This window comes from Anastrepha ludens, chromosome 2 (assembly GCF_028408465.1).
Source record: "Anastrepha ludens isolate Willacy chromosome 2, idAnaLude1.1, whole genome shotgun sequence".
Lineage (NCBI taxonomy): Eukaryota > Metazoa > Arthropoda > Insecta > Diptera > Tephritidae > Anastrepha > Anastrepha ludens.
This window is the reverse complement of record NC_071498.1, coordinates 100,361,023-100,433,111: the sequence shown is the minus strand read 5'-3', so window position 1 is coordinate 100,433,111 and position 72,089 is coordinate 100,361,023.

Here is a 72,089-nt window from a genome sequence, read left to right as displayed (position 1 = left end):
CAATAAATAAATCTTGGTAAAGGATACAATTTCAAACTATGCCGAAATCATTTGACAAAATGTTCTAAAAGTAGTCATTTGAGGGACACCCAAATGTACATAAAGCAATAGACTGAAAATGTATAAATAAATTTAAACTAAATTTCACATTCGGGTGTGCACAGCTGACAAAGTTTTCCAAAATTATTGAAGTAAAGAGCACCCTTATGTTAATAAAGCACAAAACTGAGAATGCACAAACAAATTTTTACCGAAGAAAATAATTGAAACTTTCTAAGAGTACTTAATAAATATTTTAAGAGTGGTAATATAAAGAATACCCTAATGTACATAAAGAAATACACTGAGGAGTTATAAATAAATCTTGATTATGGTAACAACATCGAACCATTACCAAATTATAAAGGAACCAAATAATGTACATAGGGAAATAAGCCGGAGCTTATAAATAAATATTTACAAAACGAAACAATTTAAATTAATTCTGGAAGCACTTCAAATTTTTTTTAAATTATTCATGCAAGGGATCCCCTAGTGCAGAGAAGCCATTCAATTGAGAGTTTATAAAGAAGCCTATTTTTGAAATTTTTTAATACATTTTTTAAAAATTAGCCATGTAAGAGATGTCTTAATAATAACATAAAGAAATATACTGGAGGTTTATACATAAATTTCACATTTCGATATGCAAAGTTGGCAAAATTTTCCAAAATAAGTCAATCAATGTTAATAAAGTAGTAAATTAAGGAAGTATAAATAATTATTTAGCAAAGGAAACTATTTCTAACTAACCAAAAGTATAAAAAATGTGTAAATTAGTCGTATAAGGGATACCCTTATTTACATAAAGAGGATTTATAAATACATTTTTAAAACGGAAATTTTTTCAAATTATTCCTAAAGCATAATATTCATTATTCTTGATATACATAATAAAATAAACTGAGAATTTGTAAATGAATATTTATAATAATTTCAATCCATTCCGGAAGTATTTGATTTGATGAAATTTTCTAAAAGTAGTCATATAAGGGACACCCTAATACACACAAAGCAATAAGCTGAAAATTTATATATAAATTTCAATTAAATTTTGCATTCGCTTTTAAAATATGTACTGAATGCTTTGCTTTGTTTTGATAATTCACATTTAGTAGCCGTTTTTGTGGCATGCACCCATTTAAGCAAACATAAATATACATAAAGTATTTGTATTACAAGCGTACACAACCTACAAGTAACTTAAATGCTTTATTTTTAGGCACTATAAATATAACGACATATTTATTTGTTCTGAATAAAATATGGCTGCCGGTCATAATTTGATTTTATTTTAGTACTTCGTTTGATCTTTGTTCCATTTTGTTTTTGCTTGGAATACTTAATTGCTTAACTATTTACTAACTGCCAATCGAGACCATAAAAAACACTATTTTTTACCACCCTTTGCTATACTGAAATGACGTAATAGTACCTGTGTTTTTAATTTTTTGTGTACCAGTTGATAATTTTTCTATGTTAGTGGAATTCATGTAATTATTTTTTGAGCCTTGTTTATTCAAGCAAATTAGGAAAATATTTGCTTAAATGTTGCCAAGTGTGAAAATAAACACAGCTCTTAAATAACTAAATGTTTATACAATTTAGTCAAATTTAAAAATTATAAAAATGTATATATTTAAAAATCACTTTTCGAAAAAGTTCTCACTCCAAGCATGCACCCTGGAGACAGTAAAATCATATTGTGGGTGGTATTCAAGAGTGTATTTTTATGTGAATCGAAGTTAGGCTGCTACTGAGAAATGCGGGGTAGGCGATTGAGCACTACACACCCTATCAAAAGAGGGTGAAGAAAAAGCTCACAGAAAATTAGACAGATTAGCATGGGATTATCTTAAAATAACCTAAGAATTGTTACGTGCCTTCAGACAGAATGTTATAGACTGAACTACCTACTTGATCGAGCTTATCATTAATTTTTCTGAAATCTTCAGATTGTATAGAGTAGAGAGTAAAACTGTAAATCACATAGGTGAACACTATCCCCCACTAATGCAAAAAAGCAAAAGAATTCCATAATACGAGCATAGTCTTCATAATAAAGTTGCAGCCGAAAGCAATTATTTAATATTATCTAAATCCGTAAATATTATGTAGGGCCGATCTGGTATATGCTTGATGGAATTGGCAGGGAAGCATCTACTACAAGACACTCTCTTATGATCCAAATCTTAACCCTAACCCCCTGTCGATGGTCGTTCATGTCCGGCCTGTTTTTTGTTTTTTGTTTTTGAAACTGCTGCACGGTGCATGTTTCATATCATTTGTTTATGATAAAATATTATTAAAATAAAAATGTTAGAAACAATTTCTTCGGATATATTTAGTTAAAGCTAGGAAGATACTTTATGCATTTTGTTATTTATTTTCTGTTGGCATTATATATATTAGTAGAAATAAGCGCCGACCCATCGACATGGGACTAAGGTGATAAATGGAATGGCATGGGATTAGGGCTAGTACGGATATGTAAAGTCACCACCTGCAGAAACTAATCGCCGAGAAGTGAACACAAGTCACATACAACGATAGTGACTCGCCCAGAATTTCTTTGAGAAGCTCTTATATATCTATCTTATCGGACCGGGCACCAAGTGATTACTACGTTTTGCTGTCGTTGGCGATGGATTTTGCTTGAAAAGTTCGCTGCTAAAGAAGAATGTGGAAATCGATTTTTTAGTTTGTTTACCAATAGGTACTAGGGATTTCGTCAGAAAAGAATAATGGAACTGTCTTAAAAAATTGCATTTATTCTTTCATTAATAACATTTTGAAAATTCGAATTTTCTATTTCAAGCAGATGAAACACAAAAAAAAAATTTAAAAACAAACTAAAACAAAAATAAAGGTTTATTAAAAACTTTATTGTTATTCTTCAAACTTCATATGGTAATTAATCTGTTTTACTGTCTTCAAAGATCTTTGCACGTGGGCGTTTTGGGGGAGCAATAGCTTCATCAGAAGATATTTCTTCAACATAGTTTTCGCTATTGGATAAGAAACTAGTTTTATAGTTGCAAAATCTGCTATCAGTTTTTGGTGGGTGGTTTTTTTAATTTCGTAATAAGGTACTAGATTAATATCTATTCTATCTATCTAAGGCAAAAAAGGGTAATTCCCGTTTACATTAAAAATACATTACATATTATAAATATGTGGTACGCAAATTAGTGTTACCAGATTTTATAATTATGTATTTTCCCCTTACTGAAACCTAATTTTTCCAAATCGCGTTATAGCGAAACCGCGTTGTATAAGACCGCGTTATACAAGGGATACCTGTATAATACAGTGCAAGGTTGAAGCGTGTTGAATCTTCAATAACGTTTTTTTCTTTTTTTTACATGGCAGTATTGCGTATCTTCTCCATATGAATACTTATAAAATGTCTTTCATTCGTTCGTAAGTTCATTCGCTTTGCACGCCAATCGATTAAATTTTAAGAGCCGCTACCTTCATTTTAGACGTGCTGTATATTAATAAATTTAAAAAATACTCGAAAGCTGTTTGCTTTAACCATAAATAGTGGTTCCATTGACTCTTCTGCAATTCTCGAACTGACTAGTTTTAATATATCTGGCAGAGGTTTTCGTTTTAAAAATCCATTGTTCTCCCAGCTAGCACCAATATTTAACTATATTTAACTGTGAATCAGTGCGATTACTGCTGTTAGCTTTGATTCGGCTTGGCATTCGATCAATATTCACTCGACAAAAATGTTAGAAAGAGTTGAGAGGCAATAAAATTCATGATTTTAAAGCATGAACCGCTAGGCTTACAATTAAATTCATTGCCTTTCGATTACAGAGCGATGTATCGTAAGCAGCAGAATTTTTGTTTACAAGCCCTGTTACTCAAATACTGCAAGGATGGTAGGTTTACAAAGTTTGCTATTTAACTATGATGAAAAAGAAAATTATAAGGGAAACTTCGGCTACCACGTCATTTGAGAGATCCGGCAGCCAAATTCTGTACGCTAATTTCACACGTATTCACACACTCGTCCAATCAGTCGGTGTTCAGACGGCAACGAAATGGTTTTTTCGTATATCACCGACACAATCTCAGTTTTTTTGTAAACACTTGCTCAGAGGCAAATAACGGTCTATTAAAGAGCACACCTCTAAACATCTTTTCACCATGCAGATGCCAAGTTATAGTAAAAACAGAATTAAATCGCTGAACGAACTTTGTTAAGCGGAGCACTGCTGTCGGGTGATATTTGCCGCTCCATTTCGACAAGGAAAACAGAACCAAAAAACCGGTATGTATCAGCTGATATTGTTTAAAAATTTGTTTGTTGGACAAAATTACCACGAATATAAATATATTTTATGTACTTGTGTTTTTGTTGTTCATTTTTAATTTAAAATATTATTTCTGACTATTAATTACAAGTTTCAGGCTGGCGTAAATGCAGAAGTGTACAAAATACCAGATTCTATAAAAATAAATTTGTTTGTTTACAACAAGTACAGTGATATAATTTTAGAACATATGTTTTTGTAAATTATGATTTTCCTGCCTAAAATTTTTCCAGCACCAAATGAATATTTCTCATACATGTCACTCAACTGTCACTTTACTCTCTGAAATTTTTAAGTTATTGGTCATTTTTTGGCCTTTTTTTCTATATGCCTATTTGAGAAACATTAGAATTAACCACAAACAAAACTAACAAATTTTTGTCATATGGAACACGACTTACGTCGCAGGCAGAGTTTTGTGTGAGTGACTTAAAACACCAAATGAATGAGCTGTTGCAGTAATTTACTAATTATTTTCTTATGCACTTATACACAGAGTGCTTATGAGGTTTAATAATATTCAATTTGAGTATTATTGACTTCAAATCTTCTAAATCTATTTTTAAATTTGCCGTTGGCGGTTTGTACTGCTAGTTTTCATTGCCCTTTGAGGGGATTTGTTATTCACGTATACATTAGTTTAAAGTATAATTTATGTAGTCTGTAAAATATTCCATGATATAGACTATAAACGAAATAGACGTCAACAAGTTATTAGGCCAAATAGTATGTTCTTGAACTAAAAATTTATTTATTTTTATTACACTTATCACAATGGGTTATGAACCTGAGTGTGTCCCAGAGGCCAACCGCTTCAACCGGAGCTTTTTATTACACTTTATTTTTTGCATTTTAGGTTATCACAGGATGGATTAGGCGGTGTATCAAAAACTTCTACGCACTTACATAATTATTAGTATTTATAATCGAAAAGCAGATTTTTGGTAATTGTAAATGATGAAGTAAATTTTTTTTTAAATTGCAGGTGCTGTTGGTCTAACCGCGTGCTCTTAAAAAATATTTCCTCGACACAAAGCCGCAAATTATAAAATATTTACTTTTTTACACATTTATTTATATAATTGGCACATACATCCTTTATTGAGCCTTTAGCCGAGCTCCTCTTCCAATTTGTGGCGTATGGCTTGATGTTGTTTAACAAATGGAGTGACCTACAGCTTTAGGCCGACTCTGAACTGCAGTTAGTTTTTTATGAGCAGCTTTTTTATGGCAGAATACATTCAGAGGTTTGCTATTGGCTGCCGACAGGTGTCGCTATAATAAACGCGTTTTAGTATTTGATATTTCATGTCCGAATACTCGAACACAGACACTTTTGAATGGTCACGCACCAAGCCATTCGGCGACGATGTTCGCCACATATGAAGGAAAAAAACACAACGAAACGAAGTGTACAGCTTATGAGAGTTTTAATTATTTCACCGGCCCCCTAAAAAATACTGCCAAAATATGCTATTTTTTTCCGCTGACACAGTGGTATAACTCCTTAACTTGGACACTGTTTACTTTGAAATTATATTTTTACGCAGCAGACACTAACATCCCTTTGTATGTTCAATAAATCATGCATTATGTGTGTATGTGTGCTAATTTATACTTTTTGCACTTTTGTTTTATAATCTAGTGCACTTGCAGCTATTTTTGTAATTATATTTTCAAAGATGACTACGCATACCTATTTAATTTACAAGTAACTGGTAGAAATTGTGGGGAAAAACGAATTTGTTCATTTTGACCAGACTCTGGCAAAGCACTGATTATGCAAATGATTTCTTTAACGGGAAATTGTAACCAAGGTACTGATTTGGATTTAGCTTTAATTTCTTATTTTCTTGTTTTCTCATCGTTTTGGCTTGTTGCTTTATTTAGAAATCTGAGTATGTGTAGTAGTTGATTGTGTGAACATGCTTCGATTATCGGTATCTTCTGCTTTTCATTAGCTTTCGTTTGTGCTAATGAAGAGTACGCCTTTACTGGAGGCGGTTACCCAATACTTTTATTTTTATTTTTTAACTTTTTGCTGTAACTTTTGAAATAGAATAACTATTTCTTCGGTAAAACGACAGATGGTCGTGATTGGGTTCCAGTTTGTTGAAGAATAATTGTTTAATTTTTCTCTTTCGACTTATGTTAGTCAATAATGACTTACAAGTAATTTGGTTTTACGCTATTATTATTTTAATTCCCAGATTTCCATTCAATAACAAAATAAGTAGGAGCTTCCGTTTATTCTTTATGGGTACAAAAGTTAAATATATAAAGAATCAAGAGGGTAAAGTATTTTTCACAATTTCAATTCCAAAGTACCCGCTTCAGGGTCTGTATATTTGCGTACAAGAAATTTTAATGTGGATGACGAGTTAAATTTTAAAACAAGACATCTTCTTCACTTCAGTAGTTGAAAACAAATAATTTTACCATCAATATGTAGTATATATGATATAGCACATGATTCTTTAAAAATATTTTAAAATACAAAACCCGCAGGGCAAGAATACAGACTATGTGGCCTGGCCAACATCAGACCGTGCACAGGATATCTGCAAATTATGAGGAATTCGCTTCTCTGCTCTAATAAATGGGGATGTGACCTCGATTTGTTTACGACAAAACTGAAATTGTGTAGGCGGTGTAAGAAGAAATCAAAGCAGTCAACATTCTTGTTACTTTATTGCCATCTGAATAACGACTGGTTGGACTCGTGTTAGAATAAATGAAATTAGTGAATTGAGCGGGCACAATTTGGCTGCCAAATCCTCGATGTGGTGGCAGCCGAAGTTACTGTCACAATTTTGCTTCGGATGGCCGAACCTCGTGAAATTTTTTAAATTGGTATGAAATATACAGAAGTTCTAAACAAGAGTTTTGCTTTATAACGGCAGAGAAATCAACATATCTCTTTTTTAATTCCGATCTCAGCTTCATAACTCTGCAAAATTTACAATAATTATATTTAATAAGTTGTAATAATAATAATAATAATATAATTAATAATAATAAAAATAATTAAAAAAATTACATAATTAAAAATTATTATTCTTGTTCCTAATTTTTTCAAGAAGGCGTTCATTAACGCCTTCAAATTATCTATCACTCCAAATTGAGAGAGCTCGATGCAAGAGACCCGTTTATTTTGTGCTAGAGAAATATAATCCACGAAAAATTATCAATAACAGAAACATACTAAAATCATGTGATTGAGCTTTTTATAAACAAACAAATTTATTTTTTGTAGGATCTCATATTTACATTTTCGCTCTGAAAATTGTAATTATAATTTTCTTTCTTTTTTTCTTTTGCTATTTTATTCATTTTTTTGATTTTTCTCTTTGGGAGAGAGTTTTCAGTTATGCTGCTGACTTGGATTGATCGCCATTTTTGCTGTCGAACACAATTGTAGGGACCTAAAACCGTAAGGTATGGGAAAGCAAAACTTTCTTGAATTTTGCTATAAGCCAATTGTCAAGCGTGCTGCATGGCAAGTTGCTACGTTTTGTTGGTTGTTGTCCTCGATGTTTAGCTGGTAAATTTTTGAGAAACAAAAATTCAGCCAGCAAGCTGATACCGGTCTCCATTCACTGTAACGGCAGATCATTTCACATCTTGAAAGAAATAAGGACCGACGAAGCCGCCAGCGCTCTATGAACTTCGCGAACAAATTTATTTTTTCCCGAGTGAGGTTAGCTAGATTTTTGATTTTTACAGCATACTAATTATTCCTCTAATTATTCCTCCTCTTAAAAGCTTTACCTCATATTCATACTTAAGCTACATTTTCCCCTCATCTGCCCATTATATTTTCATATCCCAATGGCAATCCAGCAATTCATATGCACTCTTAGTTAAAGTTGACCCACATTAGCTCGTGCACAATTAATGTGGATGTTTAATCCACCCAGTGACCATCGTGAATGCTAATAAATTACACATTTACCTTACTATTAGTTGAACTAATTGATATATACTCGTACTTTCACAGCTACGCTACTTAATTTGCAACAGCTTCTCATCGACGTAGTAATTAAAATATCTTCTGATGAAATGTTCCCCTGGGGTTAGCGGTGTGAGCAGCATACACTCACACTAACACTCGTTGTATTTTTGTAATATTATGCATGTCTACATAGGTACGTTTATAAGTGTTCGAGTATGTATTCCGCCCTGATTATATCATTAGGAGCTGAGGTGATTTAATATTCAATTAATATGTAGAATACGAAGCAAAATCTACTTAATAAGCAATAGTTGCGTGACTATCTTACGGTGGGTATCGGGTTTGATGGTTACTGTGCAGAACAAATATTAAGTAAAAAAACAAATTGACATTCTGCTCTGTAGATTTTGTTGGAGAAAAATATCACTATAACTTTGTGCCTTCCATTGCCATTAATTGAAGTATGAGCTCAGGCGAATACCGAAAAGAAATGGCAAAAATAGTGAACTTAGCCACACAACTCATGGCAAGAAAAGCAAAAACGTTTTTTAACTTTCAATCTGTTGTAAATCGCACTTCAATCAGTTTTAATTTCGACCAATTATTAAGATCAGTAGCTTGTTTGTGACCAGCATAAGTAGAGTTTGAGGTACAGCAAAATTAAAAACATTTAGCAATTTTTTGAAATAAATTTGTGTCTACTAAGTTGTCTCCAGTTGAATCAGTTGTTGGATTCAATCAATACAATGAACCTTGATCAAAGGGCTCCCGGAATATATGCAGAAAATTAAAAAACTAAGTTTATTCCTGAAAAGTCATATTGTCACCTTCAAAGTATTTCCCATCAACTGCAACATACTTATGCCAGCGTTTGATCCAGGTCTCGAAACATTTCCGCAACTAAAATTTCAGTATATCCATCAGCGTCTTCTTCAGCATCGACTTTCCCCGTAGTGGTTTTTGACTTGATTAAACAGAACAAAATCACAGGGGGTCATATCAGGTGAGTTCGATGGCTGTTGGGTGGTATTCGTTTCGTTGAGTTGTTTTGCCCAAATCCTTTCTTTTTTTGGAAATTGTTTCACGTGAACGTCTCGCAACGCCCAAATAATAGGCCTTATTAACTGTCTGACATCTGGTGGTATTGTATGTTGTAATCTAATATATAAAAACCGTGAAAAAGAAAGCAATGTCTTTTTTGATTGAAAATGACATATTGTTTTGGTCTTGGTCCATTCTGAGCTCTCCTCTCACTGGTCTGATGTCTAGATTTTCTTTTGCATTGATAAATCCGTGTCTCCTCTCCAGTAGTGATGCATTTAATGAATGTGATGTCGTTTCAGTCCTGAAAATCGTGTCTGTGGTTTGTTTGATTCATCCTACGTGGAAACGCAATTTCTTCTGAAAGCTTCGTGCCTCTCGTAAACGGTGGTTTTCTTCAGAGTATTATTATTACTCATAGTTTCCCAACATTTCTACGGTTTTTGCTATATGAAATCCATTTTCCAAAATTTAATACAAACTCATTATTGCAAATTCAAATGCATTTTTAAAACTGAAAAATTTGAAAACTCACTTTTATATATGTAATAAGCAAAGGCTATACACAAAATATCAGCTCTCCAATCTAGTGGGTTCTCTCACAGGACACAATGCGCGAGGAATGCATGCTGTGAGACTTGGAATCACCTCGAGTCCTTTTTGTACTGGATGTATGGAGGATGAGGTGGAATCATCTCAGCACCTTCTCCTTAGCTGCCCTGCTCTGGCGGGGCTAAGATTCAGGCATCTTGGCTCTTACTTCTTTGCCACGCCTGCTGATATAGCTGGCGCTGACATTAAAAATCTGATGAGTTTCATCAGCAGCACAAAGCGGTTGACGCAAACATAGTCATCGTTCATAATCCGCACGCTCCTAACCATTCCATCACCACCTCTCCCTGCACCTCATCGGTCCTTCCCCTCACCTCACTTCCTTGACAATGGTATCACAAAGGACGAATTCTTCTTCGTCCAAGTGTGCTCACTCCCTGGGAAACCATACTAACCTAACCTAACCTAACCTAAAGGCTATACAAGTTAATCACAGATGTAGTAACCTAAATATATAACAAAACAAAAAACATAACTCAAATTAGTTGACTTGAGCGTCACGTAGCGGTTCTTCCGGGAACTTCTTCATCAAGTTGGTATTTCGGTGCCAAGAAGATGTTGGTTGAATTTGGTTTGCTTTTTGCTTCAAATAATTATTTTGTGGAAAAGCTCTATTTCATTATTGTTCTAGTTTTGTACTTAAACTACTAATTCATTAGAAGCAAATTTAGCTGCCTCGTCTACGAGCTCATTTCCGCCTATTTTACGTAACCGGTTACCCATATGAGGACTACTTTAGGATATATTGACGAAAGCATATTTCACGTAGGTGACGAATAGCTGCAATTGTTAGGTTTAGTTATTGCAAATTATTGAAGAAACCAGTCACTGCATATTGCGAATTTTTCAATACTGCCTTAGGCCATTTATATGGCTTTTGAGATGGCCATCATTTCGGATGAGTGGAGCTTTACGGCGAGAAAATAGTTATGTAGAAATTTAATAAGGCATAGAAGTTATTACCGCCTACTGCCTTCCTGTTCTTATATAATAATTTACAATAAAAGATTTAATTTTAAAATAAATATATAAAGTTTTATTGTTAAAAAAAATTATATACAGAGTTGAACAAAAATAAGAAATAATTAGTATTTCGGGGAAAGATGTGCCAAATTGAAATATTTGAGAAGTCGCGCTGAAGTAGGAAATAAGTGTGTTGTAGGAAATTCACTAAAATACTTGGGTTTAAGAATCTAATATGCAGCAATTTACTCTTTTAAGGAGAAACCAAAAAATTACACAGAACTTAGCTTTTATTTAATCTCAATTGGCAATTGAATCAGTTGAAAAGTTACAGAAATAAATGTTGTGAGAGCGTAATTTCTTTGAATGCGAATCAAGATAATCAAGATAAGAAATTTTAATTTGAATAAATCAGCAATTTATTAACAAAAAAAAGTATTTATTACCTTGTAAAAACATTTTCCTGAATAACTGTATGAGGTAAAGTACGCACATATTTTCTTTCCGAAATGTATTAGCTTTCAAGTTTATTTTCATGCAATGCATGCATGATAAATTTTCCAGGTATATTTTTAGAAGTAAATTGGCTTAAATTAACTGGAAAGCCTGCAGCAATGAAAACAAGAGATTTAACCCCTTCGTTTGCATAGGGACGCAGATGACCCGGCAATATTTTCTTATTAGAATTAGTTCACTATAGGTATTGGTATTTATGGTATTTTGAGATTCATATAAAAGCTAGGATCTGTTTTTGTGTAGTAAAAATACGCTTAGGCTACTCAGTTCTCTCCTAGATGTGGCCATCCTCACATCTTCAGCAAATTATTTATTATTCAGTGAATATACGCTACGTTAAATGTCCACAGCACAGGGACTTATTTATATATTTCAATCATTTATTTGAGTCTGATTTAATTTTAATATTCTTTTTATGCAAATATAATCTCTTACGGAAACCTTATAAATGCAAGATACAAATTTACAGAAAAATTCTACAATTTTGCATTAAAATTTCATACTTTAATCAGAAGTTTTAGAAAAATTGTGGTATGTACAATAGTTTTTACCTTACTCAATTTTAATGCAATAAAAACAAGTTTGAAAGGTTTAAATCATGATTTTGATTTTTGACCATTTTTTTTCTGTAGGTTCTGTGCGTTTTCTTCCATATAAAAAAATTAAGCCATTTTTGAGCCACTTAAAACTTGCCTCTCTTTATTTATGGTACCTATGTGACTTGGTAGGTTTATCTGTTGGTATGAATGGTCCCCATTTAGTGTTTGTCAACATTTCTCACAGATTTTCCTTTACAACTGCATTAATCAAAAACGTATTTTCTGATACGCATTTTATTCTATGTCGAGAATATGAAAAGATGAGATTATAATATAAACTAATAGACTGACACGAAGATTAGGCAAAGGGTGGAAGCACCAATTATTTATAAGTAAAACGACTTTATTTTAATTCAATTTATACTTTTTATATTAATATCGCTGCTACGATTATGTCTGTCGCTTCGGGTGAGTTTCATAAACTGATTCTTACAACCTAGAGGGGATCAACCCAAGGCGAAAATTCAGCTGAATGAATGCTGTCACCTATAATAAATCCACCTTGGATCAACCCTAACTTACCGCGCACCCAATGCTGCTTTCGTTTCTTCGGTGTCAGTGCTTCGAAAATTCGCTTACGCGACACATCGGCTTAGTCGACACCTAGTGCAGTGGCTGTTGTTTACAAAACCAGCTGCCCAAACACAAGATGCGATATGATATGCGTATGCCGAGACATATCGTCAGCAGTAATAAACATGAGAAATTGCAGTATTTGTTATTTGCCATAAATAAAGGTATTGTGCCTCTTTTGGTATACGTTTTTCAGAGGCAGATGACGATGTGCTAAATGCCGCCTCAATAAAGTTGAAACTCGCACTAAAATAATGTGTGAAAAATGTCATAATAGATTACGTAAGACTTGCTTCGCAGCATATCGGAAACGCACCTTCATATTAAATGATTTTCATTTGTCTCGAAACGTCATACTTTATGTTTTGTTCTTTTTTAGTTCACTTATGCTATCAAGATCAAGATATCTAATGAGACTCATAGAATTATATACCTAATTTGTCCCTATATCTTTTGTCGATAAAGCCGAGTTTCTCCACCAATTTTTGGTGTGCGTCTTGAAGTTTTTCCACAGGGGCCTAGAGCGACGAATTATGTCGCCTCCGAAAGGCAGAAAGCTTTTTTATGAGGAGCCTTTTTCGTGGCGGAATTACATTCGGAGATTTGGGCTGTCAAGGGGTGACCAATTTTAGAAACCAGCTTTTGCTATCATTTGGTGTTTCGTGCCCACAGGACAGTACAAACCTAAGCATTATTGAATGGTAGTCACGCACTAAGCCATTCAGGTGCGGCAGACTCATACGTCTCGTCCAAATTACAGAATCGAACACACTTTCCAGCCTCCCTAAGTACTCTTCGAGAGCGAGAATTTTATTTTGTTAATTTTCAGTTACATCATCTGTTCCAAAGCTAAAAATGTATTTAATTTTAAAGATGCACCTCGCACAAGCAGACTCGTCATCGAAAATGCCGGAAAAATTACAGAAATAATCGAAGTTGGCCAATATGTTAGCAGTTGTAGCATCGCTCAAAAGTCAAAGAATATGAGATTTCTTTTTTCCTAAATTAATACTAATATTACAGCAATCGAAATATTTCCGCTGGCTGCTTTCCGGTTCAAGAGAATTAAAAGTTATTTATGCCTTCTTCTGCCTTGAAAACGTTACTTCACACTGACTAAAATACTTAAAATAACATCTCAACTCCTTTCGAACACGAACACATACATATACTTCCAATATCAGCAAAATAAAATCTAACCTCTCTTAATCTAAAAATTTTCGTGCTTTCATTTCATTGAACTTGGCTCTCGTTTTATGAACATGTCAACTCAGCAGTACTACCACCGTTAGTACTTTCATCACATTCCCACATCAACAGGGAACATCACATAAATTTATATACTTACCCATTCTTATGCATGCATACATAAAATATGCCACAGCCACTGAATTTAATTTTTCCAAGGCATAGCATAATTGGAAATATGTAAGTATGTCACTGCAGTGTGTAGGATTGTTCTAGCTGTCAGTCATACCTTGGCAACTTTCAACACATTACCTCACAAGATAAGATTATTGTTGAAACAATGTTGTTGTTGGGATTATATTTAATAAGATTTCTTCTTGAAAGGAGTTGACGTAAATTTAGACACATATCCATAATCAAGCCCACATATAGCTATGCGCATGTATGTATGTATGTGTCACAGTTAAAAGAGTGACTGAACCGTGAAAATACTTTTGAAAGCCATAATGAATTGCAGCCGAACAGTAAATGATTTTGTCCAAAGTTAGATAAAATAAATGAATACTTAGAATGGCAATCAATCTTAAAAAACATACCAAACAGTAAAGAAGTAAGGGCAGTATTGGCTGCGGCTAGGATAAAAGACTAGTGTAGATATCTTTTGTTAAATTCAAAACTCAATGTTTTCTGGCTAAAAACTGCAGCTTCATTATAGAAAAGTCGAAATTTATTTAAATTACTTTCAAGGTGAGGTGTTCAAATTTTACTTCTGTACTTTATATTTTTTAATTGAGTTCATAATATCACAAGAATGATGCTTCAAACCTTCAGTTGACTTGACAAACTTAATACAATTCTAAGTATTCGAGTGTCCGTTGCTCCAGATCTACTCGACTTTAAAATAATTTTTGCATGCCTCATATGTCGGCGCAGTGCATTAAATTTCAAGTACCACCAATACAGAAAATAGAGAGGTCTCTATATATCTAATTCCACTAAAGGGCATTAGGGCTTAGTTTTTATTTGACTACAACAAAATGCGTGTAGTGATAATGGAAGCCATTTTCACTAAAGCCCATCTTAACTTAAGCCTCATATTATAATATTAACACTCTATTATATATAACCTAGAGGAAATCTAGGAAATCTGTTTCAAAGCCACTTAAGCTAGTCTATAGCTAAATCGTATACTATGATTGCTTTTATTCACCATTTTGACTAAAATTTCACTGATCTGTATGCCTTCCAATAACTTTATATTGCTCTTGAAACATGGAAACGAGCATATGCTGTTTTTATCTGAAGACACTACTATGCTTGTCATATCAAAATATCAAATACTTCGAAATAATTTGAGTATGATTTCCCTTCAAGTTTTATAGTTTTGCGGATCCAATTCGATCCTACAGTTCTAGATGCCTACTGATGAACTTCAAATCGTTCAATAGTAAGAGAACTTCCCTTAATAATTGAATATTCATCATACGCCCTGTCAGACCTATTTTTACTTTGTTCTGGAATTGCAAATTTCCCGGGCATACATTGATTATTCTACTAATATAGAAAACATATCATTTGTAGTTTTGTCATATACCCTTCCAGAGAAACTGTGCTTTTTCCACTAATATTTGGTATTTGGATTTGGTAGGCTTAATACAAATTATTAGGTAGGTTACAGTTGTCCTGCGGCAATAAAACGTCGTATACTTGTATTTATTATTTAAGCTAGAAAGCACAAATATAGAAGACCTACACAATTTTGCACACATTTATTTCTATATTCCTGGGACAGTCTAACGAATATAAGACATCGGAAATTCGAAAACAAATACCCACTTTTATTTGAAAAATGCTGCTTTAAACGGAAGGTTGTGAATTTAAGAAATTTATTTCTCACTAAGAGTCTTAGAATCCCGAAATTACAATAGAAATATCATAAAATGGCGGAGTCAGCAATCAGCGCTAATATTAGCACTGCTGGCCTACAAACCCACTATAAATGAGATTCCTAAGGCGATGTCCTGTTTTGCTAAAAAAGTGCGTATTGGTCACTTTTGAGTTTTTGGCCAAAAGGCAGTAAACATTATTCGCTACTAGAGTTGTCACAGTCTATCGCAAAAACAAAAACACAAAGTGAATAAAGCGAAAGAAATAAAAAACATATGATTCGTCAGCATCCAGTCTGACAGAAAAACAACCTAATATGAGTTGATGGCATGCAGTATGCAAAAACGCAGCTGTGGCAAAAGAAATGGTACAAACTACCATATTGGACAGTTCACGCTTTCAACAGTAAGGGATGGGCAAAGCTGTACAGCTGCAGCAAAATAATATGCTAAACTTGTAAAAACGGAAAGGCGGTGGCATCTTGCTACCTTTCCCTCAAGTACTTTATTAGATAATTTATACCTACAGCAGTAGTGATTGAAATTTTTGTAGAAGTAGACAGTCCAAAGGGCAGAACTAAATATGGCGTGCGTGTTTTACAAAAGTAAAATTCAGTAGTTTAAATAAGTACACTTACTCTATTGAGAGTAATTTATATGATCTAAATAATGTTTAATGAATAATGAACTTAAATCCTTTAGGATTGGATTGGGGAATAAGTTCGTAGCGTTTTTACCGAGGTAGCAATTTGAAGACGACTATCTTTGTTTTTTTTTTCTTGAGTTCGTGAGGCACCTAGACACCCAACTTTTTGGTAAGTCCCATTAAATGAAAGTGAACGCGAATAACTACACGATCGCAGATCATTTTTCCCGCCAATTCATAACTGCTTTGGCGACCATTCTCCTTCAAAAGTGATTTGAGACATTCTTCATCGAATTCAAAAGGCCTTTCTCTGACGTCCAAGTAGCCGTTTTTTATCTTGGCAAACCATTTCGGGTCTGCAGACTCGCCTATGACACCTTCTCCATGCACGTCCAAAATATCCCGGGCTGCTTCTGCAGCTTTTTCACCTCGATGAAAAGCAAAGAAGAGCAGGTGTCGAAAATGTTGATATTTGGCATTTGCAAAACAGTGAACAAATCGTTATAAAATGAAAGAAAATATAAAAACGCTATAAACCTATTCCCCATTCCATTCTAAAAATTAAAAAAGCTCCACGATTCTAAACGTATATAGCTTTCGGTCCTATAATGTAGCTAACTAAATATTGGTTAATAAATTCGAAGCTCATCTGACAGATCTTTCTAAATTAAAACATACCATAAAACATCTCCCTGAAATTCCATTCATGCGTTTCACTCTGCTGGGATAAAACAAACCCCAATATAAATTTGGTTTATCCATCGAAAAATTGTCATGTAATTTTAAAAATTTAATTATTATGAAGTATACATCTATTCATAAAATCTCAACGGGACAGGAATGCAACATTTTCATGTTTGATATTTCATGGCCCGACTAAAAAGACTTCTTTTAATATGTATCAATATATTATCACCACGGCGTATAAGTAACATTTATAGCATATACATACTTACCATACATCTCTGAGTGAGTTTTCTTTTTCTTTATTTCTAACTGAACACTTTGTAAAGTTTTTATTTTATAGCTTTTGGTGTGCTCTTTCTTATCCTATTTTGTGAATTGAATTATTTATTTATTTTTTTATAAGACAAAGATGGAAAAAAACGGAATCTGGATATTTCTGTGCCACCACTTAGAAAAAGCAGATAAAAGTCATAGCAAATAGAAGGTAAAAAAACGGTTTCGAAAATTTAGTAATGGTTATCGCATTATCGCATAGTCCCTTAAGATGAGAAAATGCAAAGCCACACAATGCAAAAAGAAACCAAAAAACAGAAATCTCGACGCATTTGAACTTCTTCCTATATCCTGCGTACAGTCGGTTTGCCATCCGCTTACGAACCTTTTTCTCCATGGTACACTTATTTCGTCATCGAAGGAGATTATATCCTTTTATATTCATAGACAAACCGTAGCAGCTTATACGTACAAGCTTATAAGCCCGACAGCAAAATAATAACTCATCAAGATGTATTTTAGAATTTGCAAGAAAGGTGGAGATTCAAAAATAAGGATAGTGGATCAGTCATGAGTTAACTGGGCGACAGATGAAAAACCTGAGGCAGACAGCCGAAATTCTTCTTGCGCGGTATGAAAGAAAACTTTTTAAATCGAAGCGTAACCAGATATGAGCAACAGATCTATGTACGCAATCATGAATTTTGGCTGGCGCTTCCAAAGACAATATTCTGTGTTTGGTGGTACCAGCAAGAAATCTTGTATTATGAGTTGCTAAAATAATACGAAACTGTCAACGAGCAATGCTGCAGACAACGTTTAACTAATTTTCTATATAGAAAACTGAACCAGAAAGCAAGAACTACTATGCATTAACAAATTTGCGTTTTTTTTTGGAGGTCCTAGTCAGGGGTGTACTAGATAGCATATAAGAATTTTGGATTAACATAATTTAACTTGAACTTTTTGCATTCTAAAATAAAACTCTTTCAGTGCTTTGCTAGAGGGCGTGTGGGTGCGTATGATTTGCATATTTCTGTATGAAGCAATGATATTAAATGGGATTTAGAAGCTGGTCAAGCACTATAGAATTTGTAAACATAAAGTGTTGCACTGGCACTGCGATGTTTACACTGGTTACATAATTTTCTATTTATAGCTCTGAAAATGCCAAAATGTTCTACTATTACTGCAAATATGCACTACTACATAGAAGTATACTCAAATACAACATCTACAGCTTTTGCAATTTTCTCAATGGTTTTCAGCAAGTTAATAAGAGGATTTCCCAGCTTAGCACGCTCAGAAAGAAAGAGAAAGATAACCGTACAAGTTTTTTTAATTACTACCAATAGGGAATTCGTTAAAAGTAGAGCATGCATACAAAAGTACATACATTCATATGTATACTTATATTTATATAACACGAAGCTATGGTTACTAAAACATATTCTACAAGTAAGCATGAAAATAAACTACCGGCGAGGTCTTCTTTTTACCTCTTACTTCGATGGTTTCAGTTGCTTACATACCGGTATCTAACTTAATGCTAAAGGCATATGAAATATGATTCAACACACATCGACAAACGCAAAGTTTACTTTTTAACTGCAATAAGTCAACTGACTTATTTCCATGCGTCTGTATGTATTTGTGCATGTCAATTCATAGATGCGACGCTTACTTTCAACAATTTTCACTTTCTCTTCGCTCATTAATTTCATATTCAGGTGATGGATGAATGCCTGCCGCAAAGTCAGCAAAGAAAAAACGGAATTAGAGAGATTGAATCACAAATAAAAACGCATATACATCTACACTAGTACATACGCTGAAAATAAATGTTCTTATAGACCCTTGCACTAACCTCAGACTTAAACATAATTCACGCATGCACAAGTCTATGTATGCATGTGACTATGTTGTACGAGAATATGTTAACACATAACTCCCCGTAGTACAATTTACTCTGCTTGACTAATACATTTACAAGTCAAAGTTAACAAAACATAGTTTGCTGGAATAGTTTGTCAAGTGTGGTATTTGCTCTTATTATCTACGTATGTGTAGTACATGCCCACAGTGCTATTTACACAAACGTACATATATGAATACAAATATTGCAAATTCATCGCTGGTGCTCCCTAAGTAGGACGTCAGTAATCTTAGAAAGTTTGCGTTCAACTTTTTCAAAAGAAATTCTGTGAATATGAAATATGAATCGATTCTGGTCGATTTTAGCTCACATAAAGCACACTTTTGCCCACACAAAGTTTTTATCCTCGTGGCATTTGATGTACTGCAGTCCGGTATAAGACTTAGGTAGGAAGCTGATGCTTTCGCCAATTAGCTATGAAGGAAATCTATTCTTGCACAATTTTGCATCTATTATTCTGTGCTATTAAAAGATTAACCACCAAAGATGTTTTTGAAGCATTCAAGAAGTACTTTAAATCGATGGCGACATTTTGCGGTAGGCGGTCATGATAAAGCTAGCTTCATTTCGATAGAACTATAGGTCAATATACCAGGTGAACGATATGAAGTATTACCAACTTCACACTGCTTGTATCTGTAAAGCAGCACATGACATCAACTTCAAAATTGTTCTAATGACAGTTCAATATATTGAAGTTTATATATTGAGTTTTGTTGATTTTTTTTCTGTGATGGAATTCAAACGTAATAGTGTGATTGCGTTATATTTGGCTGGAAAATCACAATCAGCCATTGTTCCTGAGCTCAGTCACCTCAAAGTGAATAAAATGTTTGTGTATCTCACTATAAACGTTACAATTATACTGGTAGCATTGCAGAAGGCAAGGAGGTGGACCAAAAAAAGCCGCAACAACGCCAGAAATGGTTCGGAAAGTGAAGGCTCGACTTGAATGAAATCCACGTCGAAGTGGAAGAAAAATGGCCAAAGAACTGAAAATATCGCTACATTCGACGCATATTGAAAACTAAGCTCAATCAAGGCTTACAAGTTCCAAACAGCACACGATCTTTCACCCCAGCAGTATCCTATGTTTTGTATTTCAGGAAGAATTCTGAGGATTTTCGAATGCCTGAAAGAAAAAATCTTTGCAGGGTAATTCAACCTTAGAAATCAAATTGTTCCGTCAGGTGCAGCGGCGTTTCCATGTAGCGTGTCGCAACGTCAACACTTGGTATATGGATATTGGATACTGGCCTTTGTCTAATTTTTTTAGCTCTAGCTCTTTTATGGGAAAGCTAAGCCAATCCCGACGCATATAGTGTTAGCTTATGCTTATATGGAAATAAAAGGAACGTGAAGGAAATGTATTTTTCAAAATTTGCTTTGATTACTATTCTTAATATTAAGTTTATTAACTGTAGTGGCTTCCTGGTGGCATATAACTTATTTCATAAGTAAATTTCGGTTAATTTATTTTTAGTTAATATATTACTTTAAGAAAAATACCAAAAAAATTCACATTGCAGATAATGAATTTTTCGATGTTTACCCGCTAACGCGCCACTGTGCGACGCATGCATTCCCTTCTGCATATATGGCGATTTAAAAGTGGCATTACGGTACAAGTCACTTGATAATTTTCTCTTTGTCATGCTTCTGAGTACTTATTCCATTTCACAAAAACTGAGATAAAATTGATTTTTAAATTCATTTACAAAAATTAAATAAATCGAATAGCCCTAATTATGATTATTTAATAGTCTAAATAGGTAAATCGAAACAAATACTCTGAATCTATTACTTCACTTAACTACTTTTAATCATGAAGACAAAAATCATCAAAGAGGTATTCAGTGGCAGATGAACAACACATAATTAAACTATTTAGCATTTGCCGACGACATTTGCCTATTGTCGTATATGATGCGCGATCTAAAACTGATAGCACAGTCAATGCAGGAACAGTCACAAACAATGGGACTTAAAATCAACATACGAAAGGCAAAAGCATTTAACCTCAATTGCCCCCAGGTGGGTGCGCAGGTCTTTGAAAGCGTGGATAATTTCTGTTGTATTTGGGATGTATAATCGCCGCGGATGGAAGAAGTTAGTCTGACGTTGAAGGCAGAATTACCAAAGCCAAAGCGGTGTTGGCACTCTTGCACCACTCTGGCAAAATAGTAACATAACTGCGTACACTAAACAACGAATTTTCAACGCATGCGTCAAGTCCGTCCAACGTGGAAGGTCATTGCAACAAACACGAGACCTCTTCAAACGTGTATCAACCGCTGCTTGCGCCGCATAATACGAATTTTCTGGCCTCAAACTATATCCATCACCGATTTACGGAAGAACGCTTTGATTAGCCTGATGTGACAGCTGAAATCCGCAGAAGCTAATTGCAATGAATCAGCCATGCCCTGAAGAAGATTGACGCCAACCTCGCCAAACAGGCGCTGCAATGGAACCTCTTCTAACAGACAGGACGCGCCGCTCAACGGAGGCGGAAATGAGGTCCGTAAATAAGGGCTAAAACGAACTGAGAGCCCTTGTACAAAGCGTGTTCTATGGCGAAGAGGCGTTGTTTGCCATATGCTCCAACTTGGAGTTAGAGTATATAGATATATATTTTACTTCACCTAAAATATTCTGTAATCCTTTATATTTTACAAGCTCCTGTAAACTGCCACTCACTCAGACACTATAAACCAAGTGAGAGCACTTCAACTCTAGTAGCCTTAACAGTTTGAAAACTAATTTAGTACAAAAGTATATTAAAACCACTGCTTATTTTGCCAAATTAATCAAAATATAATAAAAAGCTAATAATGAAAACAGTAAAAACCAATGTTATCATATCTAATAAACAAACGATAAAATTGAAAATTTTTGAAAGCAATATCAGTAGTTAAATTGCGTTAAGCGCTTAAGTAAATAAATTATGGCAAAGTTTGGTGATTTGATTTAAAATTGAACAACCACAGTAAGCAAACATAGCACACAAGCATAAACACAACATAGCATAGGTACATACGAACATGCAATGGGAGGATCATAAATATCGGTACCTAGACCGTGGATGGTCAGTGCCTTGCAAATATATTTACACATAGTAGCGTGTTCATACTTCCGATGTGGGGGGTGTTTGCGTGCGACCTACATTGTGCCTTTCCAAACTACTAAACTTTTATTAGGCAATATCCGCATAGCGTCGAGGCAGATGCTCTTTTATGCCAGCATTTCAGCCTGAAGGCAAACAAAACAGATAGAAGGATTTTCAACGCAGAGGGATATATATTTAATACACACACTTTGGTTGGTACTGTTCATACTGGCATATGTAGATGTAGTAGTGCATTCCATATATTTTTTAGGCAAACAAATAAATCTAAAATGCAAAATATTTATTTACTTTGGGGATTTGGGAATAAAGCAGATGACCCAAATTTTCATTGTCAATTTTAAACAAGCAAAAAAATTACAAACACACGTGCAACTAAAAAAATACAAATACGCATGGTGCATAAAAAAATTCGTACCCACAACGAAAGACCGAAAATTCAATAAGCAATGATACATATTTTTAAATAAATTTTGCTGAAACAAATGCTTATACGAGTATCTAAATTTCGTTCAAGTTTCAACTTTTATGTTCTTCATGTGCGCCACTATGTATTTACAATTGTAAAGGGTTTCTCAATAGGAGCAGGCAATTTAGTTAAGCTAAAGGGAATAATTACTTATTTGACATATATATTAACAATATGTAGAATACTACACGATTTCCACACGCGTTGAAGTTTTTAAAAGACACTACAAAATCTGTGCCCTGCCCAGTTTAGCGCAAGTGGCGACTTACTTGAATTCAGGAGATAAATCATTTTCAGTAATGAGGTTCATTTCTGGATTTGTGGCTTCGTAAACAAATAAAATTACTGTATTTGAAGCAGGAAAAATCCAGGAAAGATTCATCAATTGCGCATCCACCCCGAAAAGGTCACTGATCGGTATAAACTTTGTTTCCGTGTTATCAGTAACTTTTACTTCTTCGAAGTTGCATGGCAGCTGCTCCCACTGTTGATGGCGACTGATATCGAACGATGAAAAAACATTGTTTGTGGCTTAGAATGAATGGCATAAATTCAAAAACAAGTAATTTTAAAGGAAATCAAAGTAATCCAGAGAAATTTTAAGCAGATATTTATACTGGGGGTCACGGAAGACGAAAAATTCAGCCGGGTGAAGGTTAGTGTGTAAGAGAACTTTATCTAAACTAATGTCTACCTATTTGGTTTAGATGCATTGTATACACATAGCACTCTGAGCATAAGAGAAGATCAATTTGCAAGGAAACCCATATTTGACAGAAATATACTCGGACGTTTGCCATTGTTTGCCAAAGAGTGATCACTATAAAAAAATGTATTTCTGGTGTTCGGGCTTCAGAAATTACTGAGAATCTGTTAATTTCGAAGCGATAGCGAGACTCAAAACATCGATGGCGTTTCAAATGTGGAAACAAGAGCGGTGTCTATTAAATTTTCCAAGCAATTCTACACATATTCATACTATTGTAATGTTTTTGAGATAAGCAGTTTCTTGTCAAATGGTTCAAGTATTATGGATCGGCAACTTTTCTGAAAGTTAGTTTATTTGTGGGCTTGAGTATAATAATTACGCAAAAAAATAATATTAAGGTTCAAAATTTTGGTACAGCGTTTTAGGGTAAACTACCTTCAGTTCGTTTTGAAATGTAAGGAATTTTTTTTTAATTTGAAAAAAAAAAAAATATTTTACTTAAAACGTCTCTCAAATTTCGAACAACCAAATAACATTTTCTTGTAAAGCAATTGCTTAAAAAGTACATTTTCTAAAAAAACATGTTAAAAAATGTATGAGTGTTATAAGAAACCAAAGACATTTTACTTTAAAAAATTAAAAAAAAAAGTTGTCTACAAATTTGTAACAAAAAAATAAGATTTTTTCCCACAAATATTTTTTAAGAGGATATTTTAGAAAATAAACCTAGATAAACTTTAAAATGTTGAAAGGAACCAAAGATATTTTGCTTTAAAATATTAAAAACGAGATCCCCACAAGTTTGGGACCAAAAAATTATATTTCTTCCAAAAAAAAAAATGCTTTTAAAAGTATAAAAATAAAAACAAAAAATATTTAAAATTTTTTTATATATTAAAAGATACCAGAGATGTTTTGCTCTAAAGAATTCAATATTGAATAAGAATCAAAACTAATTATTATTACTTTTTTCGAAATTTGTTCAGTTTATTTCTTATTATACTCAAGCCTACAAGTTTCAGGGGGACGCCGCAGGGTTGTGTCCTTTCACCTCTCCTTTGAGTAGTTGCCATTAAAGTAGTGGCATTCGTCGATGATGTCGATTTTTGGGAAGGTCATTGGCAGTAGCCGAATTGGTTGGTGCGTGATTACCATTCGGAATTCACAGAGAGTACGTTGGTTCGAATCTCGGTGAAACACCAAAATTAAAAAGACATTTTTCTAATAGCGGTCGCCCCTCGGCAGGCAACCGATTGTATTTCTGCCATGAAAAAAGCTCCTCATAAAAATATCTGCCGTTCGGAGTCGGCTTGAAACTATAGGTCCCTCCATTTGTGGAACAACAAAAAGACGCACGCCACAAATTATGAGGAGGAGCTCGGCCAAACACCCAAAAACTGTGTACGCGCCAATTATATATATTATATATATATATATTGGCAGTACTCAGTCGCTGGGCTGCCAGTTGCAGTCTCAAAGTTAACTCTGACCAAACCGAGCTAATGCTATTCACCAGAAAATATAAAACTCCACACTTTAGACTTCCCAAATTAAACAACCACGTTCTCCCGCTTTCAGCAAAAATTAAGTACTGGAACTCGTAGATTGAATCGGGAATCGGAGCAGCGGTTTTCTCTACATCAGCCAATTTATCTATTTTCTTAAAATTACCGAATACTGCTAGTGTTTTTCAGGCAGAAGTCTTTGCGATCCTGCAGGCATGCAAACTGCTTTAGAGAACGTAGGAGCGAGGGAGATATTAACAGTTCCTCCGATAGTCAACCCGTGATGAAGGCCTTGGTGCAGAACCAAACTACATAGTAAACTTTTGCAAGGAGGAGATCAAATCTCATGGGCGAGCATGTAACATTTCTCTAATCTAGGTCCCGAGACATGGCAACATGGAGGGAAATGAACTTGCTGATGAGCTTGCCAGAAAGGGAACTTAATTTGTTTCATAGACTGTTGTTAAAGTGGAATTGCTCAACCTATTTCTCAGGAAAGTACAGAAAAGATGGAGCTCCTTTTCTTTGATATTGCGTGATATTTCGAAAACCTATTTAGCTTCGGAAGTCTCCGAAAGTTCTGGTGGAGAGTCCATTTGATTTCCAAACTCGTTGCTATGTTTGCCGGTCATTGGATAATCGGCACACACACGTAAAATCTAACCCCCATTGCAGAAGCTGTGGGGACCTTGCAGAGAAGGGGCCACTAACTCAAATATTTTTTAAGATATATTTCGAATATTAGGCGAATCGAACTTTTAATGATATATTGTATGTCGGCAACAACGTCACCTGCAGAGTAATATTTACAAGAGTAGAAGCCTGTTTAAGACAATTTATTTCCCATTAGTTTAAGTCCCGTAATATTCAGTAAAGGTAACCTTATTATTTACTATTACTCTTCCTGCATTGTCCATAATATTTTTTTATTTATATATTAATAATTGAAAAGTTACAACCATTTCCGACTCAAACTAGCGTCTTGCTGCTTTAGAAGCCTTACGAAGCCATGGAAATTTTTATTTTTACTTTTCCGAAGATACCAACGAATAAGTGAATTTGCAAATAGTCTAATAATAACTAGTCGACAATTTTTTCCCCACTTAAGAATTTCTATGTTGTGCGTATTCAAAGGTAAGTATGTGCAAGTTATTTGCAGAGGAAGGACTGTCCTTATCCAGCACAGTAACGTTTTTAATCATATAATCCCTATGATGGAAATGTTGGCAGCTCAAGTGTTCACCACTCATTCATGCATATCCAGATAAAGGTATTAATACACAAATAACTTATGTGATTTCATATTAAATCAATATAATTCAAATAATAATTCGCTTTTTTGTATATAAAATCATTATTTGTTTATTATTCATATGACTTCGTTTCCAAGGAATGTCAAATCTCTGCAGATTACAGATTTGTGTGATGAAGTGAAATGATCGATGACTTCTGTAATAGAAAATCAACAGAAATAACTTTAGCTCTGGTAGAAATTCAGGCAGATAATTGATGAATGTACATATATTTATATAATAAAGGGTGATCAGTTTGGAGGTACTTCTTCTAATAGGGTTTTTTTGACAGATCACGTGTGACTACTGTCGAACTAAATACATCATTTTTTTCAGTGTTCACTGACATTTCATTATGAAAAGACTTACGTCTCCGCAATGTTTTCAAATCGTACAGTTTTATCATGAAAATTAACGCTCTATGAAAAGTGTTCATCGCGCACTTAGGCCTACTTATGGTGTTCAGCAATGAGACCTATTTTCGGCTTAATGGCTACGTCAATAAGCGATATTGCCGTATTTGGGCTGAAAAGCATCCTGAAGCCATTCACGAACAGCCCCTTCATCCATTGAAACCAACCATTCGATACATCCTATGGGCTGGAGGAATCATCGACCCATATTTCTTCGAAGACGAGGCTGGCGCCAATGTAACAGTGAATGGCGAACGCCATGTTGACGGTATTTTTAATGCCGAAAATTAAAGCCCATGATCTCCACAACATTTGGTTCTAACAAGTCGACGCTACTCGCCAAGTCTAAATGCTTTATTGATAAACCAGTTTCGATTGGACATTTAAAGCCAACATTACTAAAATTATTCACGAGATACTGGCTGAAGTCCTCCAGCCAGTCATTCAAAATTGGTGTTTACGGATGACCGAATTAGGACCCAGTTGCAGCCAACATTGGAAAGGGATTATCCTTAAAAAATAAATGTCATGAATGGTTTTACATAAAAATAATAAAGATTGCCAGTCAATTTGAACTTTCGTTGTTTTATTTCTATTTAAAATCTGATACCACTAAATTAATCACCCTTTACAATATCATAAACTCACTTCGAATAGAATGCAGAAGGTGACGGCATCCGAAAATCATTCCATTATTTTTCGCGACTTTGACAAACGTTGAGGTGATGCACCATAATGTGTGAGCCTGTGTATACTTTGTTGTGTTTGGTAGTTTCTATTGCTTTCGCCTATTCTATTGCTTTCACCTATTCAGGTAATTTTCCTTCTTTTTGCTTGTATATTATCGGGCATCGCAGCGAATTCGGAAGGTGCAATTTTGTATTATATTATTATTGTCATAAATAGTTTAAATTGTTTTAATATTATCTTTTTGAATATAAGAGAAATCGGCAGCGACACCCCTCGAATTATTAAAATTTAGAAACAAAACAAATATTTAACTAATCTAATCTAATCCTTGACGATATGTATGAAAAACTGGCTATAGAAAAGTAAACGATTTTTTATCGTATATGTACAAGGTGGGACAAAATTAATCACCACATGGAAAGATTTATAATTTTTCCAAATGGCGTCGTACGTTAATCATAGTTTTAAACAACTTCAAACCGTCCAGCAGTGAAGCGTATAAGGGTCAAAATAACTATTTCCGTCTCTCAATATCATTTTTTTATATTTAGTAATAATAAATAACAAAGGTTGATGATTAATTTTGCGCAACTTTATATATATTTTCTTGCAAAAGTGGTGTGTTTTACAAAAGAACAACATTAAACGAAAAAAACTTTCCAAACTTTTTAATACTAAAAACACTTTGAGTCTGAAACTTCCCCGCACTTTCATACAAAATGTCATTGAGAGTATACCTACAGTTAAAATTTCAATCGGTAAAGAGATAGGAGAGACGAGCATTTTTTGCAGCGTATTCTCTTAATTATATAATTTTGATGGTATTAGGGCATCTTTTTAGCAAGAATCATCGACCGTTCGTTATTTCTACAGCGAGCTAACCCTTATTTTCCACACAGATTCTCAGTAGGCAAAGATGTTTCAATGGTTAGCTATTCATATTTCGACAGTTAATTTTTTTCATACTTCAGGGTTGATGCCAACAAATAACTTCAATTTTTAAATCTCAAAATTTCTTATTTCTTGTTTTTTTCTTTGTTGACATTTTTTTATTTACAACCCATTAGTAGCCAGTGAATTCGGAACCACATAAAATTTATTTATAAGCAATCCTGACTCGCAATCAGCCTTCGTACTCCAATTTACTGAACTAATAGCTATTTTGGGCATACTGTATTTGAATTTCGTTTGATGATTTTTAATAAAAATCATTCCTAATTCCAGTGAATTCAATGTTTTTTATTAACAAGAAGGCGAGAAGAGATGTGCATTCAATTCAAAGCTAATGGTAAATAAAGATTTTCCTTTTGCTTTTCAACGAGTAAACAAATAAAGATGATTGCTTACCGACTGTCAAAAACTGCGACGTACAATTTTCCATGAGTGAAAACCGGGAAACTCAAAGTTCATTCCGCAAACTTCCAATGATTGCCTTTGTGATATGTGTGTGTTCATAAGTTTCTTCATAAGACTCCACACAGTCGAGATTGCTCGAGACAGCTCACTTTCAATGGCAAGAGGAGAGATGTTAATTTGGGCATTTCCAGTGAGCTCAAGAATCTTGTGGAATAGTTAACTACTTCTTCCTGGTTATAGCTGAGTCAACGGATTCAGAGGAAATAATTGTTTCGGATTGGAATTTTGAAAGGTCACTTTGAGATCAACGATCAACCAATATTGTCGGTTCCGTTGCTCAGCTAACTTTAGATTTTGAGCCAATGGTTTATGACCAAATTTTCACAGTACACCACGAAAAGGATCGGCAGGCACCACCTCTTCGTCGTCAATAGCAGCGGTTCTTTAACCTGATACTAGAGAATATAATACCAGCTTCAGAACTGAACCGGCCTTCTTCTACAAGACCTTAACAACAACGCTGTTAGTCAGCTTTTCCAATCTGAGTAGAGAAACGAGGCGAGTAGACTAGAGGTAAAAGAGCGCAAAATGAGGGATCTCCTATCAACACGCAAAAAGTTAACGCATTCGCGCATTAGCAATAATGCAAAGGCCCTTTTGGAAAATCTTCTACATAACTGATAACGGATCTCAAGCCAAATGGTGTCGTATTTCTGCTGCGATTTCATTATGCTAGTCTTTTTGAGAGTATATTCCCTCTCAAATAATTTCAAGTCAGTAGAATAGTCCTAAAGAATGAGTTCTTCTACTTGCGAAAAGTTCCATCTATTCAAGCGAGATTTCTAAAGTCATGGCTAGAAATTTTCTCAAAAAATTCTGCTCCAACTCCCTGTTTAGCCATTACTCAAATAGATTTTACTAAAGCACTGTCAAATTTTTCGCCTTAAAATGTTATATTTTGACTCGTCCGAGAAGTGTTAAATCAGTTAAATTCAGTGTTTGCATTTTTTGTCCTCCACAGTCGATCACAACACGTTTTTTGAGCCAAAAGTAGCTTTTTCGGTATGGCGTAGAATGCTCTAACCCATATCTCATTGTGATCGACGTGTAGTTCATCAAATTTTTTGGATGCCAGGATTTTACATTCCATATTGAGGAAAACATTTTTTGTTTTTATACAATAAAAAATGTTTTTGTACTTTAAAGTTATATTTATATTAATTGTTTTAAACGCTTTAAACCAATTTCAGAAATGAGGCAATTCTTCTCGCTTCTAGAGTGAGTCAACCATTAAATTTCCTCAGTAGTTTTGAACGAACTGCTCTGTGGGCCAATCTTCCGTTGAGTTCCTTCTTATTCTTTCAAGGGACCTTCAATTCTTCAAAAAATCGTCGATGGCAAATTTGCGGGATGGCGTAATGAGATAGAATTGAAGGAATCTCTACTGGGTATAACCAAGGGCCTCTGTGAGAACCAAGTAAGCTTTTTAAAAGCAAATCTCGATAACCGATTCCCTGCAACGTTTTAAAAATCAAATTTTTGTTTCAACTTTTTTTCCAACGATGTACTTAAATTTAAAATGCATCACTTTACAATCAAGACTCGGTTTGCTTTTGTTTTTGCGCTTTCACTACCATATTTCGTGACTTTAATATGAGCACACTTTCCTATCCACAGAGCCAAATTTAGCAACGCACAACGAATTAGCAGACGTAGCCGCATTGCGGCATCATCTTTTGTTTGTGTTTGTGCCTATGTGTGTGTGCGATGTATGCCAGCTAGCTTTGGAACTTAATTTCTTAGGCTCATGAATATTCAAAATATGTGGTGACGCTACTACAAACGAATTCCTGTTATGGCGCTCATGCAGTTTGATCGTTGTTGGTTTGCCAAATAAGCTGTTCGTGTAATAAATTGCACAGGTTTATAAGCTTCAGAAAAGGAGAACTCACTAATCCATCCGTTTAGCTACTGTCAAAGTTTTCAACAAGAATGTGTTTAATACAAAGCCCAGGTGCATGAAATATTCGGATTTTAAACACATTTATAAAATACTGAAAAGTCAGTGTTGCCGGAAAAACAAAGACTTTTCCTGCTACCAGTAAATTTTGCAAGGGCATTTTGCTTTATGCTTTTCAAATTTACAAATGTTTAGGAGTTTGGAGCTATGTAGGGTTTTGAGTTTGAATGTGTACCTTCAATGGGTTTAAGGCTCTGGATCTGACCTGAAAAATAGTAACAGTCTTTTACACTTCAGCCACCTTTGACTAAAGTAAAGGGTTTTTCAATAAGGGCGGGTAGATGTTGAAATGGAATAAAATGGCGTTTGCTGTGTGGCACGTAGCGCCGTCCTGTTGGAACCACATGTCGTCTAGGTCCATATGGTTCAATATGGGCCATAAGAAATTGGAAGGGTCACCACGTCTTCCGAAAAATGGGCGCAATGCGCGCAACGTTTGCGCAAATGCACATTCATTTTGATAATAAAGTTTTATCATTTGAACGTGCTGTTCAATCGTGTAACTTGCCATGATGATTTGGCATAAACAACTGAATAATAAACAAAAGATTTGACAGATGTCACCAAAACAAAATGGCTGCCACAGGGCGCCAAAATCGACCCGCGCCAATTGAAAACCCCTTTATTTTGCTCTCACCTGCTAACATAAGCAATTTACCACTATTTCGATTTTCCACTAAAAGCCATACTCTAAATCCGCCAACTTTTGTATGGTTTTTTATAAAGCATTCGATTGGTATAAATAAGCGAACATACAATGTGTACAAAAACAAGCAAGCAAGGCTTACAGGCGCTTCACATCAGGGATTTATTTATTTAAATCCTTGACAAACTCACAAATTATTCTTCGCCACTAAAACAGAGGTGTAGATTTATTCATAGAAATCACGCCAGAGATTTACTTGACAAATGAAAAAGTAACCACTTAGAAGAAAAATGTGTGATATATGAAAAATTAAAGAAAGCTAGAAGTAAAGTATTATTTTTTTGCAATTGTGCAGAAAAAGCATACTAGGGCGGTTCAATAAGTACTCCAGTTTGATGGCAGAGGGCGTTCCTGAGAGAAGTTGGTACTAGCATCGTGTGCTGCCATCTATCAAACGACGGCAAAACAAATTTCAGACTAATTGGTAGGTAGTTTGGATTTGGCAGCTATACGTAAAACGTGTTGCGTGATTTTCGCTAAGATGGAAAAAGAGCTGTATCGTTCGGTAATTCGCTTTTTGTTTTTGGATGCGAAAAAATTCGAGGTGATTGAAGCAAAGTTGGATGCTGTCTCCATAGACAGGTTTACCATCTATGTCCACAGTTAGATATTGGTTCAACAAATTTAAGCGTGGCTCGATCTGGCTCGAGATATTTATCCACTAAGAAAAATTAATTTTTCGACGTTAATTTCTAATATTCAAATTTTTATCGGAAATTTCAAAACAAATCTCCAGTATTTCACACCTGCTTATGGTTACGGAGAAAAAACAAAATTCAATAGATGCATACGGCAACGGTTATGGCTATGCGACTAAGGTTCGGCACCTATAATCCTTTAGGAAGATATGTTTGATCAGATTAGCTAATTTCTATGGTTACGGGTATGGCTGAGGTATGGTTCCACTACTTGTAATTTTAGAAATATATTCTGGTATTAGCTTTTAGTTTTCGTTACTAGTTTTGCGCCTGTGTTGGATTCTCTACTAGCCGCTTCCTTCAAACCTTTTCTGCATATCGACTCGCTTTCAAAAGAAAAACAATGCCAGGCCGATAGATTCAAGGTGAAAAGATATTTAGTATTATGGCCAACATGAGGCCGTTAACCGGCTCAGCGAATTTGATGGAATCAGCGGATGGGCTAACGTAGCAGGAGTTACGAATCGGTGTGTTTACGAAAAACTAAGAATGTGTTAGTGATATACACAAAAATGAACACAATGACGAGTGTGAAATGTGAAATGATCGTACAGAATTCGGCTGGTGAATCACCCCCGTTACGTGGCAGCCGAAGTTCTCCTAATATTATTTTTTTCCATAGTTATTGGCCAAACCTAATCAATCATAAGGATGATAGATTCCTAGGTTTGGCCATTCTAACAAAATGGTGAGATTAACTTCGGTTGCCACGCCATCATTTCACATGTATTCTTACGCCCATTCAATAAGTCGTTGTTTAGACGACAATGAAGTAAGAAGAAAGTTGACTGCATTGATTTTTTGTCTTCACACTTTTGTCGTAAACAAATCACTGTATTGAACGCGGTTACATCTGCAAATCAGGTAATTACTTCAAAATCGCTTAAAGCCGTTTAAGGGTCGGTTGTTGGCTACACCTTCTTTTTCTTTTTCGCCATACAAACAATACAATCAATACAAACAAATAACAATGATTAATTTTGTGCCACCTTGTGCTATAGTTATTAAACGCACTGTTTATTTACTCTTTAACCACTTATATTTATAAACTTATATAAAAATTATTTGAAAAAAAAATTATTGGTTCAGAAAATTAGTATTTCTGTGAGCCTTAAAACTTTAATACAGCGCAGATATGTAAACGAGCGAAGTTTTTAAATTTAAGTTCCACTTCTTCTATTTTACAACAAAGGCAATTTTCCTTGTGTCCTCATCTCTAACAATAAAATGTTTTTTTGTTTTGTTTATTCTACGAACTTTGTAAGAAAGTAATAAAAAACATTTTAAATAAAATTAGAAAATAGTCATGTACATCCTTTATACACTCCATATACCTTTTATATTTATATATGTGTACGTACACACACATGCACACATACCTTCCTTCACTTAACTAAGCAAATAAATGCGAAAGCGTATGCGCTTGTCCTGTTTGTCAAGAGCAACACCTTCGCTGCGATAAACTAAAAGTATTTGTCAAAGTTATAAGTACGGCATCGTGTGACGTGTCAAACAGACTGACTTAACATTTTCAACATTATCGACATAAAAGTGCGACATGCAAATCCAACCAAGCCCAGGCCATATATACGCATAGGAGGAGAAAACAGAAAGTTCATGCACGCACAGATGTTGGCAAATGCACGCATACATACATGCATGTGTGTACATATTGAAATAGTAGACTAAATTCAGCACGCAACATCTCAGCATAGACCCACACAATTTTTATGTCCTTAAGTGGCAGCTTGAAGAATTACGCAGCAAATTTTTGCATTACCTGCTATTAGGAACTTTCATGTTAAACAATTCACAACACGTGTCCTTTGCATTCACACAACAACACACAACAATGAATGATATTTACATGCGTGTGCCTGTGTATGAATGGTGACATATCCATATCTTAAAGGGTATTTAAAGTGATGTAGATTTGTAGATATTTCATGCTTTACTGTGAGTATATTAACATATTTTGCGGCACTAAAATTTGACTATTACTTTTTAATGAACCCTATTTCTTCAAGAAAGATGGCCTAGACGAGGTGTACCTTTATAACTAAAGCGCAGTGAACTTATTGCTCGCAACTCACCCCCAACCCTGGATTTTAGACAGAACTAGCCACCGTAGAGCAACTAGTATACTACCTGTTAATCAGTATAAAATCGTTTTGCCCTAGAATATACTCTCTAAAACACACACCTTGAAATGTATACATATCTGAGAGTGAACACACATTCGGTCCTTATGGCGAACAACAGCCGACTTAAAGAAATTTAGTAAATCTATCCACATTCGGTCCTTATGGCGAACAACAGCCGACTTAAAGAAATTTAGTAAATCTATCCCCAAAGGTCCAAATATAAAGTATGATTTACCATGTAATCAAATGGAAGGCAGCAAGGAGCTTTGCAGCTGAGAGACTTAGATGCAGCAGCGGCATTTAACGAAGCGGAATCCATGCCATGAAGTAACACCTGGCGTCATTCCGATAAGATGAGGAGTTCTTCGTAAAACATGTTATCATTTGAAAGAAAGTATTCGGCTGCCGGAGCCGAATAAGTTGATGCGTGATCGTAGGTTCGAATCTCGGTGAAACACCTAAATAAAGAAAAAAAGGTGTTTCTAATAGTGGTCGCCCTTCGGCAGGCAATGACCAACCTTCGAGAGTATTTCTTGAAAAAGCTCCGCATAAAAAATATCTGCCATTCGGAGTTGGCTTAAAACTGTAGATCCCTCCATTTATGGAACAACATCAAGATGCACACCACAAATAGGAGGAGGAGCTCGGCCAAATACCCAAAAAGAGTGTAAGCGCCAATTGTATATATATATATATACAAGGTGAAGTCCAAAATACCACGACTGAGATAAAGGGGAGTTTTGTTCTGATAACTTCGAGCGCATTTATTCAAAATAGTCCCCTTTCAGCCTCAATACACTGTTTTGCGCGATCTAAAAGCTTTTTGAAAGAGTTTTTCAGGTCATTGACCGGAATGTCCTTCAGGATGTCGGTCTTTTAGATGGCTTCTACGAACGCAAAACGTTTTCCTTTCATGACCAAATGCCATTTCCCGAATAGGTAGAAGTAACAGAGAGCCATATCAGGCGAATACGGTGAGTGATTCATGGTTAAAATGTGATTTCTAGCCAAAAAATCGGTCTCAAGAGTGGATCGATGAGATGGTGCATTTTCATGCAGTAAGCACCAGCTTCCTCCTTCGCGGTATTCAGGGCGCATTCGACGAATGCGATGCAACAAACGCTTCAACACCACAAGATAAAAATTTTCATTAACGGTTTGGCCCATTGGCGCGAACTCCTTATGAACAATTTCTTTGGAATTGTAAAAACAAATGAGCATCGACTTGATTTTTGACCTCTCCAAATGGATGGTGGCCTCTCCAATTTTTGGATGGTGGCTCATCTGGGGCCTTCCATTCGACACTTTGACGCTTAGTTTCAGGTTCATATTGGAAACACCACGTTTCATCAAAATATTGTAACGGAAGTTATCGTATTTTCTTGCCTCTTTAATGAGGTCTTTCGTAAGCCCAAATAATCAGTTAAAATGCGATATATCGATGTTGTGGAGATATTCAACTCCGATTCCATGAATTTCAAGGATGACTTCGTTTCATTTTTGACAAATTTACGAACAATTTCGATGGAGTTTTCGGTGTTTACTGATTTTGGGCGGCCCGCATGTTCATTGTCATTTATGTCCTCACAACCATCTATGAAACGTGTAAACCACTCATGATCTCTAGCACGAGATAGACAATCATTGCCATAAACTTTTTTCATCAATTACAATGTTTCGGTAAACGTTTTACCGATTTATAACAAAATTTGATATTAACTCTTTGTTCGAAACTCATTTTTGTACCGATGACACAAACATACTGACACTTTAGACGCAACAACTTCGCTTCCACTGAACCGAATGTCACCAAGCATTCACTGGAAGTCAGGTAAAGATAAAGAACTCATTTGAGGTACGAAATAAGTTATTTCGTTCTTTTTTATAATTTTCAAGTCTTAATTTAATTTTATACATTTTTATTTTCATCGCATCGATAGTGTAATCTTCTCTTACTACTCCCGCATAGGATCTTTGAAAAACTAGTATTTATTTATATTTCTTTCCAGAAGCGCTCTTGAGTGTTCAATAAAGGTTAAATCTGGCGACTGTGGAGGAGTTAGTTAGCTTGGGGATACTATTGCGGAGCCATAACTTTACTCTATGAGCCATACGCTTGGAGCCGTTGTTTTGTTGAAAGCAATTATAATTCGGTAACCTAAGTATCTCAACGTCTTGCTGTGAATTCTGTTATAAAATATTCAAATAATCAAATGTAGATATCTATACCCACGCCCCGCACACTGCCATATACCCCACATCATCACCCCACCACCACCATATTTCAGTGTCGGCGACATACTAAATTTCCTCCTCCCAATTTTTCTCCTTTTGATAGTAAAAATGCATAACTTGCTTCCATCCAAAAAAATAGCCCTTTTCCAAAATTCTTGAGGCTTGTGTGTATGCTCAACTGCGAAAGCAATGCGTTCTTGCCTATTTATTAGCGAAATAAATGGTTTCTTCCAAGCAACTCTTCCATGATAGCCAATTTTTCTTAAAGCATTTTTGGCAAGGTAAACACTAACATATTTTTCCCCTTTCTGTTAGTTCACAAGGACGCCATGCTCGGGGCATTGTAGATATAATTCCGATATTTTCGTAGCTTTTAATTACTGTGCTCATTGATGTCTATGCCCTGCCCGTTGTTCTTCCTATTTGTCGATAGTTTTGAACTTCTTTCCCCAATTATATTATGATTTTCTCTCGCCAATGACAATTTCTTCTTACATATATTTTTTAATTATAAAGCCCTATGATGCTTTCCATGAAATATGTTGCTCTCTGGTCAAAATAATGAGACACGTATGTTTTTATTCGCCCGAAAAAAATTTTTTTCACGATTTATCGGCAATTTTGTTTTTCGGCTCAAAATCGATTTTTTCAATTATGTAAGAAAAAGTTTTTTTAAATGCTCATAACTTAGTCAAAAATGAACCGATTTTAATGATTCTGGATTCTAAACGATCGTAATTACTTACACGAGCGACTTCATGTAGAAACAATTGAAAAAAAGTAGTTGAACATTTTTTATTTTCCAAAAACCAAAAAGAGCGAAAGAGGTTTTTACTCAAAAATTCATTACTCAGAAACAACTCATTTTAGCTACTGGGAATTCAGCTCAATTGAAGTTTGAGCTATCCTCTTGGTTTGGAAAAAGTTAAGAAAAAAAACACCTTTTGAAATATTGAATTTCGAAAAAATTTGGAATTTTATTTTTTTTGGCAAAATAAAAAATTTTCAACTACTGTTTTGCAATTGTTTCTACATGAAGTCGCTCGTGTAAGTAATTACGATCGTTTTGAACGCAAATGAAATGAATCATTAAAATTGCCGATAAATCTTGAAAAATGTATTCTTCGGGCGAACAAAAAAATACGTGTCTCTTTATTTTGACCAGAGAGCAACATATTTGAGTTACATCGAAATCGAAGAACATGTCCCGAATAGCCCGGTTGAATTGAAATGGAAAACATCCTATACAAAATTCTATTGACAGCCGATAATCTAAAAGCTTAGTAAACAAAAATAGTAATTTTCCTTATATTTCCCGAAAATACTCCTATAAATAATATACAAAAAGCGATTCCACAAATGAACTGAATACACTTTTGACACACGTCTTACTACGTTTTACCGAAAGCAAGTACTGTTAGAATCGATAGCGATGCATGGCGGTGATAATTTTTTATCGTCAGCATGACTACTACCATAGCAAAAACGGAAATGATAAATTTAAATTTGTGATGAGCTTGCCGCTAGAATTTTATTGACAAATAGTATTTAAAAAAAGGAGACCACAGAATTATGGCATCTAGTTTATACAGTCAGTCATGGGAACCCTATTAAAAAATATTTCTCAATGAAAGAATTTTCAAATACTATTCATTCGTTATCAATATTTCAATACCTTTTTTCATTCTTGTAGGGAAGTTTACGTAAAAGGCTTCCGAAACCATATTTCTCCCTATATCTCTAAAAGTCTTGGAGACTCCAATTTTAAAAAATATTTGAAATAAAACGTTCAAACAGCTTTCGTGTATTGGCACAATTTACTCAAATTACATAACTATTTTTTTCCATTTAGCGTGCCGCTTCTTTCAACTGCGGTTTTTTAATCGATGGACGCACTATGCAAAGTATTTATATCTGCAAAAATGTCCAATACATATATATTTTTTTATCAGGAATAATATTGTATATATTATGTTATTTAGGAAATTTCTGTTAAATGACATTAAACTTTTTGTGTTTGTGAAAATTTGTTATTTAACTTCATGACAGCAAAAACAGGATCACAACCACAGTGCAACCGCAGCAGCCCTTTCGCTTCCTGTGTCACGAACTGTAGGTGCGATTACCACATCGAATGTATGCATGCGTACATTATTTCCTTTAATTATACTCATAACCGTATGTGCTCTCGTTTCACCTCTTTGAGATTTCCCTCACAGCAGTGGTTTCCAAGAATTTTCTAATATAAATCACAAATCATGCACAAACCTTATTTGAATACCACAAATTGCTACACTAAAGGTTCCATTTGACTTTTACAAGAAATTTATAATAAATAAACCAGCGGAAAATCCTTTGAGTAATGTCAATCACGCTGGAAGTAATAAACCCTTCAATGCATTAGTAAATATAATAGATATACTTACGTTACTTTACAGTAAATTTTACGACAATTTTCAACTCTGTTTTTGTGCTAAAAATAGCAAATTTAATTTACGTGATTTCAAAGTCAGCATTGATGCATAACGAGTGAAGCTTGATGGACTTTGTAGAAAGCGTTGGTTCAATAGCTACAGTAACTCAGTGAAAATTTCTACAAGAATATCCCAAAAAAGAAATAAAATTGAATGGGCCACCTTTTGACAGTTGGGGGCCGAAATGGTATTTAAGATACCACTGAAAGGCTTTCATATGTATGTAATTGAAAGTATAAGAGCATATTCCTGATCGCACAAATAATAAACATTCACCAATATAACATACGAAGCTGTTCAATAAGTTTTCCGGGTCGATAAGAACAACACACTTTTCTGGTTTGAAATACACTTTAGTATAGTATAGTCTCCCTGAACTTCATTACTAAAATCCAATAAGATTTATTATGAACTCCATTCCTGAAGTTGCAAAACGTTTTACACGTATGAATTGTTTCTAGATCTGGAAACAGATGGAAGCTGCTAGGGCCCAAATCTGGTGAATACGGTGGATGCTCCAGCAATTTGAGCTTTATTTAATGGAGTTTAGCCATTGTCAAAATGCTTTTCTGAGACTGTGCATTCTCCTAATGAAAGAGAACTTTTTTCTTTTGCAAACTGGGTCATACCTGTTTGCAAGTAATCTGCAAACAAAATTCCTTTCGCATCCCAAAAAAACTAATACTACTACTAATACCTTCTTGACCAATTTCTGGACACGAACTGGTTTCGGAGCCGAAAAACCAAGTTGACATCACTCTTTATCTTCTTGCTTTGATTTAGGACCATGGTGATAGACCCAATTCTCATCCATAGTGATGAATCGATGCACAAAATCCTCCTTATCCTGAAAGCTGAAGTGGACCAGAGATACGACTTTTCTAAATAACAAGCTCATTTTTTAGAAAACCATTTATTTTGATTTAATATAAATAAATATATGTTTTAAATGTGAGGGAAATCGGTGCTTGAATAGAATTTTTTTTAATATTTCACAGCTAATGTCAAACGGAGAGAAATATTTTCAAGAAAAAAAGTAGCTCGGGTTCAGAAAATGGCCAAGTAGCAGCAATCCTCGTACATGTATGGGGAATGTTTATATTGTTACAAAAACCACAACAACTACACACCATTCAAAGTCTCGTAAAATTTGGTTGATTCATTCCAAACAGCGAACATACACAAATTACCCGATAACATATACATATATGTATAATTGGCACCCTTTCTGGACATTTGGCCGAGCTCTACCTTCTATTTGTGGCGTGCGTCTATCTTCTTGTTGTTTCACAAATGGAGAGAGCTACAGTTTCAAGCCGACACCGAACGGAAGATATTTTTTATGAGGAGCTTTTTCATAGCAAAAATACACTCGGAGGTTTGCCATTGCCTGCCGAGGGCGACGACTATTAGAAAAAACTGTGGCCCTTATTATGAGCAACATTCGATCTTCGACTATAGTCGAAAATGCTGATCGAACGAATTTTCATTTGGTATTATGGTGCTCATTCGTTGAAGAATAGGACTATTGTGAATTTCGATCGTTCGACGCATTTACAATAGATAATTTTTTCTCAGCTGATACAGCAAATTAAAATAAAAGAAAAACCAATTGTGCTGAAATTCTTTGCTAACAACATTTTTAAAAGTAAAAAAAAGTATTTTTTATGAAAATAAGTACAACGGAGTTGTGTTTCGACGATTCATCGGTCGATGAAAGATTAGTGGAACTAGCTAGAAGTAGAAAACAGCTGAGGGGCGCATCCAACCCCCTAGAAATGGCTTCCTCTGAGTAAGTTTAGTATTTTCAAAATGTGTTGACGTACTTAATATTACAGAAATTTCCTTACAGTTTTTTAAAGAACTTTAGATTATCTAAAGAGGCGTTTATGAACCTACTGTCCAGTACAGAAAACCAGTTGCAGCAGTGCACCCGAGCCAAGAGCTCTTCACTATTCTCCAAAAAAAGCAACACAAATTATTAATGTGTGTGCAGCTTTGTACAACATTTGCTTGTTTTATAATGTTCAACTTCCGGATGAAGAGTTATCCGATGAGACCCTCAACGATGATGCTGAAGCTATTGAAGTGGAGCCAAATAACGGAGAAGCAGAAAACATAAGATGCTTTCCATTTCAATTCAACCGGGCTATTCGGGTCATGTTCTTCGATTTCGATGTAACTTAAATATGTTGCTCTCTGGTCAAAATAATGAGACACGTATTTTTTTGTTCGCCCGAAAAAATTTTTTTTCAAGAGTTATCGGCAATTTTGTTTTTCGCCTCAAACTCGATTTTTTTTAATTATATAAGAAAATTTTTTTTTTTAAATTCCCATAAAAAAGTCAAAAATGAACCGATTTTAATAATTCTGGGTTCAAAATGATCGTAATTACTTACATAAGCGACTTCATGTAGAAGCAATTGCAAAAAAGTAGTTGAAAATTTTTATTTAGCAAAAAAGAAAAAAAATTGAAATTTTTTCAAAATTCAATATTTCAAAAAGTGTATTTTTTTTTTTTATAACTTTTTCCAAATCAAAAAAACATCTCAAACTTTAATTGAGCTGCATGCCTAGTAGCTAAAATGAGTTGTTTTTGAGTAATGAATTTTTGAGTAAACACCCTGTTTCGTCCTTTTTGTTTTTTGCAAAATAAAAAATTTTCAACTACTTTTTTGCAACTATTTCTACATGAAATCGCTCGTGTAGGTAATGACGATCATTTTGAACCCAAAATTATTAAAATCGGTTCATTTTTGACTAAGTTATGAGCATTTAAAAAAAAAAAATCTTATATTATTAAAAAAAAATCGATTTTGAGCCGAAAAACAAAATTGCCGATAAAGCTTGAAAAAAATTTTTTTCGGGCGAACAAAAAAATACGTGTCTTATTATTTTGACCAGAGAACAACATATTTGAGTTACATCGAAATCGAAGAACATGTCCCGAATAGCCCTTTTGAATTGAAATGGAAAGAATCTATATAAGAAAATTTTTTTTAATTGCACATAACTTAGTCAAAAATACGCCGATTTGAATGATTCTGGGTTCAAAATGATCGTCATTACTTACACAAGCGATTTCATGTAGAAATAGTTGCAAAAAAGTAGTTGAAAATTTTTTATTTTGCAAAAAACAAAAAGTGCGAAACAGGGTGTTTACTCAAAAATTCATTACTCAAAAACAACTCATTTTAGCTACTAGGCATGCAGCTCAATTAAAGTTTGAGATGTTTTTTTGATTTGGAAAGAGTTATAAAAAAAAAAATACACTTTTTGAAATATTGAATTTTGAAAAAATTTCAATTTTTTTTCTTTTTTGCTAAATAAAAAATTTTCAACTACTTTTTTGCAATTGTTTCTACATGAAGTCGCTTATGTAAGTAATTACGATCATTTTGAACCCAGAATTATTAAAATCGGTTCATTTTTGACTTTTTTATGGGAATTTAAAAAAAAAAATTTTCTTATATAATTAAAAAAAATCGAGTTTGAGGCGAAAAACAAAATTGCCGATAACTCTTGAAAAAAAATTTTTTCGGGCGAACAAAAAAATACGTGTCTCATTATTTTGACCAGAGAGCAACATATTTAAGTTACATCGAAATCGAAGAACATGACCCGAATAGCCCGGTTGAATTGAAATGGAAAGCATCATAAGAAATGAAATTCTTAGAATATTATAGAGAAATCTAAAAAGTATTAAATAGAAACCTTAACGCCACAGTTTCTGTTTTATTTTTGTTATAAATTTTCTTTATTCAATTATTCGTCATTCGAAAAAAATATGTATTTCAGTTCCTCTATGTATTTCAGCCCATACCTGTCAAGGGAAAATAAAAATGTATTTCTATAAACATCACAAAAAAAAAACCATTATTAACCTTAATCCATTTTGCTGCCGTTCTAACTGGTGGTCCCAAGCAATTCAGCTCCGTTGTAAATTCCTCCCATTTTTTTGCTGCTTGTACTTTGGTGGAAATCCCTTTTGCGAATTGTGGATTCTCTTCCATTAATGCAATTAGCCTTTCTAATTGCTGTTTGGTACTCACGACTTTCGACCTGCATAATATTAACAAAATTAGTATATATTTATTATTTAGTTACTATAAAACAATAAATAATCGCAAACAACTTACATTTTAACAAGTTTTCCCACAATACGCTACACAATCGAAAGCAAAATTGCATTCGACTCTAAATTCGGTATGCAACGAAAATTTCGACAGCGTTGCACCGCTCATAATACCAAATTGACATTCGATTTGCGATCTTCGACAACCAACGAATATCGAAGATCGAATGCAACTCATAATAGAGGCCTGTTTCTTTTTTTTGGTCTTTCACCGAGAATCGAATCTGAGTTCTCTCTGTATTCCGAATGATAGTCACGCATCAACCCATTCAGCTACGGCGGCCGATAAAACCGATAAAACTAGATATTGGTTCTATAAAATCTTTCTAGTTGTTGCATTCTTTTGTAACCGACCTGCAAAAAATCATCGTAAATCTATTATATTTCACATTTACTCACAGTTGCTTCATTTTGTTTTTATTTGTGTGCCCAGCAGTTTGGCGTTTCGTTTTATTCAAAGTGATTCCATGCAAAGAGATTGCAGTAATAAAAAAACAATATTTTGCATGTTTTTCGCTTCTGAAATTGGAGTATAACAATTTAAATCAGAATGTAAAGAAGCAAACAACAACTAAAAGGAGATCACTTTGTCACTGTGTGAAAAACTAATCCTTAAATCAGCTGCTCTACTGCTATCATTTAGTATGGAAGTGAGTAGGAGTTCTCAAACACTTTCCAGGGGACGACTTACCAAAATATCGCTTTGTGTTTTTTTTTTTTTCTTTTTTTGCTTCACAACAGTACTAATCAGGTCTCAACTAAAACCGCAAACAGCAAATCAAGTAGGATATTTTGTATTGCTGCTATCGACGTAATTCGCAAAATTTCCTAATGTTCTGCTATAGGTCGGTCGCAAAACGAGTATAGCTGTATAAATATATTCTCCATATACAAAATGAATCACCCTCTTGGAAGGTATTTTAATTTTTGCAAATGGCGTTGTACGTGAATCAGGTCGAAAATCATAGATACTTGCAGAGAAAATGCAGTAAATATAATATAATTTTTTAATGACACTGCGATTTAGTTTATATTACTAGTAAACTTTTACTGATTACTGAAAAAAAAATTGCACTAAAAATATATTATGTTGCTGATAACTGAGAGAAATTGGTCTAAAAATATTGAAAATATAATTTGATATGCATTATCAGTAAAATATTTACTTTTTTATGTTAGTCAAAATATAATGCACACTCATCAGGGAAATTAAATCATTTATTTTCTCAAAAAATGTTTTTAGTCTTGATTCGTCATCTTTTCTTCAGAAATAACATATGTTGCACACTTAATACAAAAGAAACAGACCTTAAAACCGAAAATATTTAGGAAAGATTCAAGTGCAAATGTTGTGAAAATATGTTTAGTATTATAAACGGATTGAGTGAAATATAATCTTAAAAAAAGTTTTTATTATGCCTACGAAATATTATAAGTAAATTGGGAACTAATACACAGTAAACCCCGATTAAAAATCTTGAGTTGTGACTCTTTGCATTTCGTGTAAAATACAACAAAATCATCACCTCGCAACTGCAACTGTCGTACAATCCAAACAAAAGAATTTTATGAAGAAGAAAAGTGATTTGAGAAGTGCTTCCAGATTCAGCCTGACGCTTGCGATTTTTAAAACCCCTTTCAGAAACAGCATAAACGCAAACAGATTTTCAATTAGTTTAAAAAATAGATTTACTCTAATATTTACATTAGCATACAGCGAGGTTCCACTCACTCGGGAAATTATCTTCAGGAAACACTTCTACACCTGGCCGAACGAGGTGAAACAAGAAGTTGTCTAAATAAACATCAGGCTATTAAAAACGTTTTTTTTTACCTATTACGGTATTAAGATATTACCCGTCAGCACTGTAAAACAGTATGCTTCATTAGGTGAGATTGTATTGTAAAACGATTCAGAAGGCAAAAACTCAGGATGGAACTTTTGAAATTCTTGTTACAAGAAAAGCTAATAGCGAATTTTACTGATAATGTAATAAATAATATCATCAATATTTTTAATTCAATTTCTTTCAGTAATCAGTAAACAAATATTTATACTGCAATTTTGTCAGTAATTGTTTACTGTTTATGCAAAATAAATTTCATTATCATCAAAATTTTACTGATTACTGTCATTTATAATGCAATAAATATTTAATGCAGTGTGCCCATTTATGGTCAAAATAAAGATTTCCATCCCTCAAAAACATTTTTTTATTATTTAGAAATTTTGTACTTTGGAACATAATTTTTATTTTATTTATTTTAGAATTTGATTTTGCGCCACCTGGTATTATAGTTGCCAAAAATAACTTATACCTCACACACACACCCATTGGTATATAATCATCATAAATATTAGTTACGGCTAATAAAATATTTAATCCCTCTTGCCATGTTCAGAAGGTGGTTAAAGCAAAATACCTTATAAATTAAAAGGCATTTGGCGTGGGAAAATACAAATTTTCTTATTCAGCTTTTTCTTACAAGTTTTTTAAATTAAACCTTCCACACTCACATACAAACTTTTTCAGTTACCTAGTTACAGCATCTCCTCCTTCAGTATGTCATTAAAATTTTTTTTATTTATTCTGCAATGCAAATATTCCCTGAGCTCATTACAAATTCAATACGCTAAGCCACAAATAATAACTTCGCTACAGCAGTAAATATGTTTGTTTCATTTTTCATTTCATGCCCACCAATACGCGTGTTCGAATTATGCACAAAAAATATTATGTAAGCAAAATTATTTTCAAATTTGTAGACTCATCTGTCAACATGAATAATGTTCGAATACAAGGAAAAATTGGTGTTTTACTTTTTCTGTTTTTTTTTTCATGAAGCGCTTGACAATTGCATGAATTTTGTTGCCAAAGTTTGCAAATGAGTTTAAAATTTTCACATTTTATAAGTCCAAAAGTCGGTAATTTTTTTGTTGCTTAGATGGTAGTCAGGTGCCATACAGTCCAACAATTGGGAAAGTAGCACTTGACGGCATTACTTTTGTTGATTGTTGAAAAGAAAAGTCGCCTTATTTTTTTCTCTGAATGCAAATCTTTCAAGCTGTGAAGTAAATTAGGTTAGGAAGCTATAAATAATATCAGAAACTAAACGTAAAAGATATAGGCATTTGGAGAACTTTGGTTAAAATTTTTTTTGATTTATTTCATGTGTGCATGTGCTCAAATGGGATAAATGGTTGGTTTTTAATAGCATCGCCTAAGTAACTAACGCCAGGATTCAATTACATTATGATGCACCATTTTGATACGATTTTGTGTGGACCCGCTGATTTCTGTCTTCGTACACGATTCAGAGCTATCTTCAAATAACTTGGACCTGTTAATGAACCTACTGAAGTTAGTCACAGCTAAAAAGCACCTAAAGATCTCCCATAGATTTTGCCTGAGAAGCTGCCCAATTTCCAGTTTCCATTGATCACCAAGTCTGGGCACTCGCACAGGTAATGAGGAGCAGTACTCTTACTGTCCTTCAGATTAGCTTTGGCACTGTTTTAACCATTCACTCAAAAAAGGGTTAATGAGGATATGTCTTGTAAACCATCGTGTAATGTTATGCAAGATGGCGTAAAATTAGTCACCATATCGGACGATTTATGGTTTTTGAAAATGGTGTCGTACGTCAACGATACTTTACACTTGTCAACTAGGCAAACATAGAAGCAATGGAGCGCGGGGGGTCTAAATTAAGATTTCCATCACTCAAAATAATTTTTTTTGTTCGTATGTTTAAAAAAAGTATTCAAAATCAAGATTGAATGATTAATTTTGATTCGGTTTGCGAATTGCAGGTGTAGTTCACCCTAATTACTCCAAGTGGGCATAGCGCTATACTCCTCTGCAATTGTTCTTAACCTCTAATAGGTCCGCAATGCCATCCTTTTGACTTGCTCTGCCTCTCCCTTGCTTCATCAAGTAGTTTTTCTGAAACTCTCCGGAAGGAGAATGTATTTTCATTCCACCTTGGGCTCGAGCACCCATACTTTCTGAGTCTAGGAGCCTGATTGCAGAAACTATAAGTTTGCGGATATGGCGTTATGTAGACAGTTAGTCAGGAATCACAGTTAGCATATTTGTTTTAACCTGTGCTCATTGTAGGGACTACGCCTTGAATATTGCTGAACTTCCTGTCGTAATTCTGATTGCCTATTGCCGTTCACTAACTTAACGCGCTATTTATTAGAAATGTTCTAACTTTGTATGACTGTATCCATTGAACAAGCTTTGTTTTTAGGCTTTCATTTTTTGCTGATAATCTTCTTCTAATTGTAAGTAGGTTCAACTGCTCCCACCACACCTCATATTAAGGCCATTTTCTAAACTGAATAAATTTCATGCAACTATTAATGAAGTTTTACCTTTATTGGATAGACTTGGATATATTATTTTTCAAATAAATATAATCATCAGTAGTTTTATATAAAGGGTGATTTTTTAGCTATTATCTTTTTAAACAGTTGTTTCACTGTCAAACATCTTCAGTTTGGTCTATTTAACCATGAATCGTCTTACAAACGAACAACGCTTGCAAATCATTTAATTCTATTATAAAAACGCGTGTTCTGTTAAGAAAGTTTAAAGTCGAAAAATTGTGTTCAGCGACGAAGCTCATTTTTGGATCAATGGGTACGTAAATAAGCAGAATTGTCGATTTTGGAGTGAAGATAAGCCAGAAGAATTGCAAGAGCTACCAATGTATCCAGAAAACGTCACAGTTTGGTGCGATTTAGGGGCTGTAGGTATCATTGGACCGTACTTCTTCAAAGATGCTGCGAATCGTAACGGAACTGTGAATGGTGAGCGCTAGAGTGAAATGATATCCCACTTTTTTTTGCCCAAAATGTAAGAGCTTGACTTGCATGATATGTGGTTTCATCAAGACGGTGCCACATGCCACACAGCACGCGTAACAATTAACTTGACGTTCAGGACCTATCAATTGGCCACCCAGATCGTGCGATATAACGTCTCTAGATTATTTTTTGTGGGGCTGTGTTAAAGCTCATGTCTATTGAGACAAGCCTGCTTCAATTAACGCATCGGAACACAACATTAAAGGATTTATATGTGCGATACCGGCCGAAACATTGAAAAGAGTAAGCCAAAATTGGATCGACCAATTGAAGCGCAGTCGCGGTCAACATTTGCATGAAATAATCTTCAAACATTAAATTATATGGACTCTACTATCGATTTAAATAAAAATTTCATGAATTTTTTCTGAATTTTACGTGTGTTTTTTGAAAAAATGTCTTATTGCTCTTAAAAAATCACCCTTTATTAATGAATTTTTACCTTTATTGGATGGACTTGGATATAGTATTTTTCAAATAAATCTAATCATCAGTAGCTTCATATACATAATCCTCTAATTATAGCGATCCACTTGTACGACTGTTAAACCAGTCTTAAACCCTCTTACCCCAAGATAAAATTAACTAATTGGCACACAAATTGATCAATTTTACTGATATTATTCCAATCTATGACGAACTGGTATAATTTCTTCTTTAACTACCAATATCTGAACTTGAATGTTTCTATACACATAACTGCTAATTATTAACACATTTTATTGCAAGGAATTAATGTACCAATACGATAAATATTCAGCTCATCTCCATGGAGTACAATTTATTATTGATTCGACAAATCTAGAACCAGAGTAAGAATACTGAAAAGGGAACGTAAACAATTACTCTACTCGTGTATGACGATAATGGCACGATGTGCAGACTACAGCTTGTGATTAGGACTGGTTCGAGTCTGCGCTCGGCCATGTGTACCTTGTAATATTACATGCATATAGAATACAAAAAATATTTAATATTAAAAATTTACTGGATATTTAAGACGGAACAAAATAAATACATTTACAGGTTATTGCCAAAAGCCCACTGAGAGGCAAATATCAGTTTTATTTTATATAGAGTAATTATGAATTTCGGTCTGGTCTTACTTCATACACGTTCGGGATAAAAGGAACGATTAATCTTTTAATAGGGCGTGCATATCATTTACTCAAACAAGAGAGAACACTTCATTCCATATACATACCTGTAATATTATATATGTTTATTAAAAAACCCCAAGAGTGGCAGTAATCGCATATTCCCCTGCGACTAGCCCCTGACTTTTTCTGGACTAGTCGCATTGTTTTGCAAGATCCTTGCTGGTAAGATGCAAACGAAATATTTATAAAGCACACGTAAATGTATTTGACTGTTGCTACCTACTACAAAATTATTTTGGGTGATTTACAATATCAAATGCAAATTAGAATTTGCCAATATTTGTTCTTTCTTACATTCTAGTGATATTTGTACATACGAATTTGTAGGCGAATGTATTTAGGTACAGTGGTGGGGATTAAAATGTTAGGAGGCAGTCGAACTACGATTGGAGAGCCATACAAATATTATGTTAACTTTTATATTCTAAGACTTTTTCTGAATATGAGCCTTAGTATTTGGAATTAAATCAATTAATCTTATGCTGCGAAACAATATTAACGGTACTGTTGTGTTAAGTGATAAAATTGCTAATTAAAAAAAATACCGAAAATGATAGAATGAAAAATCATACACTACGAGCGAAGAATATGTAGAATTGGCACTTAAACCATTTTTGGATATTTGGCCTCCGCCTATTTGTGGTGTGCCTTGATGTTTTCCCACTACACTACACTTTTATGCCGACTTTCGACCGGCAGATGTTTTTTTGGGAGGAGCTTTTTAATGGAAAAAATAGCCTCGGAGGTTTTCTATTCTCTGCAAGAAAGCGACCGCTATTAGAAAAATCTTCTTCTATTAATGTTTCATGCCCGGAGTTTCCCACTGAGCGCTTCCGAATGGTTGTCACGCACCTTCCCATTCGACTGCGGTGGCCATTTACCTAAGAATAGTTTGAGAAATATCAGCCGCTAACTTGGATTTAGTATAACTACTTTTTAATGCTTATTATGACATTGAATTTTTAAAATACAAAGAGGTGATAGGAAGAGTAGCATTCGTGAAATACTAAAAAATAATCAGTTCGAAACTACAGCGGATATTATAAGAGTGTTTATGAAAGAAAAAGTAGTGTAATAAAAAACACCTGAACGGTTCGACACAAATTGTAAGAGGCGATTATTGGCTCAAAGAACTACAAAAACTAACTAAAAAAAGTATATAAATTGGACGGTACACGGCTTCAGGAAAATAGATTTTTTTTTCACATCCAAACAAGCACCATAGCACTAGCTACCACTGCTTATGTCTCAACTTGTTTGAACTTAAGGTAATAGCGTGCGTGAGTTACAGATCGGACGAACACTCTTCTGAAAATTGCATCAGAAGAACAGTTAAACGAGGGGACAGCTTCCCGATTTGGCGTTGGACAATTGGGAATGATAGACGAATAGGTAAGTAAAACTGCTAACAAGCACATTTTGGAGAACTACCTGATTTCACGACAGAAACGTTACATTCTCTCAGACGGCCTAATTTTACTAGATGAATCTGCGACAGGTTATCACTGCAAATTGTTAAGTATATTACCTCCAATTATTTCTCGTAAATCTAATATTTTATGTTTGAATATTCTTCTATTTATGTAGCCTTTTGCAGAGAAATAATTATTTTGCAGTCAGCGCTTCTATAGCTCCTAATTATATGAACCCTCGTTAAGCAGATATACTAAGCAAAATTTTTTGAGTTGGGCAAAGTGATCGAAGATAAGTGATGTATGCTTCTAATTTGGTGACACCGGTTCCTGACAAAGTTGAAGCAGGCTTAAAAAATAAGGAGGTTTCGCAGTATATTAGAATGCTTGGTTAGTAATCATCGTTTGCAATATAATAAGAAAGTGTTTAGTAAAAAATACTGTTGTTATATATATATCAATATTTAAATATTAATCAAATAAATAGTGACTACGCAATACCCTAACCACTTTTAATGCTATAATATATATAATTGCTTCCCATATACACTCCAGTGCAAAATTACAAACACACCGTCATAATTTTTTACATAAATATAAATACTACAGCAGAAACCATACGACGCAAAGTTTCAAATGTTGTAATAAAATACAAATGACCAGAGCGAACATTTTCTCTTTTACCTCCTGCCGTAGTTGTGGTGTATGGGAAGGAACAACGACTCGTCTTCCCTTGGTGATATTATCTATGGCTTGAGTAGATTTATTCAAAGTTAATAGGCAAGAAATATAAATGAGTGCTCTTTCATTACTCCCCACAACGCGTTCATTCCTAGTATCTGGTAGACAAGGAAGAAGATTTACAAGACTCTTCAGATTTATCTGAAGTATTTGCTGGTTAATAAAAAGGAAAGTGCAAATTTTCAGAAACTAAGAAATTCGTTTGGTTTTTGGCAATTTTTTTTTTGTTTTTTTTTTTTGCTGACGGTGCTAGTTTTTTTTATCCATATACAAATCCAAATTGCATAGATTAAAAGAAGTTAATTCTAGAGTTTCTGGTGAATAGGTTAGGTTAGGTTTGGCAGCCGCATCGCAAATAGAGACAACGATACCGCTTAGACCACGAAATGGGTCCGTTGTGAGCCGCGGGGGCTGGGCTACATTTCCCTCTCCATATTGAACCATCCTGAGCTTTTGACAAAGCGTAAAAGGTTGTTGATACCTAAAGTGTATAGATTATCTATATTCGTTAAGAAGTAGGATTTTAAAAATCGGTTCCTGCTTTTGGCTAGAGCTGGGCATGTGCAAAAAAGGTGTTGAATTGTTTCCAACTCTTCCTCATTTCTGCAGCTTCGACAGAAATCAAGCGTGTAAACGCTTAATCTCTTTTCAAGATTTCAATGTCCAGTGAGTGTCCCTACTAAGGTCCTGATTTCAAGTCTATTCAATTTTATAATACTCTTGGGTAGACGTAAATTTAGCCTTGGCCATGTTTGCCTAGCAATTTCACAGGTGTTTACGCTAATCCATCTTTAATTTGCAGAACTGATTAGTGCGTCCTTAATGAGAAGATTTCAAGTTGCGAGAGGTTCTGGTGAAAAAGTTGGAAATTTTGTTGAAATTAAAAAAAAAGTTCTACAAAACTTGAAACCGTGCGTAATAAGAGTTATATTTTTATAAAAAACGAATGGTGTATTTATAATGAATATCGTATGGGTGCGAATTAATAGTGGTAAGGGCAAGTAAAAGTGCAGTAACCCCATTTCTTCCAAAATTGATACCACTCAAAAACATCGGTTTTAGTAAGAACGATTTGATTGTCTTCATCACTGATATCTATATGAAATTGATTTCGTTTGTAACAACAAAATGTAATATTATCAGAAAATGTCTTCTTACGCAGGTATTAACATTTTCATGCCCACCACTGTATTTATCTTTAGCATAAAAAATGTATGCTACTTACATCTTCTTTGTATATTTTATTTGCAATTCAGATGATTTTAGAATTTTCGAATTTTAAATTAAATGCTAAATCAAATACATGCGCATTTAAGAAAACAGATAACTTTGTGACCTACTCACACTACCACAAGTGCGTGAAATTGAAACCGATTATTGCAATTACTTTACCGGTTGATTGTTAATATTTATTTCCAAAGCATTTACTCAATTATTCAAATATGTATACTGGCAACCAAACACATAAAGGACAATATTACACAGTAAATCAAAACAATTTAGGTTCATCAAATAATTGTAACATAAAACATTTTGGATTCCACCATATAACTAGATAGTTAACAAATTGTTGTCCATTAAATGTGGTGATAAAGTTGAATATACTTAAATACTCATTTTCCGGGATGTAGCGCCCATGACAGTGATGTTGGGAGAATCCAGCGGGGCCGATATGACCCACAGCATCTTGTCGATGTAATAGTTACGAAAGAGATGGCTGCATGGGCAATCAAATCATTCTCAACTTTCAAATCTCCAGGCCCTGATGGGATCTTTCCTAAGATGGTACAGAAAACTCTTGATAGTATTCTACCATGGCTAATCGAAATTTTCAAAGCGAGTCTAAACCTAGGTTATATTTCAAACAGCTGAAAACTTGTTAGAGTCGTCTTCATACCAAAGACGGGTAGAAAAGGCCATGAATCAGCGAAGGACTTTAGGCCAATCAGTTCCCTGTAAAGACGTTTCAACGGCTTTTAGATATGCACATTACAAGTTCGCTGGAGAGATCTAGTATATCAACTGCACAACATGCTCACCTCAAAGGCAAATCGACGGAGACAGCGCTTCACGAGGTAATCCGAACAATAGAGGGGTATCTAGTAAACAAACCATGGCAGCTTTTCTAGACATAGAAGGTGCATTAAATAACGCTAGCACTGATGCTATCCAAAGGGCGTTAGGTGCAGTCAAGAGTACAATTTCCCTAAAATACCTTCGAATCGCGGATTGTAGATGGACAGACCAGATGAAATGTAAAATCAACCGAACGTTACGCACACATACAACCTCAAACAATCGTCAATATTGTCAACCATGAAACGACGGGATGCCTGGAGACTAACGGCAGTCATAACTGGCGTTTGGTCTGTCGGAGAACAAGCAACCAAAATAGGCATCCCTCTCAACACATACTGTCATAGTTGTAAACAAGAGAGTCTCGAACAACTGTTTCGCTTAGATGTCTACAAACTAACAAGGTTCTTAAACCGCACAGACTGGATATAGTCATGCCGTAAATAACTGGTAAACAAGTTGGTAACGAGGATGTGGCAACAAAATGGTGCAGAAGCGCTAGTTGGGTTTTGGAGAAATCACCACAAAAACCAACCAACCAAGCCAAACACAAACTGCTGTTTGATACAGTGAAATCACCACCACATGCAACAAACAAGCTATCAGTAACCATGAAATGCATGGCATTTATAAATCAACTCTATATTCTATCAACACTACAGCTAATTAAGGAGAGCAGTCGCTGCCGGTAAAATCCTCCATCGTAGATAGTATCTACAAACATCAATAATTAAAAACCAACGGTGACCAATACTTTCAGCTGCTTAACGACACTATGAGTTTTATAAGTCAGACTGAGGTCAGAATCAAACACCCAAACAACGTTTGCAGTTATAAATCATGAAGATGTCACCATAATTGTCGGCGATTTTCCACAGTGCTGCTCACAGTACTGCTTACAGCCGAAGCGGCTACGCTACATGCAGCAGTGATTTTTGGCTCACAAATAGGAAAGAAATACATAATATGCAGTGATAGTAAGTCGACAATTGACGCATTAATGAACACACACTATAATATGAAGTTGATCAATCGAATAAGAGCAGTTTTGCACCAACATAGAAACACAATCAAAACCGTGTGTACCCCTGGTCGTGAAGTATGAAGGGTTACAAACTTGCAAATGCACGCGCTGAAGAAACAGGAACAGAACCATATCCTCACTTCACTGAAAATTACATATGCAACTTAGTGAAAACAGTTTTTAACACGTCGATTGCTAAAGAGTGGGCAAACTAAATAAATAAATAGTTTGTAGTGACTCGTTACTTATGTTGCTGTAGTAGCCAGTGCTTATCTTTATTGGATTAATTATTCATAATTAGTTATTATGCAAATAAATAAATAAAAAAATTAAAAATTAGGTACACATGTACATATAAGTCCGAATAATACATATATTGAGTATAAAAAATGAAACTCTTCCACAGCTGAAAGTCTTGGCTTTTTATGTAGAGTAATAATTTTAAAAACATTTTTCTAATAGCGGTCGCCCCTCGGCAGGCAATGGCAAACCTCCGAGTGTATTCCTGCCATGAAAAAGCTCCTCATAAAAATATTTGCCGTTCGGAGTCGGCTTGAAACTGTAGGTCCCTCCATTTGTGGAACAACATCAAAACGCACACCACAAATAGGAGGAGGAGCTCGGCCAAACACCTAACAGAAGTGTACGCGCCAATTATTTATTTTTTTTTTTTTTTTAATAATTTTAAAATTAGTTTTTTATACAACCTCCGAAGTTATTATAAAAGAACGGCATCTTGAGCTATTTTGACGATTTACTCATTTATTTTTTAATTTCCATCAATTTTTTTATGAAAATATAGTTTATTCTATAACAAAGGTAAAGTTTTAAGCTTTGAAGAAAGCGTATAAAAAGTTGGAATTTCTTCAAATACCGATTGCTCGAAATTTTTTTATACGGAGAAAATTCAAAACGAATTTTTAGAAGTTTTAATCAAAGTGTGAAACTTGGTTTGCTATGGTTTTTTCTTTTAGAATGAACTATGTTTTTATACGGTAGTCTAGCGTAAGTGCACTAGCCTGCCATCCCAGAGGTTGTGGGTTCAAGTCCCACGTAAAGCACGGTCCTCGCACTTTTCCAAATTTACCTACTTTCCCTCTTTCTAAAAAAAAACAACAAACAAACAAAAATCTAATTCCTCAACCACAAAAACTTATCCGTCCTATCCTTACTCCCACACAATGGTCAGCGCATTATTTGCATTGCGGCTGCTAAAACAAGCAATAACAAAGGAGCAACACACAGTTACACAATGCATCAGTGGCGCCAGCAAGAGGAAGCAGGCAATCGCGATAATAGCGCAGCGAAATCCTCAATCATCTTTGCGACCCTTCTGCCAGAAATATTTGACACACAGATGGCGCTCCAAGCAGTAAGAAAGCGTTGTTCCTAAGCAACGACAGGTGGGCATTCCCACTACTTAGGACTGATAGCGGCAGGCTAATCACCTACCCTGTCAGAAATCAAATAGATTAACGAAACCAATTCAAGACTAAGTCCTGTCGAGGCCCTATTCTCTCGAGAGGAGTGAACAAGGAAAAAAAATGTTTTATACAAAAATAATTAAAATTGATAAATGAATAAATAAATAGTCAAGCTTGTGGCAAGACTCGAATGTGGTGGCTTTGTATTCATTTCGATAGGACTATATATTGTAATAGCATTCGGCATACAAAAATTAAAAATAATAAAAATCTCACGGTATTCAGTTTGATGACCTCGGCTTAACTTTCGATTTTGCATTGAAAAATTGGCATCAACCCCAAAAGGCCAAAAAGTCGATTTCATGATTAATTATTGCACCTTAAACAATCAAAGCTGTTTTTTTCTGGGTTTATTATGTGTTTATGATAAAAGCATTAATTTAAATGTAAATTGTGGTCTCAAAACCAGTAAGCCCGTTCAAGGGGTTTTACACCCAAATTTCTCAAATCATAACGTGGCAAGCACTTATATGCGCTAGCGCAAAAAATACATTCAAAATCCCCGTCTCATAGGAAACAACAACAAAGTGAATTTTTAAGATCTATGTAATTCACGAGAAAAAAATATCTTGCATGCTGTTAAGGGGAACAGATTTATCACTGTTTTTTATACTTTTCCCGAAAAGTAAAGTACAACAATAATAAAATAAAATTCTTTGTCTCTGCCAAGAATCGGACTAATTCCTCTTTAAAAATGATTCACTGTCCTAATCTATGGGTGCCGTGAGTGCAGTTCTCCATCTCCTAGATAGAAATCGTTGTTCTGAACTATCGAAAAGAAATAAACAGCATACCAAATCTTATCTCTTTGATTTAATACTAGTTCGAAACCATCGAAATATGGAAGAAGAAAACACACAAAGCAGTTCGACATAAGTGGATTTGCTTGCAAGGTATCCACATTGCACATACAGTAACAAAATAATCTTGAAATTACCTAATTACTAATACTCTAATATTTATGTGTGTATTCGTATATAAAGTGTGATTTTTTAAGAGCTATAGGAAAGTTTTTCAAAAAAACATGGGTAAAATTTAAAAAAATGCATGAAACTTTTACTTAAATCTATAGTACAGTCCATATAATTTAATGTTTAAAGATTATTTCATGCAAATGTTGACCGCGACTGCGCTTTAAATGGTCCATCCAATTTTAGCATACTCTTTTCAATGTTTCGGCGGGTATCGCACATATAAATCCTTTAATGTTGTCTTCCGATGAGTTAATTAAAGCAGGCTTGTCTGAATAGACATGAGCTTTAACATAGCTCCACAAAAAATAATCTAAAGGCGTTATATCGCACGATCTGGGTGGCCAATTAACAGGTCCCGAACGTGCAATAAAATGTTCACCGAACTCGCCTCTCAACAATTCCATTGTTACGCGTGCTGTGTGGCATGTGACACCGTCTTGCTGAAATCACATGTCGTGCAAGTCAAGCTCTTGCATTTTGGCCAAAAAAAATGGGATATCATTTTACTGTAGCGCTCACCATTCACAGTTACGTTACGATTCGCAGCATCTTCAGCCCATAAACCGCACCAAACTGTGACGTTTTCTGGATACATTGGTAGCTCTTGCAATTCTTCTGGCTGATATTTACTCCAAAATCGACAATTCTGCTTATTTACGTACCCATTGATCCAAAAATGAGCTTCGTCGCTGAACACAATTTTTCGATAAAAAAGTGGATATTCGGCCAACTTTCCATGAGCCCATTCACCAAAAATTCTGCGTTGCGGTAGGTCGTTCGGCTTCAATTCTTGCACCAGCTGTATTTTGAAAGGCTTCACACCTAAATCCTTTCCCAAAATTGTCCACGTTGTTGAGTAACAGAGGCCCAATTGCTGCGAACGGCGACGAATCGATAATTGATGGTCATCATTAACACTGGCCGATACAGCTGCGATATTTTCCTCAGTTCGCACTCTACGTATCTGTAAGCGTGTTGGTGGTTTGATGTCCAATAATGTAAATTTGGTTCTAAATTTAGTCACAGTAGCTCGAATAGCCGCTTCAGTGGGTCGATTAAACTGACCATAAAATGGAAGAAGCGCGCGATAAACTTTCTTAAGAGAACACGAATTTTTATAATAAAATTAAATGATTTGCAAGGGTTGCTCGTTTGTAAGACGATTCATGGTTAAATTATAGACCAAACTGAAGATGTTTGACAGTGAAACAAAACACGAAACATGCGTCAGCTGTTTAAACCAACTGTTTAAAAACATAATACAATAGCTAAAAAATCACCCGTTAGCACACAAACATATCAATACTAACTTTTCTTGCTGCCTAAAGTATGACATAAATTATATCAAAAGGAGCACTTGAGTAGCCTTCTGCTTATATAAAGAACAAAAAAACCGCGAATGAAAGAGTTAAGGAAATGATAGGAATGAAAGAGTTAAGGAAATGATAGGAAAAAGTTAAAATAAGCCAAAATTCTCAACCATAAGCTAAGTATCCTTTTATCATTAAGAAATGTTGAAATCTTCAGTTGAATGCGCTGCATCTTGGATGCTTTCACGCAATACTGGGTAGTCGAAAATGTTGGTAATAACTAAAAATATTTGCATAATTTATGTTTTATTTTTTATAAAAAACTATTGGAAAATATAATATAAATATAATTGGCGCGTACACCCTTTTTGGGTGTTTGGCCGAGTCCCTTCTAATATTTGCGGTGTGCGTCTTAATGTTTTTCAACAAATGGAGGGACTTACAGTTTTAAGCCGACTCCGAAAGACAGATATGCATTTATTTTTTTTCGCGAGCTTTTTCAAGGCAGAAATACCCTCGGAAGTTTGTCATCGCCTACTGAGGGGTGACCGCTATTAGAAAAAATTGTTTCTTCGTGATTCGGAGCCACGTTCTCTCTGACTTCCGAACGGTAGTCACTCCCGCTCTATATAATAGAAACAAATATTTTCATGACTTTTGACATTTTTATGTTTTCCAAATACTTTACAACATAAAACAATTTTATCAAGTTTAGGAAACGTTAACCCTGGGAAAAATAATAGAAACAAAAAGTTTTGCCACAAAAAATCAGTATTAAAAAAAAATTGATTATACCTTGTTTTATGACTTCTTCAAATCTTTGATGCATTGAATATACTAAATTTGCACATTTATCCGAAAAAATAGAGCTCCAACACGTTTTAATTTGGTTCCACATTTCTTCCGTATTTGTTTCTTTGTTTCTTTGAAAGGCCCGATTAACTTTTTCAGTTCTGCACAAAGATGCTCAATTGGGGCTAAGTCAAGAGACTGCGACAGCCATTTCAAAATACTCATCCTTTCTTTTTTAAACCACTCCGTTGCTAGTTTTGATGATTCTTAGTTTAATTTATTAATGCGCATTTTTAATTAGTTTAGAACTTTTTTTGTTGCATGTTTCATTTTCTGGCAATGACAAGACTGCCTGTTGGCCTCCTTCGATTTTTTTATAATTTCATTGAACTGTTCTACGACTAGCAGATCAGGTCGAAGTTTATCCTTATCACTCTTGTTCAAGCGCCAAGAATTTTAAGCAAGTAAATAAACACTCTATAAAATATAAATAAACTGGTACCAGAAGCAATGCATATCAAAATAAATATTCTATTGTAGTTTAAACCCAACATTTTTGGCAACCCAATAATTCGCATTAAAACAGTTTTCTGATTTCAACTTTCGCTTGTGCGCACATCTATGTGTATATAAGTAGATACGTAGTTCTGTCACCCTAGCACAAACCATAGAAACCTATACAAGCATATTTGTGCTCCAGTAAGTAGAGTAACCATCCATCCACTTTCTTTACAAAAAGCATCCCCGCTTAATTCATCTTTCACTGTAAACATCTCGTGATATAATAAATCTTTTGAGAAAAGGAAAATTAAAGTTGCTCAGCATGTCCCGTTAACAGCTTTGTACATTTTTCGACTCACGTACATTGTGGTGAAAGATGTTCTATTACACTTATCTGGTAATGATAGGTCATAATTAACATTTGTATGTAAAAACTTAAAGTTTCACCATTCAACTACATTTATATATAGTATATAAGTATAAGCAATATAAATATATATAATGGTCGCTTTTGGTCGTCACAATATGAGTAATTAGACAGCGGGGAACAGTGTAACTTTCCCATAAAAGTAGTAACCTAAATGAGTAAGAGCGCTCAGATCTCGTTGAAATTTTGTATTTAGTTTATTTTCAATTATAAATGAAAAACTGTGGCAAATATTGTATATATTGTCTTACCTATCGCTCATGTGGAGGAAAGTACTAAATATTATTTGGCTTTGATGATATTTGTTTTACGCATTTCTCTTATCCAAACAAACATAAATCTTATATCCATATGATGATGATTCTCTAACTTACATGCTGACAACACAACAAGAAATCACTGACATACAATGAAATATTTATTCAATCTTTCTCGTAAAATTCAAGCCTATGAATTATAAAATATGCTGCAACCATCACTTAATCAATATTAACATGAGCTTACTTCCAATTTATATGAGAATTTATGCGCAGGAACAAAAATTTGCTGAAAATTATTCATCCTCAAATAAAAATATAAAATTCTCAGTCATAAAAAATAAGAGATATCGAACGATTATTAACACTAAAGCGCTTAGCTGCAAACGAAAGTGAGACTTCCCCGCTAAATATTTTATAATAAGATCGCGCAATACCTGTGGTTTATTCTAATTATAAATTTGTCGTGTTTTGCTTAGGAAAGCTTTCAAATGAATAACAAAACCATTTTGAATATCATTCTGCAATAGCAGTTTCCAGGTATGTTTTAATTAAACTTCTGTAGCAAACATTTTCACTTGAGTGCTCTTTTAAAATATGTTAGATTGTCTTATGACTATTTCCGAAACTTGTAGGCCGAAGAAAGTTGATCTGACTATGACCCGTAAAAACAGCATAGCGATGAAGTGTATTTGCCACAATACCCTAATATGCATACAGATGCTGAAAAAGTAAGGAAAATAATAATATATTGTAGAACTCAATAGTGAAACGGAGTCGGAGAGTAGCGACACTAATAATAAAGGAATAGTTGCCACCGTGAATGACACCTATTTCATAAATAATATTTCATAATAACAAAACTAATACATTTGCTCGCCAATGAGCCCACAATGTCATTCGTGGCTGATCTGCCCAAGTAAAAAAATACATCACCAGTTGACACGCAATAAAAGATGCAAATTTGGAGATTATCCAACAGGAATGCCGAAGTTTTTTACCACAAATGGATCGCTAATAATCCCAAAAAATTAATTTAACGTGGACTCCAATTACGGAATTTTGTTTGTGATGGGCATCCAAAAGCCATCGCAAGCGCAAGCAAATGCCTTACCTCTTTACCGAGCGGTTATGTCTATTAATCGTTTCCAACTACTTTTACGTTCCATTCGTTTTGTTAAAAGGCTTATTCGAGAATCTAAAGGTAAAGCAGCTTCCATGAAGGATATAATATATGAAATGATCAGCTTGAACTAAAAGACGCTTTTTAGGCTTTATGAATGCATTACCGTAGACGAGCACCTTTGAAACCAGCAAAATATGATGTAAAGATTTTGTAAGCCTGTGGCACACTAAGTTCTTATGGCCTAGATGATCATTTTTAACCGGAAAAGAGTGTACTTGTATAGATGTGAACCAAACAAAGGCAAACATGTTGTGAAGGATCTTATTGCTTCTTATAAAAGTTATGGTGGAAACGTTTCTATAGATATTTTTTTTTTACTTCGCTGCCGTTGCAAAAAGAACATGAAAAATGGAATATTAACATTATCGGCACATTGAAGAAAAATTAGTCCATGTGCAAAACCTACAAAAGTCGAGAAGAGTTTTCGAACGAATTCTATATCTCAGCAAAAGGAAAAGCTATGGTTTCACTTTCCTTCATTAATGGAGACTCATTTGTTTCCAATTAAAAACAAAAGCATGAAATTATTCTGTATTACAATAAAACTAAAGGCGGAGTTAGTACAATGGAGGAAGTGCTGTCTTAATGCTCGACCAAAATATCAACAACACGTTGTCTTCTGACGATATTTTTCATTTTGTTGAGTATTTCAGCGCACACTTTATGAAACACCACAAACAATACACATAACACCGCAAAAAAGCTTTCGAACTCTCGTCGTAGATTATTCATTAACTCCTTAAATAAAAATATTTGCATCACACAATTAAGAGCCCGAACCCAAAACCCGTTAGTAGTAAGCAAGTTTTTTATCAAGACTGCAATTTAATGTATTTTAGGATTATTTCTGAACAGTTTTTGACAAGACTATGAACTGTTTTGTTTTTTGCGTCGAATGCAAGAAACCAATCAATTTTTTTTTGTAAGAGATGCAGGTGTCCATGCAGGCTTTTTGTATACTTATTGCGGAAATTTCGAGATGTACAGCTTATTGTTAGGTACTTTCAAATTTCGTTTCGAGAAAAATCATAAAAACTCACGAGCAGTGCACAAAACAGATGCTTCCTATTGCCATCCTCATCACTGCCCATCCTTTGTTCGCCACCGAGTGCATGTGATGTGTCAACCGATCTCATGACTCTGCCTATTAGTCACAGATTGAGATGGTGTTCATGCTCAGCATTTCCTTACGGGGTTGTTAGACAGACAACGCTGCTCAATAATTTTTCGGGTTAGTTTCGGTTTTCCATAGAATTATATGCCTTAAAGTTTTTACGTAATGACGCCTTTTAACCTATCAGACTCGGGCCATTAGTCTATATGCTAAATGTCTACAACACTCAGTGAGGTACAAGCATGTACAAGCTTGTTGGGCTATAAGTTATGCTGATTTTATATACAGCATTGGCCAAGACAAATTATGTATCGCATTAATTACAGAATTGTTTTAAATCAGTACAAGAAAAACATTAATATGTAGTAGGTTGACCCTTTAAATTGATAACAGCAGCACTCCTCTGGGGTATGCTGCGTACAAGGGTGCATCCTCCGTAAAATGTTGGTATCAGAGAACCCATTCTTTACACTTTTTCAGATTTTTTTTTAAATCATGGCTTTCAGAAACCTTCTTCTAGCTATTTAAGCACTAATGCATTTTTCAATTTCTTCTGACAGCAGCTGCAAGGGCGGAAGAGGATTTTTTACGATCGTTGAGAGACTCCGTATAAATGTTATGTCTTCTAGTTCACTTCTGAGGCGTTTCCTTCCACTTTTTCTTATATTATAGTGGGATTTTCTCTTCACAAATCGCTTAGTAACATATTGGACTATGCACCGTAAGTATCCCTCCAAATTAGAGATCTCAACTTGAGACTTCCCTTCCTTACTAAAAACTTGGATCTCACTCTTTTGTCGTAACAAAGTTCACTTTTTTTTGGTAGTAAGCAATAATTAATATACGCCCGATAATTTTGCATTAAATATTATTCATACATTGACAAAACGCATAAATATTTTAAATATAATAGGACTATGAATAAGTTCGTGCGGTTTTTTTTCGAAATTTGAAACTTTATTGACGTAAAATGGTTACAAATTTAATATTCAAAATATTGTCCATCGCTTACTACTACTTTTTCCCATCTTTCTGGCAATTCACGGATTCCCTTTGTGAAAAATTCGGTCGGTTTTGCCGCAATCCACGAATCGATCCATTTTTTGACTTCATCGTAATTACGGAAGTGCTGGTCAGCCAGGCCATGTTGCATCGATCGGAAGAGATAGTAATCGGATGGCGCAAGGTCTGGACTATACGGCGGGTGGGGTAGGACATCCCATTTGAGCGTTTCTAAGTATGTTTTGACCACTTGTGCAACATGTGGCCGAGCATTGTCATGTTGCAAAATAACTTTGTCGTGTCTATCGGCGTATTGCGGCCGTTTTTCTCGCAGTGCTCGGCTCAAACGCATCAATTGTCGTCGGTAGACATCCCCCGTAATCGTTTCATTCGGTTTCAGTAGCTCATAATACACAACACCCAGCTGGTCCCACCAGATACACAGCATAACCTTCAGGCCATGAATATTCTGCGCCGACGTCGATGTTGAAGCATGGCCAGGGTATCCATACGTTGCCCGACGTTTTGGATTGTCGTAATGGACCCACTTTTCATCGCCAGTCACAATTCGATGCAAAAAACCCTTTCTTTTGTGCCGTTGAAGCAGTTGTTCGCATGCCATAAAACGGCGTTCAACGTCTCTTGGCTTCAATTCATACGGCACCCAATGGCCTACCTTTCGGATCATTCCCATGGCTTTTAAACGTTTGGAAATGGTTGATTGATCAACTCCCAAAGTTTTTGCAACCTCTTCTTGCGTTTGAGCCGGATCTTGATCGAGCAATTCCTCCAATTCGGTATCCATGAACTTTGGCGGCGCACCCTCGCGTTCTTCGTCTTCCAAGCCAAAATCACCACTTTTAAAGCGTGCAAACCACTTCTGGCACGTTCGCTCAGATAGAGCATGCTCACCATAAACTTCCACCAAGATACGATGACTTTCGGCTGCTTTTTTCTTCATATTAAAATAATGAAGAAGAATTCCCCGCAAAAACACATTATTTGGCACGAAATTCGACATTTTCAAGTGTGGTAAAAATATTGTTGTTTACGCTTCAAATAAAAAACTTATACTGACGTTTGTGCCTTACGACAGTAGCTCTCCAATGAATGTTTGGAAATGTGGATCGATGGAATAATAATCAAGTTACGCCATCTGTTGTAAAACCGCACGAACTTATAAATAGACCTATTACCTTTAAAAATTAAACTTTTTACACAACAAGTTTGCCATGGCTTTTCCCATAATGAACATCGAATCCGGCATCAACCACATCTTAACTTCTCTTTTTTAACTGAATTTAAACTTAAAATTAACGAGCATTTTTGTACGATTCAAAAACCAATGGACAAAATTTTGATTGTAACTTAAATGGTTATTAAAACAACTAATGAGAAAACGTTTTAGGCGAAAACCAATAATTTTGAAATACCATATTTTTTGCTGGCGTTACCTTCTTTAAAGTTTAAAAGCTAAATTCTAAACATTGTAACTTCGATAATATCGTATATGTAAGTGTGCATGTATTGGTGGAAAAATTAAATGTAGTTGCTCGCAGCGCTGACGGCACACTAACCGGTTTCGCCTTCATACAAGTTTATATGTAGGAACAACAAATACATCGCTCTCACAAAGGTTTGCAAATGTTACTTATACGCCTGGTGGTTCTAATACTCAATTCGCTTTATGCGAGTAACAGTCCTTACTCTCTTTCACCTCCACACATTGAACAAACACAAAGAACTGTGTACGGAAAATATTTATGCATTTGATAGCTCTGGTCATTGTTGTGTTTACGTTAACCTGAAGCGGAAAACAAAATTTGGCCAAGGATGTCGGAATTGCCGAACGAATGGAAGCTTTGGTATGAGGTAAGTTTGTGAGGCAGAAAGCGCATCAATTTGGTAGCGCTAATTTCAACGTTATTCACTTCGGGCTATTAGAGTAGAGATTTAGCTGCTACTGCCAAACGCACAAACCACGGCAGGGATTGTCTTTGTATTGGTCGAACGACAGAGTGGTCGAGTATTTGGGGGCAATAAATATCTTTAGAAACGTTCCATTTAATTGTAAGTAAACAGTGGTTTAATTATAAAGTGGCAGTTAGGGGAAATAGAAAGTTATATGAATATATGCAGAGTGTTTTTCTTTTGTGTTTTTGCGAAGCATAGCAATTTAGGAATTTGGGAAAAGCTTCGTTTGAATTGTCTTGAATGGTTTGTACTCACATACACCATCGTTTTTTTTTTTTTTGTAGATTCGCTAAATTGAAGAGAAAAATGTTCTAAATTTCTGGTGGGCAATACATTTTTTTCTATACTTTTGCATACAACTTACATTTATACTTTCCTTTCTATGATCTCCTTAGTTTACATTTTAGTTTATAAGTTTTGATATGACTGGGTTGATAAATATTGCGTGGCTGGTCAACACTTTATGTATAGTTTTGCGTTTTTTGGGAGTATTATTTAAATTATTTAAATAATTCAACTCTTTATGGGATGTATAAATATGTAGATCGACTAGTTTGTGCAATGGATCAGAGTCGTGGGCATTAAGTGAAAAGTGCAAAGCCAATCTCCAAAACTTTAAAAATTCGGAGCGGCCAAAGAAAACAACGGTGAATAACACATAAGATGGAACAATGAACTGGAGCAACTAGCAAAAGAAGAGAATGTTGTGCGCTTAGTCAAAGCCCCAAGAAGCAGATGGCTTGGTCATTTAACGAGAATGGACCCAACGAGAACTCAACGTAAAATAATCGACGCTAAAATATTTACGATGACAGGAAAAGGGGGGAATAGCTCAAGATGAATTGAAAAACTAAAGGATGACATGAAGAAATTCGAAGATCGGGTCAAATGGAGACATTTGGTTCAGTAGGACAAAGAGCTGTACCGCCAAATGAGGAGGATGATAATTTAATTAATCAAAATTAGCTGCTGGTACAGATTAAAATCATCTACAGGGTGATTCAATAAAGTTGCAGATTTTAATTTACATATAAAATACAAAAAAATTTTTGCATCATATTTTTTAGTTTATGTCATTTGTATGGAATCCCATACCTCTACTGCGCTTATCAAACTGTCTCATAACCTTTTAGCATAATTTCGGAATATATGTTGTTGTTGTAAAAGCATAAACATTCCCTATGCATTTAATGGGGAATGGTACTGAAGTGGCAGTCCTTGGCCGGATATAAATACGCGTCGTTTCAATCCGACTATCATGGGAACCGACAGGAACATATATAGAACGCTTATGATTTCGTTCTTCAGCTTTGAAATCAAATCAAAGTATATAATTGGCGCGTGCGCCCTGTTTTGGACTTTTCCTCCTATTTGCGGCGTGCGTTCCGATGTTATTATTTCCCAAATGGAGAGTCCTATAGTTTTAAGTAGAATCCGAATGGCAGATATTTTTTTTTTTTTATGATGAGGTTTTTCATGGCAGAAGTACACTCCAAGGTTTGCCATTGCATGCCGAGGAGCGACCGCTGTTAGAAAAAACTTTTTCTTCATTTTAGCGTTTCACGCAGACTCCAACCAACGAAATAAATAAATATGGCATATGGATATCAAGGAGGGAGATGTGAAAATATGAATATCCAAGAGTGAGATGTGAACTTTACTGAAAATGTAATCCTTTGGAATTTTCAAAGTCCTAAAAAAAACTAAATTTAGGAGAAAAAAACGGAGTGTGCAACATTCCTATTCTAAGTCCATAGTATCATATCAGTAAAGGAATTTAGATTTATTTCATTATCTCACTGAAGAATATTCTGAAAATATAATAATTTTTTTCCGCAGCTGTAGATGTCTGACCGCTAAAATATTTATTCTCTATGTCTCTATTCTATGTCTCTTTTAAATTCTTCTTGATTGGCGCGTTAACTGCTTAAGCAATTTTGGCGGTATTTCGCGTCCTACCACGTGGAATCTTTCCCTCAAATACTTCAAGCGTCACTTCATCGGATGTTGTTATCGTCCACGCTTCTGCGCCATACGTTAGGGCGGGCATGATGAGAGCCTTGTTGAGAGTTAGTTTTGTTCGTCGAGAAAGGACTTTACTACTCAATTGTCTACTTAGTCCGAAGTAGCACTTGTTGGCAAGAGAAATTCTACGTTGGATTTCCAGGCTGACATTGTTATCGGTGTTGATGCTGGTTCATAGATATACGAAGTCTCTTACAACCTTTTTTTGCATAAAAAAACAAATGCGAAATTATAACATTCATTTAATATCTTTTTCCAGAATTAAGTACCTTTTGTCCATTTCGTAAACTATAGAAAATATAAAACTAGTTACAAGCTTTGAACTAACATAATTTTTGTCACTAATTCGTTTCGCAGACAATTGCCATACAAAATGCGAGCCCATAAGTTGAGAGAGTTTATTTAGATTAAAAAGATAAAAATGTACAATTTAGTTACTTTCATTTTACTCCACAACATGTAATCACTCACGCATACAAACTGATGTATGTATGAATAAATGTCTGTGTATTTATTTGCAATTACCTACAATGCAAGTTTAAATGAGTTCATGCATGTGAAGCATAAAAGTTAATAGAACTAGTAATTTAATATGTAAACCAATTTCATAATTTCATACAATAAATGCTTGCTTGTGAAATTCGTGGAATTTACCTACCTATAGCTGCATTACAATTTCGCCTCTCCAAGGCAACTAAATATTTCTGACAGTTAAAACATGCAAGCACATTTGAATTTACATTTGTTTAGTCTAATTGCACCGACACTTGCGCGGAAAGCGTGCTAGTGTGGCACAACGCGTTCGCAGTAAATCCATTTTGTATACCACAATTACCACAAAAACCACAGAATAGCAACGATTTAGCATACATACTTGTGTGGGTGTGTGGATGTGTATGTGTGACCGTGTTTATAATATATGCATTGTGCTACGCCCATTGCTGGGAGCAGAAATTATGGGTCAAAAGCTGTATACCAAATCAAAACTCAGCACATAACAAAAGGCCGCTCAACTTGCACACATATAATTACATATGCCTACATTGGCAATAAGTGGATATATATGTACATGCAAACATCAATTGCCACCCATCAAGAATAACCAATATTTGTTGTTAGACTAACGGAAGTTTTGAATGTAATTACTGGTATACACACAAACTAGCACATATGAAACAAATTTTACTTATGTAATACATACATAAATACAAAGCCATTGCAGGTACAAGGCTGAATAGTTCGCCGGTGACAATGTCAGCAATGCAGTCACTGATGTCCGTTTAGAGACAACCATTACACAATATATGACTTGACGACATTCATATACTATTTTTTAATTAAAAAGTTCCTTCCACTTATTCACTTTATTCCCAGGATAAGGTTAACATAATTAGGGACTGAATGCTAACAGGGTTTGATGCAAAATATCATAGATCCATTGTTTCAAATCTTGCAGTGTTTTTTGAATATTGTACTTAATTCTGCCATAAGTTCTGTTACAAGATAAATCTGTTATAGATATGAAATTATAATACTTTGTTTCAATAAAGTGAATTTTATTTAATCACTCAAATATTGAAAACAAAATTTTAAATTTCCATTTGAAATGGTCACCATTTGGTTTTAAACAAGTCCTCAAACGATTAGGCCATTCAGCTATTGCGGCACGCACGGTTTTCATGGATTTTGTCGTCGCTCTTCGAACCAAAGATTGCTTAAGACTCTCCACATAAGAGTAAGGTCTTCGATAGGCCATGCTCTCAAATTCTGAGCACAATCGTTAGTACAATGGATTCAGAACTGGACCTTTAGACGGCCAATTTACTGGGACAATGAACCCAGGAATATTATTATTCAGCCACTACTGGATGTTTTTTTGCCTTATGGGCTGGAGCAGAATCTTGCTGGAAGATCCGCTGCCTCTATTGAAGAGAGTATGGCTCCACTGCTTCATTATGGTCTCTAAGACATCCTATGGAGGGAAGTAACGCTTTATCAAGACACTTACCACCAAACCATTACAGAGCCTAGATGGCTGAACCATTGGAACAACATTTTTTGCATTTTTAGAAGTTTTGACATAGATTTTGTCGTTTTGCTATTAAAAACTTCTTCAACAGTGAAAATTTTCTAATCTGTGAAAATAATATTTTCATGGCCAACGGAAGGCTTTCGTGTGGAGATCATCTCTAATTAGTCTTCACATGGATCTGGACGATATATTCCTTTCTCTGGACATTCTAGGGGGATTTTTGCGATTTTTTTCTCGAACGGCTTTTTAAGCAGCAATGATTCGAACCACACGAGGACACTTCAGCATATCCATTTAGCTTATTGTTGAGAATATTTGAAAATATTTGGTAGCAAATATTAAGCAGGCAATCAAAGCTCTTGAAGGTTCTGGTATGCCGCTAAAGATGTGTGCAACCTGATGTTATCTTTAAGGAACACAACATACTTTTTATTCGCCTATACTGATCACTTTTCGTGAATCTCCTGCTACAATCTGGTGAGTTTTTTTTTTTTTTTGTTTTAAATCGCGGTTTAATTTGATGGGAGCAGGCCACAGTATTTGATTATCTTTAAGTCACACCAAACACGCAGCAAAACCGGCTCACTGTGGTTTCACCACAATATTTTTTGATTGTCCCATTGTATATGACATATTTTTCGACATCAGTTATCATTCGCTTCAAAAGTAGGTTACTTTTCTTACGTTTCAGCAAATAATTGCAGACATCAATTTGGTCCAAAAGGTTCTTTTGCGTAAATTCGTGAGGTGTTCATAAATTGTCCTACTTTTTGAGACCAGCCTTTTAAAAATGATAGCAAATTGCTTTCTAGCTATTTCTTGGTTCCTGGGTAATGAAATAACTTTTCATTTCGAGGTTCAACTCAAGATTTTAACGAATTTATTAACCTTTGCGACGATTGGCCTCCCAACACATGCCTCATCTGCACCTTTCAAATTATATGAACAAAATCGTTGTAACTAATGGTTTTTTGTTGCATTTAATACCATACGAGTATTAGGCTGATAAACGGCACATACATATTTTTTATCCGCATGCTTCGACCTTTGCCCTCAGTCGCAGTAGTACCGAAAAATGGATATATATATTTTTTTTCTTTGGAACACTTTATTATTCACTACTAGAATCAGCGAACGCGAAATTGTAAGGTAATATACCTTTTTTTGAAACAAAATATCACTTTTATTAAATTGTCGCAATATTGAGTAATATATGTAGTAAACAGTCTTTCATAAGTGACGCCTAGAAGTCAGTAGTGAATAATTCCTTGATGGTACTTTTTTTGTCATCTTCGACATTTTTTAAATATATAGTTGGACAATTTTACGTGATAGGGCAACGCGTTAAAATTATTGAAACTAATAATACAAATGGTCAATTCTTAGGAGCAATATATTGCAAAATTCGCGATTCTTTGGTTAAAATAATCATACATTTAAAAGTTGGTGAGAAATTTTGAAGAAACTGGTTCTGTCAAGGATAGAAAAAGGATTGGCAGACTGACCTGTGGTTTTTTTTTTTAAGTAAAGTCTATGTGAATAAGCCGGCAAAGAGTTCAGAGCTGAAACACAACATTCACATCGAGATAGCTGAACTCAATGCGATAATCTGTGAACGAGCCTTGGAAAGTTCTAATTCTCACTTGACAGCGTATAGGCGTGCTCATGGTGGGCATTTAAATGTTGGCATTTTTCACATGTAACTGTTACGAGCCGTGTTTCTAAATTAAATAGTGAATCCTCAAAGAATCTAAATTTTTGCATGTTTCATTTTAAAACAACGTCTTTGGGGAGACCTCTTATATATTACATAGAGTAGATATGACTCACTAAAGACATCTGGCGAGAAAGAGCCAGAAGGCCCTAATACAATGTGTTTCATAATTATAGCACAGCACTTATTGACAAGATTTAACAATTTATTTATTTCTTATTTAGTTGCAATAATTTATTTTATAAAAATATATTCATTTTGCTACGAAAGCAATATAAGATAATTTTTCAAATTTTGGGAAAATACAAACAATTCAAGTTTTTTCATCAAAATTTCAAACTTCTTTTCAGAATTTTAGAAAAACTTTGAATAAGCAATGTTATAAAGAATTGAATTTCGGAACATTAAAACGCAAATATAAGGCGGTCTAAATTGTGATGATTTTTTAAAATTTTTTTGCTTGCTGCGTTCTATGTTTTTTCCGAAAAAAACATATACCGAAGACTCTTTGAGCCATTTCAAATTTGTATTTAATTCGTTTGGGAAAAAAGAAATCCATTAATTTCTCGGTAAATGGCTGCAGTTATCTATTCCTTAAGAATCAATTAAGCAGTATAAAGTTTATTCTCGGTGGCAAGGTGACATTTCCCACGAAAAACATTATTTTACTGTTTTTTTGTTTATTCCATTCAGTTGCCAGTTACAGGGTGTTTTTTTTTTTTTTTTTGCTTTTGGCGGGACAACTGGCAGTGCACGTGCAGCACTCAGCCATTAATTGAGTCCATTGTTCTAC